This window comes from Leiobunum rupestre, chromosome 2 (genome assembly GCF_980474605.1).
Source record: "Leiobunum rupestre chromosome 2, qqLeiRupe1.1.hap1, whole genome shotgun sequence".
In the NCBI taxonomy this organism is placed as follows: Eukaryota; Metazoa; Arthropoda; class Arachnida; order Opiliones; family Sclerosomatidae; genus Leiobunum; species Leiobunum rupestre.
The window spans coordinates 74,900,678-74,972,766 of NC_143385.1; the positions used below are offsets into that span (position 1 = coordinate 74,900,678).

The 72,089-nt window shown below is 34.2% G+C and overlaps 1 protein-coding gene and 2 long non-coding RNA genes across 8 annotated transcripts; all 3 read left to right on the forward strand.

The window, feature by feature from the left end:
- The first annotated feature begins 18,375 nt into the window (after positions 1–18,375).
- LOC149959017 (uncharacterized) lies at positions 18,376–27,028 on the forward strand. Of its 6 annotated transcripts, none has more exons than XR_016478578.1 (4): positions 18,376–18,451; positions 18,579–19,605; positions 21,354–21,483; positions 25,733–27,028. It is a non-coding gene; the product is annotated as an uncharacterized LOC149959017 (long non-coding RNA). The 6 variants fall into 6 exon arrangements; XR_016478580.1 differs by lacking the exon at positions 25,733–27,028 and having other exon boundaries at positions 18,579–19,054; positions 19,417–19,605; positions 21,354–22,840; XR_016478577.1 differs by lacking the exon at positions 25,733–27,028 and having other exon boundaries at positions 18,579–18,653; positions 18,866–19,605; positions 21,354–22,840.
- A 5,756-nt stretch (positions 27,029–32,784) lies between these two features.
- On the forward strand, positions 32,785–34,975 carry LOC149959018 (uncharacterized). Its single transcript, XM_090167314.1, has 3 exons — positions 32,785–33,283; positions 33,329–33,934; positions 34,902–34,975. The coding sequence occupies exons 1-3, from the start codon at positions 32,785–32,787 to the stop codon at positions 34,973–34,975; spliced, it is 1,179 nt and encodes a 392-aa protein (XP_090023440.1).
- Positions 34,976–35,586: 611 nt separating this feature from the next.
- On the forward strand, positions 35,587–36,482 carry LOC149959019 (uncharacterized). Its single transcript, XR_016478367.1, has 5 exons — positions 35,587–35,637; positions 35,714–35,844; positions 35,918–36,115; positions 36,179–36,351; positions 36,406–36,482. It is a non-coding gene; the product is annotated as an uncharacterized LOC149959019 (long non-coding RNA).
- The last annotated feature ends 35,607 nt before the right edge of the window (positions 36,483–72,089 follow it).

Here is a 72,089-nt window from a genome sequence, read left to right on the forward strand (position 1 = left end):
ATTGACAATAATTTAAAAAAAAGCTTTACCAGCCAAATTAATTAAAAAATTTAAGTTTTAAAAAACATATCCAGGTTACGTTATTTTATTTTATTTTATATCCAGGTTAGCTTTTTATTTTAAAGTTGAAAAAATAATGGTGATATTTTGTATCAAATTGTTGACTAGATTTCAACTTTGACATTATTGAATGATATTGGCGTTTTTAATAGAGAAATAGTTGAATCTCAAAAATACAACGTTTCGATGTAATATTAATTTTAAAATTGACATTTTTGGCATTAAGTTGTAAAAGATATTTGTGATGTTATATAGAAACTTAGAAAGTCATTTTTGTATATTTGGAACAATTATATTGTTTTATAAAAGGGTAAAAGTTAACTAGTGAAGATATTAATTTTAAAATTGACATTGCAAAATTGAAAAAGATATTTGTGATATTTTATAGAAAGTCATTTTTGTATGTTTGAAACAATGGGTATGGGTTTTATATAAGGGTAAAAGTTAACTAGTTAAGATATTATTAAATGTATTGAGCTATTTCTGATATTTCGTTTTTAATTTTTTTGGATAACACTTGTATTTGTTATATGTAAAATTCTAATTGTAATGTTCGGTTTAATAGAAAATTAATTTGTCCAATAAATTCTGGTTTAAAAAAGATTTTTTATATCAATAAAACAAATTGCACACTTTCAATTTTTGTAAAAAAACTCGAAAATAACCAACACATTTGCAGCGGTTAAGCGCTTAGAGAGAGACACGGGACGGGATGGGAGTCTCATGATGACGTCACAAACGCGGACGACGAGAGAGTGAAAATTTCCTGAGATTTTAGAACCGCGAACTGGCCCCCCTTGCTTATAAAGTGGGCTGATGGTAGCGAAACATATGATAATAATTCGGTGAGGTGTATAACAAATAGTGACCTTGCGTCGGAAATTGCTCATGCTGAGGATTTTAAGAAATTCATCAATATCGTAACGGACGTAAAGTGGAGAGATGAATCTTCGCCAGCTACTTTGTTAGCTTTCGGTAAGTTCACTTAGTTTCTAATTTTATAAATTTCCTACTTATCCCTGTTATATTTTTGCTAATTTGAAAAAAAATCTATAAACTTTAATATACTGTGCTACAATATATTTCAAAGGAAACTGTCATAGTAATTTTTTTTTAATTTTTTGAAATTAAAGTTTTAAATATTCATTATCAACCATCATGTTTAGGATCTTATAATGAAATGAAAAAAAATAATTAAACTCATTTCTGGAGATAAAAACAGCAGGACAAAGATAATCAGAAAATTTAATTAATTTTTTTTAATTATAATATGGAACTATAACCGCTTGTTCTACGTCGTACCTTCCTATTTCTGGCTACTTCAGTGTCATACCCTTAAAATTAATTGTCTCTAATTTAAAAATTTAAAAACTAAAATCTTAAAAAAATAATGAAGACTTTCTTTTGTGCTAAAGAGGATTAAGTTATTATTTTCGAATTAAATTAAAGTAAATATTTTTTAATTTGTTGATAATTAAAGCTCTTATTGAACTACAAAAATATGTTAAATCTATGTAATTTATCAGTTTTATATTTACTATTTTAATTTAGATAAACATTGGAGACGGAGTACTTGTCAAAAAGTCAGACAGAATTTGCATCTAATGGCAACGGGCGTTTTTTCGCAAGAAATTTACTGTTAAAGGTTTTTTCTGAAATAGAAATTGTTAACACTTCACTGACTGGGAAACAATCAAATACATATCGAAATATTCCGGCTAAAAAGCAATTGGATCCAAGAAGAGTCAAGGCCGTTCAATGTAAGATATCAAAACTGCTTGAACGATAACTAAAAGTTGCAAAACAATAATTACTATCCTTTAAATACTTAGATTCCCTAAATTCCAATATCATTGTAACATTTAATAAAAAATAAAACAATCCGGCCCTGGCCTTTTTAGTTATGTATTTGTAAACAGCCCTCTATAGTCGATCAAATAGGTTATGTTTTTATGGTTCAATATTACAGCATTTGACTAACTATATTTTTAAAACTTTCAGGCTTTGTAACAAGAAAGTTTCCAGACGTTCCAAAATTGGCAATAAAACAAACCATAGGAGATAAAATTAAAGAAATTAATGACAAAGCTGAAGGGAAAAGAACAAAAAGAGGAAGAATTCAAGATATCGAACAAACCATAGAATGCAATGAAATTAAATAATTTTATTTTGTAAATTAAGTTAAGTTGAAAAAATTAAAAGAGTTTTGAAAGAGAAAACTGAAAAAATTAATAAAGGATTTTTGAGAATATCTAGGGGAATTGTCGTTAATAGTTAAGGTAAATGTTAGGAATATAAGGCACTTTTAAGGAAATCTGTGGGAATTGGTAAGGAATATTAAGGCAATTTCTTAGGGGTGACTTAAAAAAACCTTTAAAAAATCTAGGGAAAATGTAGGGACTAGATCGGGAAATTTTAGGGAACATCTTTGAATTTGCTAAAGAAAACCTTTAAGGAATGTAGGGAATATATTAGGAAATTTTAGGGAACATCTTTGGATTTGCTAAAGAAAACTAATGGTATTTTAAAAATAATGTAAGGGAAATTTAAATAAATTCTTAAGGGTGGCCTAAGAAACCCTGAAGAATATCTACGTAAAATGTAAGGAATAGATAGGGAAAGTGTATGCAATATCTTAGGATGGCTCAAGAAAACGTTAAGAATATTAACGGTTTATTTTAGAAAAAAGGGCCAAATTTCTTAAGAAACCTTTAAAGTTTATCTTAAGAAATTCTGTATAAATTACTTAAAAATTTTCTTCAGAATTCTTAAGAAAGTTTTTATAAGGGGTCATTGATTCAAGTTCATCAACCGCCTGAACGATGCTATATAAGCAAAGTCGGGAAACATTTCAGGTTGGAACGCGTACTTCTAAGCGATGGTAAAATTAAAGACTTTGCCAAATGCAGTTATTGTGATAAGTAAGTTTGGAATTTTCCCACCCACTTATTTTAAAACCATAAAAAGTAATATTTGCGCAAACGCGAGTTATTTTATATTGTCTTTAAGTTTAGATTAATACCTTCCATTTTTAACAGAGGAAAGTACGCCCAGGATCAAAAGGCCCATAAGAGTACTGGTAACACGCGCACACATTTACTAAAAAAACAATCGGATAAACTGTACATTTGTTGGGGGTTGGGCGTCGACGGAAACTACGAAGACGTTTCAACATTGGGAAGAAGGGTTCCTGCTTCACATCAGGTATATTTTCAACTTGAAAGCTCGCGAGAGAAACCAATACTTGATAATATTTCATTTTGAGGTATCAAAGTGAAATATACCAAAGTCAGTGCATCGGGTGTCGATCTCGTAAAGCCATAAAAAAGTGACCCTCCTAAAATTGCTTCAATATTTAAAAACCGACGTTGTTCCACCTCACACTAATATACTTCAATGGTGGAAGGTAAATAGAAGCTCGTCAACTTTGGTATTTGTTTTCAAATTTACCCGATTGATTATCTACTTGAAGGTTCATGAAACGGAGTACAAGACTGTAGCCAGAATGGCGCGGGATTTTTTTTCTATTCCTGGTTCTTCCGTTCCTCCAGAAAGAATATTCTCTAAAGGAGTGGATTTGGTTTCAACAAAACGTTGCTCTTTAAAGCCAGAAGCTATATGCGCGGCCATGTGGCTTAAAGACTGGTGGACCATGGTTGACAAAAATTGAAAAAAATATATTTAATGTATTATTGGTTCAATAAATATGTAACGATTAGTACGTTTTATTTTGAATCGTTCTATTCTTAAAGGCTAGGCTAGAACGGGATCCAAGTGTCCGGTATTATAAGGATTATAAGTATAATATTAATTTCTATAAAACTGGAGTTATCTGTTCAGATATATTTTTAATGTCACAGATATAAACTAAAAAAGCTATCAGTTTTCGCTAGCGGGTAATTAAAAGTTACCGGATCAGATCAGATGTAATAACTGTAAATATATCGAAATTAAACCTAACTGTTTACAATTCGTGTAACCAGATATCTGTGTCGGATATCAGATATACCTCAAAAGATCATAAAATTGAAGCACTAAATAATAGTGAAGGGACGATTAGAAATTCCTGATTAAATTTTCTATTTCCTAAAAAAAAATTCTCGGAGCCTTTCGTAAAGGTGTAACATCCGTCACCTAATACGATACACTCGACTTGTCCCTCTGGTTGAACAATATCTCGTTCCCCTTTTCCATGGATTCCTCGATACTGACCCAGACTCATAAACGAAGCATACGCTCCTGAGTCAAGCCTAGTATCAAAGACGCCATGGGGATATTTTATTTTGATTGCTACAGGTGGGCATTAGACAAACGTTTAATTACTTCTAGTTTTCGTTTCGGGAACCGGCAGCTCCTGCCTCTCCTCCAGAAGCGCGACTCACGTTTCCGTTTCCCTGACGGAGAAGGGCAATCTCGTGTGAAATGTCCCGTACCATTGCAGTTATAGCAGCGATTTCTTTGACCTTAGTTTCGGGGTGATGGAAAATTTCCGCGGGAGGTTCAAAATCCAAGCGCTGACGAGTTCATACTATTCGTGGTCAAAGGCTTGCAATCAGAGGTATAAAGACTTGGCAGTACTACGTCACAGTTTTTTTTAACAGTTTTTATCGTGGGTAGAAAAATATTACCAAAGCTACGGAGTGCCAAGTCTCTATTGCTAGATTTATAAAGCCTTGAAGAGGCATTAATTATTGGTGGTCTACCTTGTCCGTTGGTTCGAGAAAATGGACGATTCGTGGAGGAACGATAATAAACGCTTCCTCTATTTTTTGACTTCGCGTTATTTTTAGGGAAATAACTGGCTACACTCGTTGGTTTCTCTACATTACTAGTTTTTCGATTTTCCTTTAGAGAGGCAACCAAATTTGTTTAATGATATGAAATTAAATGTACCCGTAATTCTGGTTTTACATTTCGCCTAATAATCGAAGCTAAGACAGAGTCACTCTCGGGGTGGATTAGGCAATTGTTAAATTTCATAATTGGTTGGTAAAAAATAGACTGTTATCTCAGAGAAAAGTTCTTTGGAAGTGTTTGAAGAGCCAAGAAAACAAAACTGAACGAGATACAATGCAAGACCAGTTTAGTCGAAATATTTGAGCACATTCGTGGCATAGAGACATTTGCAGATATAGCCAAAACTCGAAGTGAATTTGTGCGAGTTATTTCCCCACACCTTTCTCAGTCCACTCCCTAAATATCTAAATATCATTAGCGATTTTACCCATGTCTGGACATTTGTAGCGAAATTATGAAGGATAAGAAAAATCAGCTTCACGAAAGCCACAGACCATTCTGATACGAACACAAACCAATTATCGCGATTTTCTCGTTTTAAATTTTAATATCGCTTCTTTAAAATTTATATTCAACCATTTGTTTGCCAAGATTAAAATATTCCCGATTCCCTATCAATTATATGGTAAGTATTATTTAATTCAAATAATATCTAACTTACACATAAAGGCAAAAATTACGTGTTCAATTAATTAATAAAAGAAAGTAGTGTCTTTTCTGATCGTAGGATGGCACCGTACAATGGCGACAGATATAAATCAATACTTGACTCTAGAATAAGTGAAACGAGGCGTAATGGAACTACAGGTCGAAAGTGTTTCTTATTCAATAACCCAAGATAGAATATGACTAGTGTAGATCAGTTTATTTCCCGTATTTCTTTATGGACATATTAAGCGTTTGAACGCCTAAAATCTTTCACTTTCCTCTAGACTTTTCCACTTATATTTGATTTCAGCGAGCTTTCTGATTGATGATTTTGTAACGAAAAGATTTCCCACTTCCGGCACGTGAATAATGAGCTTATGGTATTGGCCACAACGTAAATCGAGGATAGCTGAAAAGGTTAATTGCTAAACAAATCTTATAATCAAATTCAAGGATAATTATATCGACTTAAATAGAACGAGACTCAAAATTATTTCAACAACACAAAAAGGCTTCAGCTAAAGATTTGTTCTTATTAGACCTTCGGAAGTGTTCTACTGCTTTTGTAGATGTCTGAGTATTATAGCCATCGAACACAACAGTAACATTTCAGCCATAGTGGTTCATGAAACAGGAAACATACACATTAACAACGTTTTTGTAAGATGATGGATTATGCCATACCACTTTATGTAAAAAGTATCCACCATCCACTACGTAATAGGTTTCTTCTAGTGAAATGTTATAGTCTTCGAGTGGTTTTGATTCCATTATTGCTTTAGCAAATGTAGCTTAATTGCCTTTTCTCATGGAAAAGTCATCGAACAGCGAAGGGGGTCGAAGTGCTAAAGGTCATACGCCATGTAATCTCGCAGTTCTTCCCACGAACCCATTACGCAAGTTATTCTATTGAAAAGCTGCTGAGAGTTTACAACAATTTCTTCGCCCCTAATTTTAACACCATTAACCACAGTGGCTAATGTTTTCACTTTATCGGTTCTTTTTATTTTCAAATCAGCGAAATGTTTCCCTTCTATAGCTTTCATCGAATCCATACCAATTGGTTGGGCCTTAAAGCAATTTACAAAGTCATCTCATCCCAAACCCGTTGTCAAAGAAATTACGACTATATTCTGTATTCGAAATGGATGATGTTCTCGTAACCATGAAGTTATTTTAATTCGGTCGTCTCTATCTAGAGCGTGACGGCTATTTCGAAGCTCAACGTGCTGATCCGACGAAACACTTATTACGCCAGTAAATTCCTCAATGGCTTCACTGATTAAAATACAAGTCGGCATTGCATTAATCCAAGTCGATAGACTGCTATCATCGGTTCATCTCCCATGAGTTAGCCCACCTCAAATCATCATAGGTCTCATTAAAGTTTAATCAATAGTCATATCCGTCCAAACTCCAGACCAGAAACGCTCAGACCGGCGATCAATGAAGAACCCTTTTTGAACAACCTTTTCGAAATCTTCTTTCAACAGTATTTTCGGGAGATTTTCCATTTGTTGCCAGTATATTTGGGTTGCTTTTGCATAAGGTATATGTGCGGCCGCATGAAAGTAACGAAGCATTTCGCGAACACAGTTTAAATGAAGCTTCCAGTCACCTATACGTTCTGCTCGTACAAACTGCCTCATCAAAGATACCTGATCGTAGTACTGAAGCCAAAGCATAGCTGTTTTATTTCTCTTTTTCAATTGTGATATTACTTTGGCCAGTTGAAACTGCGTAGATTGAAGAGATTCGGAATTTACTCTATCTTCTAAGCTCGTCTTGTTTTCTTGGACATTCCTAAATAAAACTTTAATTTCTTCTATATCTTTTTCCAAAGCAAAGTTGTAAGGGTGAGTTAAGTGAGGGAATGTGCTCTTAAAGCCCTTGCGTAGGCGTGGCCTTAAAGCATTCGATCAACAGATGATTTAGCATACACCATGCACCAAATGTCGTGAAGGCCACTTCCGGCAATAATCTTTTTAACGGCTCCCATAAACGACATCAGTAAATGAAATCCCCCTAGTCGTGGCACAACTTTCCTCAGATGACTATCCTTTTCAGCAGCTAAGCTCATTTCTACAGCTTTCATGTAAGACGGTAAATTAAAAGTTACAATGCAATGTGACTGGTTATGGTGTTGTACTTCCGTGATGCCGTGTGTTAGAGTTGTGTAGATTGTCGGGAGGTTACTTGGGTCCATAGTTATAAATGGAGTCAGCCTCGCGTTTGTTAGACTTGGACGAATAAACAATTGGACTCCAATTAAAATAGCGAACTTGGGTTTTTACGGCAGCACCGCTAGTAGCGCCATGGTGTCCGATACTGGAAACAATTCTACGCAAATATTAAACCCGTCGCGTAATACTTAAAAATATAAATGTTATGTTTAATTCGTGAGGTATTTTTAATAAACGCATGATGACTGCCATTTTCCAAGATGACGGCGTCCTAAGCTCGGAGACTTAAATATATAATTATTTCACGTTTTAAACTACCTATATTATGCGAAAATGTTCCTCAAACCGTCCATTTATCTTTCACTATTGAGGTGGGGGTTCCACTTATTATATAATATTTAAATAAATACTTCATCGATTTAAATGAATTAAAATGTATACTATTAATAAACATAAGGGCTACCTTATAGGATTTTAATTTGTTTTTGTTTTTAGTAACATACTCTAAAATGGAAGTTTTACGGAAATTTTGGCGGTGGTATTACTTTATTTTATCAATGATCTTTGACCTTTTAACAATAACAACGTCATTAAAAATTGATATGATAGCTATTACACGTAGAATCATAATGACACCTTTTTTTCGAATTTTGGATAAGTAGTTTTCGATTTATAAGCTATTTACTAACGGCGACCATTTTCCAAGATGGCGACGAACGCAAGCGTCCTCGGCTCCAGGACTTTTATAATATTTTTTGTCGCTCTAAAAACAACCTATGTACCAATTTAATCTAATTTGCATGAGCTAATAAGCCCATAAAATTCTATTAGTTCACAAACTCTAGGTTTAAAACTTTCTAGAAAACCAATTACTTATTGTACGAAAACTCATTTAACGGAAAGTTGATTGGTTAAATGTAATTTAAGAGTACTGATTATCGGGTAAATATTGTATAATACGTTTGAGATTGCCAATTCATTAATAAAATGTAATGTTTTTTAACTGACTGATAGAAAAACGTCACAGCTGTTGAGTGAGATCTGCATTTTCACAACCATTACGATTAATTTAGGTTTAATTTTCGGTAATTCAGTTAGTGTTGTGGCTATTAAATTAGTTAAGTGATATTTTTAAGAGGTGATTAATGAAGAGCTTCGAAGGATCACTGTGTGAGATATCACAAAAATTCTTAAGCTTATAATGAAGTTGAAACGATTCGTGTAAGCTGGTGAAGTTCGCTCCTATCTTGGCTAATGGTATGCCCGTGCTGTAAAGCATGGGTATACCAATAGCTAAGATAAGAATGAACAAGGCCGATTTGTATAAGCTGGAAACATTTCTGGCCAAGGTCGCTCTCATCTTGGCTAATGGTATGCTAGTGCTGTAAAGCATGGGCATACCAATAGATAAGATAAGAGCGAACTAGGCCGATTTGTACAAGCTTGGAAAATTGTTGGCCAATTTCGCTTCTATCTTGGCTAATGGTATGCCCGGTATGCCGGTATGCTTTTTCGTCGGGGCCTTTGTGACTAACAACTAAAACTAAACTATTTAAAACCAAAAAATTTATTGTTTTTAAGTTTATGAGTTTTGTGATCAAACATTTTGGGTTTAAGAGTTAATTTGTAAAATGCAATTAAGAAGCGAACAAAGGTTTTGTAATTAAACAAATCTATAAGTTTCCACAAAACGAAAAAGAAAGCGTTTAAAATAATAAGTCAAAGCTACAGATTGCTAGTAAAATAAAAAAAAATCATTTTAAAAAACTATGATTTAATAAAATCAGCTAATAAGTAACACGTATTTTAAAATGAAATTATATCAGAAGAAATTAGACAAAAACCATGCATAAAGGGTAAATGTCTAAATTTGAGTGAATGTCTAATTTTGAGTAGATGTCTATATTTGGTAAATGTCTATATTTGGTAAATGTCTAAATTTGGGTAAATGTCTATATTTGGGTAAATGTCTATATTTGGGTAAATGTCTAAATTTGGGTAAATGTCTAAATTTGGGTAAATGTCTAAATTTGGGTAAATGTCTAAATTTGGGTAAATGTCTAAATTTGGGTAAATGTCTAAATTTGGGTAAATGTCTAAATTTGGGTAAATGTCTAAATTTGGGTAAATGTCTAAATTTTTGGTAAATGTCTAAATTTTGGTAAATGTCTAAATTTGGGTAAATGTCTAAATTTGGGTAAATGTCTAAATTTGGGTAAATGTCTGAATTCGGGTAAATGTCTGAATTCGGGTAAATATCTGAATTTTTGGTAAAATTCAGCTTTATCGACCAGAATAACCCTAAGACTAATTTTTATCCAAATTTAAAAAGGTAGGGTGGGAAATTCCAAAACATTTGGTCGGTTTGTCGTGGAATTACCCAAAATTTATTGGTTTACCAAAATTAAGAAATTACCCGAATTATGATATTTACCCAGATTCTGATATTTTTAAATACCCAATTTTAAATTCTTACCTAAATTCAAGTATTTACCTGAATTAAAATATTTACCCGAATTAAAATATTTACCTGTATTAAAATATTTACCAAAATTTGCACACTTAACTGAATTAAAATATTTACACAAATTTACATACTTACCTGAATCAAAATAGTAACACAAATTTACCTACTTACCCAAATTAGTACTCAAATTTAAATAATTACCCAAAATTGGACATTTACCCAAATTTATACATTTACCCAAAATTAGAAATTTACCCAAAATCGGACATTTACCCCTAAATCGGACATTTACCCAAAATCGGAAATTTACCCAAAATTAGACAATTGCCCAAAATCGGACATTTACCCAAAATCGGACATTTATTCAAAATCGGACATTTACCCAAAATTAGACAATTGCCCAAAATTGGACATTTACCCAAAATTGGACATTTACCCAAAATGGGCTATTTACCCAAAATGAGATATTTACCCAAAATGAGATATTTACCCAAAATTTAACCACCCTTGTTTAAACAAAATCCTTGAAATTTTGATAATTTCATTAGGGGGGGGGGGGGCTTAGAATCTTCGATTTTGCCATGTTAATTTACATAGATAAATATAATATTTTAGTTGACAAAAACGTTTTCGGTTGTCATGGTAAGACTAAAGCCCATCGCATATTTACCCTTTGGGGTTTTTTAAGTTACATAAAGATCTATTCACGTATTATGTCTGGAGTATCCTTGACCACAATAGCTTTAATCCATACCGTACCACGCTCTACCAAGTACTTCACCATGGTGTTATGCGACTTAGATTGGACAAAGAGCTCGGGTAAACAGATAATTTAACCACCGAAAGTTCATATAATCATAAAAATTTAGATTAACTGTTTAACTATGGATATTATTAGCGACAATTATACGATCTAATATGCAACCAATAAGCTTTTATTTTCGGATATGGATATAAAAGAATTGAACGAAAAATTTCCTATCTGAACTCCGAGCCCTAATTGGACTTTTGCAACTGGTTCAATTCCATGGCCGAGGCAAATGAAAATTTCCTCCGTTTGCTCCTTCCCCTGTAGCACACAGGGGTTGGTCTTTGGTTGAAAAGTCGATTTTAGGTCCATGACCAAAAGCCGACCCAAAAAGTCTTAACCTCTTTCGAATAAAATAAAATATGTACGTTTTTCAGACTTTACTCATTGATAAAGTTCTATCAAGAATGTATTTATTTATACTCAAGGAGAATCAATATGTCGAAATTATATTTAGCGTTTCTCCAATTCCAGCCGTTGGGGCCCCCGGTATGCTCCTCCGCTTTAATAACATCAAATAATACTGCAATCTTATTCAAAAATTACGTGTTTCGACGCGATTAACACTGCTGCGAGGACGCAAAAAATAGGACCGCCTCCTCCCCCCCCCCCCCGTGAATTATTCCAGCGTTTCGACCTGTAACTCCGCCTACGGTCCGTATAGTTCATTTTAAAATATGCTGTATCGCGCACGAACGTGTATAGCAGCGGCTAGTGGGATTATTGAACTTCATTCGGTATAAGACTTCTACATTTGTAAATTTTGCAACCCTTATTTTAGAAAACGTTAATTTTTGGCAGTCTTACAAACATTACAATTTAGATAGGTTTATAAATATTTTGTAACCAACCCTTTTTGTAAATTAAATGTTTATTTCCATTTCAATAATGAACTCTTAATATTAAGTCTTATGAAAAAGTGAAAAAATATAAAATTTTAAAAATTCCGTTACGGTAGAAATAATAATTTCTCTAACATGAAATTTCAGGGAGGCTTTTCTATCTCTCAGTCGATGCATAGCTTAAAATATGATTAAATTCCGAGTTTACGCTTTTTTTAAATAGAACGATAACGTCTACCCCCTACGGAGCTACTGGAAAAGAGTTCAATGCAATGTTGAAAAATCGAAAATTTCAAAAAAATAGTTTTGATAGAAATAAATGTTTCTCCAAAACCAAATTTAATGTAAATTGTTCTATCTATAAGGAGATGTTAAGTTTTAAGTTTCATTAAATTTCAAGGTGGACCTCCTGGTAAATATAACGTTGAGTGCAACCCCCCAATCGAGCGTCTACATTGAAAACTTGAGCAGATACAGAAAAATAGATACCAAATTCGGAACCAGCAGACGTTTTTAGCTAGGATTGCTATTTTTCACATGTAAATAGTCATTTCCGGTTGCGATATTAAAACAAAATTAAAATAAGTCCGCAAAATTAAGCCTAAAAGCGGTAAATTTCAAAAATTCATAACTTTTCAAATTTTTTAAATTACGCCGCCAAACTCCAGTAATCTTTATAATTTAGGTAGATAAACCACGAAAAAAAATTGGTAGAAATCCGCCACTATCGAGCAACAACGTTGGTCGATTTCGTATGGAATGACCCCTATTCCGATCAAACTAATTTCATTAAATGTTCTCGAGTATGCTTGAAAACTTGTTCATTGACTGTTTTCATCTACCACCTAGCATTATAAAAATTCCAAAACCGTGAACCATGTTACAATTTAGCTGAAATTTACAATTAACAACGACTTTCCCCGATAATGTAAATCCTGAAAATTTCACTATCCTATGCCTGGCAGCCTGGGGCGATCAAATTGAAACATCCTGTAAAGTTTTCATATTCTGTAGTGCAGCGGTTCCCAAGTTTGTTTTGCTATGGAACCCTAAATTATCCACCAAATTCTGGCGGAACCCCAACTCATTTTTTTTACATACCTTAAAAGACTCTTGACACAAACAAAGATGGCCGCGCTGTGAATTCTCGGAACCCCAGCGACCTTTCCGCAGAACCCTGCTCCTTTTGGGAACCGCTGCTATAGTGAAGAAATACGTGTGTACGTCCAGGGTTTATATTTTGGATTATTTTTTTAAATTTCAGTTTATAGCTAGCGCGCCTGTATACCAAAAACCATCCGTACGCCTCTTTTTCTAGTCGTCCAAAAATAGATAGGAAGCATATTGGCAGACCAGATTTCTGTTGTGGAAATCTTATATTTGGCCCTGTTGTTGTAAACTTGAAATGGGACATACATTTGAACAATTTGATCCAAAAAATGAGAATGTGTATACCAAGATTCTATGAAATGCGAAACTTGTTATCTTTGAAATGGCTAAAAACTGTTTACTACTCAATTGTACAATCTGTTATATCCTATGGAATTATAGGATGGGGTGGTACCTTTAAGATTCATATAGAGGGTTTGGAAATAATGCAAAGAAAAATTATTCGAATTTGTTTAAAAAGGGACTATCTGGCTTCTAGTTTAGATTTATACGCTGACTTTAAAGTGTTCACGCTACGACAAATATACTCGAAAATTATTTTAATGCGTGTGTTTAAATTAAGCGATCTTATGGTGCCACAAAATATAAACTATAATACCAGAAGTGTTGAAAACTTAAATTTAGCTAACGAAAGAATGTTTAAAACTATCGGACAAAAACACGTAATTTATTTAGGTCAAAAACTATATAATAAACTTGATGTAAAAAAAAAAGATGTGAATCGACTCTAAAGTTAAATAAGAAACTAAATCTAAAATTTAATTTCATATTCCCCGGTCACGCACGAGCAATGTTGCTCATGTGACCAGTGGGGAGATGTATAAAATACTTGTAATCAAATAAATATTTAATATAGCAACAATAAATAAAAAAAATTCTGGGAGTCGTCGTCTGCTACACTGTCCTAGCGCATTTGGAAACCTTTCTTTTAGTTTTATATCATTTTTTGGAATAAATAGGTACGTAACTTTTAATGCTTTTAAATAACATAATTATCATGGGTTTTATTCATAGACAAATGAAATAGAATAGATCCCAGGCGAATAGGCTAAGCCTAAAAATAAATAGACCCAGACACCGCCGAAGTACGCGCCGGCGCACCGCCAACGCCGATTTTTTTTCAACGCCGCCGCCGATTTTAAATTTTAGTCGGCGCGCCGCCGCCGCCGCCGATTATTTTCCAGCGCGACGCTGATTAAATCTGTCTAAAATGTTTCCATAAGCTTTTTGTGGTTTTCAGCAGTAGCGAAGCTTGGAAATACTTGGGATAATTGCAACGTTATGAAGACGGAATTATTATATGCTGTTTACACATGTAACATAATTACTCATAAGTATGCCATTAGCTCCATTTATTCTTTAATGGTTTGTTTCACAAATATTGCGTCCTCCGTTTCCCACGTATTATTTTAAGTTATATATGATGTCATATTTGACGTCAATGAAAATCAAATGCAGATTATGCCGTCGCACAATTAGCTGTACGTTTGATAAACCGAACGCCATTATTTTAGTAAACAAACAGGTTTGAACAACCGAGGCTTAAGAGCTAAAAAGAACTACAATATACTGTCAAGTGCTGTTCAAGCAATTAATATGCAAATTAATGAAGTTTTCGGAAACTCCGGTTCTAAAATAAATTTGCATTGTCAAATCTTGGATTAATAATCCAAGGTCAAATAAAAGAAGCAGGTTTACTACAAAAAATAGTTGAAATTCACTAACTCAGGTTGAGCTTTTCTGAGGCATCTATAAGATTGGGGTTAATAAGGTAGAATAAATAGAGATCCAAACCAATCTGGGATTCGTGGAACACGTTTTATTTGAGAGAGATAATTAGGCTTCAGTTTTAACTTTATCCAATCGTGTTGGCGCCATCTGTTTCTATAAGCAGACACTCTTGCAAAATATGTTAAGTTTTAGTTTTCCAAAAACACGATCGATGCGATGGCGCCAACATGACTTGATTAAGTTCATTTACTAGGCCTAACTCTCCAACTCAACAAATGCGGTCCCGCGGAACGATAGGTCCTGGAAGGCGGATATGGAGATCTATTTATTCTACCACATCGGTTGGGGTCTTTGCAGATTCTTTAGAGCCTAGGCCTAATTCTACTAGCCTAAGTAGGGGTTTTAATAATGACGGTGGAATATCCATCCCACTTCAACATCGACTTGTTCCCTTTTCGGAAAGCGATCTCTGAAAGGTATTGGTCATTTTACCAACCTCTCTTTTTCTAAAGTACTCATTATTTAACTTCATCCGCACAAACCGAGCGAGATTATAAATTTCAATACAGCTACATTTGACCTAGGAATATAATACTCGTGCCATTTTCCATGGGCCAAATAACATTATTTGGCCAATGATCCTCCTAATAACTTCCATCCTCCTAGATTAAGCTTACTAAAATTCCGCCACAAAAAAATTCCTTCTCAATTTAAAATTTCCATTGGCTTAAATACATATGTCAGTAACCAAAAGTGTGACTCCTAAAATTACTAGGATGAATAAAAAGGTTAAAATCTAACGTAGTCCACCTTTTCAATGGTTCGTGGTGAAACAAACCGTTAGTGAAGATTTTTTAATGGAATAAAGGTTCAGTGGCAAACTTATGCGCAATTATGTTACATATGATGTTAATTATTATTCTAAACTAGTGTGAATAAAATAAGCCTACACTCGGAATAAATTAAACCAGGAGCAGGACCCGAGGGGGTAGCCACTTTAGAAATATGGTGTACAAATAGCAAAATAATTATTTCCGGAAATCTATAAATGCATAAGAAATGCATGAAGGAAAAATTAGAAATATTTGGAAATCAGAAATATGGTGTACAATTTTTCTCCAAGTGGCTAACCCCTCGGCAGGACCACATGTAGGTTGATTTCTACTTTCTAGTATAAAAATATTTTACTTTTATAAAGAAACGCCGGCTCACGCTGCCACCGCCGCCGATGTATTTTAAATCAACAATCATTTCACCAAACAATAAACATGCAAGCAAGAACTAGCAGTCGTGAGTTAAATTCAGTAAAAAGATGGAAACTTTCTACTCATCACTTGATTTCGATGTCATCCGCTACGTTGTCGTCTCTATGGAGTCTTCGCTTACGTAAGATGTCCGACACACGCACTTCACAGAACGGGACGTCTTTGGGGGCTGCTTGTTTACGCGTTTTCTTTATTTACACTTTTCTCTTTTTTATCTTTATTTACTCGTCTTTGGTTGGCGGCCGGATTGCGAGTTTCTTCCAATATTCTTTTACGTCTGACTTTTTACAAGCTGACTGGGTTTCGGTCTTAAATTTCCGGCTAGGTGAGGGAATCGGTCTCGGTCATCTGACTTTCATATCTCGGAATGACTAGATATTGGGTGATCAAGAGGTGATTCGAGGGTGCTGAGGGCATCACGCTTCCCAGATTTATTACTGTTCGGATTATACTCTTCCGGTCGAAATGTCCTGGATGTAGGTCATCTAGGTAGTTAGTGATGGTTGTTTCGATCCTGAGGGGTTGCAGCGAGGGTTAATTAATTTCTAAGCGCGACTTCATCACATATTATTTTATATTTATCTCGACATGTTTCTTATCTTGCCCTAGAAGCAGAGTTCTGACACAAGCCGAGTTCTGTCCAGTTCTGTCTCTTTGGGGGTTTGTTTCTTGATTTTGTTCCGGGGATTTTAGGGTGTAGTTGAAAATAAAAAGTAATTGGTGACCTCCCATTACGTGGGTCATTGAAGTACGTATGACGTCGTCTGATATACGAAAGGTCGCTCGGGGTAGCGGGGGGGGGGGGCAGATAGTCTCGAGGTTCCTGATTTTCTGTTACCAAGTGGAAATGTCCGGGCGCCCTTTCGACCATATGGCCTGGCCTTGGAAAACGTGCGGTTATTGTTAGAATATCGCTACTTGGTAGTGGATTAGAGGCCCGCGGACATGATAATGGTTCAATGGGATCGCTGATAGTTGAGGGGATATTGTTGGTCTAGTTTCAAAAGTTTTTTGGGAAAACTTGGGTGGGGACGCCTCGAAATGCATTGCACCATGTTCTTGTGACCGAGAGAAAAACACTTTAATTAGCGAGGGATTCATTTTAGCCATGTTGAAGGCAGGGATTTAGGTTATAATATATATTGATATAATGGTTTAATTAATAATCTTAATAGAGTTCTATGGTAGTTATAAACTATATTTAATTTGTATCTAGCGTTCAAAAGTTTTTAGTTTATTATTAATTTTAATTATATTTAGCGGTATGATTAGTTTTTATTAAATAGAGCTCTAAATTCTAAGATAAAGTATGCGGGGGAAAGTGAACAAAGGGTTACAGTGAATATAGAAATATTCAGTGGAAAACGGAGATTGGTACCGAACGCAATTCCAACTAATAAATTTATTCATGTTGAAGAAGAATCTTCAAAGCATATCTCTCAAACTACTGACACATATTTCGATCACGGATCTATTCGTGTAAGTTTTAGTATAAATATTAATCTACTACAATGCGGAAATTACTGTTATATGTAGTAGATTTTACATATCTAATATTTCCATGGGGATAATAAAAGGATATTCCACCTTATAGTTGAAATATCATTTTACTCGGTTATCTTTAAGTTAAAATATATTTGTTACAGAAATTTTACGGTACACATGATAATGTTAAATAGCAGAAGGAGTCGGTTATGGTATCAAGCGGTAGTGAAGGACAAGCGCCATCAGATTTTAATTTGACAGAGCATTCGAATGAAGAAAGTTTTCAAACTTTAGATTAACCTTACCAAAAACTCATTCATTATCGGTTTGCATGGATAGGGCAAAGCAATGACACATAAATTATCCGAATTAATTTTATTTCAATGGCAAAAACTGCTCATTTTTGGAGATTGGGGAGGGAGGGAAGTCCTGGGGGTGAAGGGAGAGCAGAGAGAAAATCTTGTGATTACGATCGGGGATTGAGATAAGATATCAGACTGATTATCTCAATTACCCGATCGTAACTCCTTTCTCTCATTTGTAATTTATTAGCGATAAGCGTCACGATTTAGGTGTAAGCCACAAGCACTTTGTTCCATTGCTTATTGTTTTCAGCTCATTCGTTCCAAACATTACTTTTACCTCCGTTCTGAAATAAAAGCTTATTATAAATTCCACTTGAATGTATAATCGCCAATATTTTCAACTAAATTTGTATAAAAAATAACTATGCTTTGCAAAGAACTTTGTAAATTTAAACAGAAAACATATTGCTTTACATATTCATTTCAATTTTAATAATAAAGGTATAAATTTAATTAGACTTAACAATGAAACGCCTGGTTTAGGATTTGAGACTCACTATCGGTTTGTATCGTTGAAATTTATTGGCAGGTTTCGAAATAATTTGTTTGGTTTACTTCGATAGAGAAGCTTTCGACTTCCAGCCCGCTTCCCGAATAAAGCGCCTATTTGTTTAACAGAAATTTGGCACAGTAAGTTTGGGTTCAAGTTCTTTTTCTCGAAGGACACTTTCTTGGGTCATTTTCTTTGGCATTCGAAGAAAGGGACTGATAATTTACGAGTACAATTATTAATATTTGTACAATTTTTAAATTTCAGTTATGAAAATGAACTTTTTGTTCAGTAGTGCTTTCGTTCTCTTCATTAATTTGTTTCTAGTTGCTGTTGTTAATGGTAAGAATAAATATTGTTTCTGTAACGTACGGCATTAAAGAAATTCACAATTAAGTTAATTTTTTGAAGCACGTTGAATTTCTCACGTGGTTAGGGCATTTTTACCCGTTTTTGTTTATGAAAAGTCGTTCCTATATATTTACACTTTCAGGTTCAAATTTTTCTTGGCTTTGCCAACTTCTTATGATTAAAGATTTATTTACCCGGTTTAGCTAAAATCAAGTCAAATGATCTCCTGAGTGACGTCCAATGTCCAATTAAAAATGCTATTTATCGAAATCCTGATAACTGCTTTAGTCATTTCCAATGTAAAGACGGCTTAGCCTACAAAACAACATGTCAAGATGGATATGTTTACCAAGTTAAATAGGCATGTCTAAAAGGAAATCAGGAATATTGCGGTGAGATAATTCTGAATTTGTTTATCTTTAAACTGTGTTTTACAACAAGCTGACCACGTTTTCATTCAATTCGATATTTGAGGGTAAACCGAAAAATTAAATATTTCATAATCATTTTAGGGAAATAAGAAAAACCAACTTTTTGATTTCAAAGTTGCTTTATATCTCCTCATGGGAATCTTATTCATAAACCAAGTATCTTATAATAGTTTCACATAAACTATCCTTCGAAAATATAGTTATAAAAGAAATTAAACGGTTTAAAATATAAGCTTTAGTTAAATATTTTTAGTATCAACGCTAGACAGAGCTGAAGGTGTCAAAAGGTAATAAGAAAGGCATGAAATAACTTTAATTAATAGTGACTGACAAGGATCTGTACGGGAAAGGATGTTTTCTTAATAGTGAAAATGAGAAAAATGAGAATGATCCCACATGCAAATACTTTTTTTCATGCGCAAGAGGAACACGTGTATTGGTTGATTGCTTGGGAAAAACGAAATACTTTGCATTACAAAGAAGATGCACAGCTGCGTCATATGCTTGTGAAAGTAAGTACAAAATATAAGCTCGGAGATAATATACAACAAAGACAAGGACCCCCATTCCGTATACTATGGTTGTATTTTAATTGAAATACCAGGTCGAGGTTGACTTTGAATTAATACAATTATCGATTTCTAAAATAATGAAAAAGAAGACCATTCAGAAAGGAGAGCGCAAATTCGATCAAAATGAAAAAAAAAATCAATTAGACCCCAGAGAAGGAAAAGTTATAAAAAAAATTATTTTTTCGACTACCTTAATTCGCATATATTTTCCTATAGAAAAATTCCCTACAAAAAGAAAATGATTTCAATAAATTATGTGTAATATGGTTAGTAAATAATAACTGCTTTAAAATCCTTTTGAATGTTATCACAGTTGTATTATATATATTTAGATATTTAATTTAAATTCCGTTCTTGGACCATATAAATAACTAGTTTGATATTAAAATAGTAAATTAATTCACTTTATTACAAATTTATATCCCTTAGAATTCTAGGATACTTTGTTATGATATCTCGGTGAAAACCCCCGTTTTCATTTCAGATGAAGCGTACATTTAATAGGACATTATTACTAAAAATGGTGTTTAAATATTAATTTTTATTAAACAGAAATTCCAACACCATTTCACTAAGCTTGGAAAACAATTTGAAACATAATAATGCAATTTGTTTCCATCAACTGAAAATAATAACATAAAAGTTGTTGAATACATTAAACGTTGCTGTGCGAAACATCGCATCTCTTTTTTTCTGATTACTCACGCACTTTAGTACACTATTGTGGCTTATTGCCCGGGTTTACTAAGCCACATTTTGAAGGACTGTGGCGTTCTTTAACTAATTGTAGGAAAATAGGAAAAAACAGGCATACTTCTCAACGCATACCCTAAAACTCCTTAAAATTTTTGCATAACCTTTTGAAACACCCTGTATATAGTTCGATTAATACTTGGCTTAAGTAAATTGAATTTTTATTCAGAGGTTTCCTTATCAAATTCTTACCTTTATTAACTAGAAATTATAATTAGATACACTCAAGTTATTCCATTTGAAAATCAAAATAGACTTGCATGTAGGCTATTTGCACTCTAAAGAAATTACCAAACGGTTATTCTACTCTAAAACTTGAAGTCATTTGAACGTATAAAATGTTGCCGTAAAATTACCGGTCAAATTAGTGTTAGGTTACTTAACGGTAATCTAATATATAAAATTACGGTGATATGTAACTTGAAAATTTTGATCGTAAAATAATTATTTTTATAAAGTAACGTTGCCTTCTTCTTTAAATGTGGATCTTACGTCACAGTCTCTAATTTTTACAAGTCTAAGAGTGCTCGCTTCAGACCCCAGGAATATGTGTTTTTCTACCGCGCGTGCAAAGTGCACGTGCGATGAACATATTAATAAGGCTGTTTCATCTGACGAAAGAGCCACATCTTATGATTTTTTTATTCATTTTATTATACAGAAATATTTATCGAAATAAAAATTTATGTTACAATAAGTGTTTCCATAAAATAAAACCATAAACAAATTAAAAAGTAAAACATTTTTCTCTACGTCAAGAGCTTCAGCTTTTTAATATTTTATTGGCACGCCCGTTTCCCCCGTGAACTTCAAACATCAAATTATTTATCGAGTCGAGCGCGCTCTCTATCTTCAAGAACAATTGCTAGTGACGTAGAAAAACATTTACACGTAACATCCCGTATTTAATAGAAAACATTGGCTTACTACTGTAGATACAATCTAAAATATTCTGATTTACACAAAATGCTCTAAGAACAAACCATACGAGACAACTCCTTTAAATTGATTTCAAATTCGAGGGTTTGTGTACCACGTCGTGGTGACGCTATCCAAAAATGGGAGGTAAGTATGGATTCATAATCAAAGTTCTCAAACGTACTATGATAATGGTAGGATGGGGATCTAGTAACGCGTTTAACTAGTAAGACCTCAGAGTGCTCTAAAATTGGTATCTGACTTCATAGATCTGCCGCCAATTTGATTCGAGATCCACTTAAATGTTTTAGTGGAACACGCGTGGAAATTTTAATCAACCTTCCTGTGAAGATAAAATGGCGGTAGTACAAAGACACGGCTTAACAACTAACCTCGTTAACCACATCATTTACTTCATTAATAATTTTGGTCTAGTTAAGTTCGGTGCATAAAAATATTATGCTATAGCTTCCAATTCTTCATCAGAGCTGTCAGAATATTACTTCAATAACATGTAAGGGCCTGTTGCAAAAGTAGGCTTGGCGAGGATTCGACCATAGAAGTTATATTGGCAAATCCTACTTTTGCAACAGGCTGTAAGCTAGCCGAAATCGATAATTTCTGTCTCTAGCAGCCTTCTGATCATGGTCCAGTTAATTTTTTCTAGGGCAGGGGGGTTTCTGGTAACAAGTCCAGTTTAAAAAAAATCTTTATTTCCCACCCTGATCAGCTTAATAACATTCATATTCAAAAGTCGTCTGCCATAGTTTTTTCAACGAATATTTAATACATGCTCTGCTAAAGCTGACGCGTGCAGGGCTCTCTAAAATACTGAAAGTACGTTCCCTACTCCTAAAATGCATTTGGAACAACACTAAAAGTTTATAAATCGAGCTTGTACAGCACTACGACTCTAACATTGTAGCCTGGCCACTCTGCAGTCACTGGTGGTATAAAAAGCCAGATAAAAAGTCTTAATCAAGGAGAGTCTAGTAAGCCTTTGGAGTGTGTAAAGTTATTTTTGAAACGCGAACCTGCTGCCCTCTGACTATCCTGCTGAACACTAATTTTTAACTGTGGGGGGATAGATAATTTCACGTTGGTGGACGAAAGTAAAAAAATTAAATGTTTTTCCTCTAATTGGAATTATTATGGTGGAAAAGTGTTACACCTTTTTAAATTAAGAAACGCACAGGGTAAATTGCTTGATATAAATTTTGCATATAAATAGATGTTCACTATGGATAGAAAACTCAGGTAGGGTAGATTTGATTGGAAAAGAGGACCATGTGTATAGCTCCGAGGAGAAAGTTTGTAGCGAACATTTCGAAAATAGTCAGTTTTTGAACCCCATTCTGGGGTATGTGCCAGTTAATTTCGATTCTGTATAACGTGGTATTTATATTGTATATTTCTGAAACCTAGATCAAGACTACTTAGGAATGCTGTTCCACTAAAATATTTTGAAAAAAAGAATAACGGGTTACAAGATCCTAGCACAGATTCTGGTAAAATAAAAAGCGCAGTGTTTATAAAAGTATAACTTAACTATCATAACTGCAGAGGCTTCAAACACCAATTAAGTATTATAGTCTGTTGCAGGCTTTGTCCTTTGAACCCAGATTTTTACTATATACATATAAAGGGTGTCTTAATTCGATGGGTCCAGGCCTTTTTCTCAAAAACTATAGTTGCTAGAAATGTGAAATTATCAGGATATACTCTCTCGGGGAGGACCCTTTTCTTTTGGAATTTTCAGAAAAATCGTGAAATTTTTTACCGTTTTGAAATTTTTATTTTTTGAACGATAAGTGGTAGACGAAAATTTTCAATAATCACGTTGTAGAGCGTACTCAAAAACTTACAATGAAATTGGTTTGGTCAAAAACGGACAATTTTTCATTGAAATAATACGTCATGAAAAAAAAACAATTTGGTACTTTCCAAAAAGGTTAACGTCTCATGATAAAGAAAGTTAGAGAAGCCTATCTAATTTGAAATGATCGTATGTTTGTAAAGATAAAAAAAATTGACGGTTTTTTAAGACAAATCATTTTAAATAATTTTTTAGTGAAAATACAATTTACGTAGTAGAATTCCAGAATTATCGCGTCTTATTTTAAATGAGTTTCAATAAGTCCACCGTCCGCTGCAATACAAATCCGTGCGCGATAAAGCATATTTTGAAACGAAGCACGTAGATCTTTTATACACGTCCTCCTTGACGAATCCCCACAGGAAAAAGTGCGGCGGTGCGAAATCTGGGGACCTCGGAGGCCATCGTACTGGTCCGTTCTTGCCTATCCATCGCCCAGGGAACTCGTTGTTAAGGTACTGCACGACGTGTTTTTCTTGGTGGGCAGGTGCACCGTCATGCTGGTACCAAAGGTGTGGGACGTCGACTTATGGCACATCTTCCAATGCTTCCACTGCTTCATTTTTAGAATGGCCAGGTAGTTCTGCCCATAGAGTCGACGCGGGAGAAAAAATGGCCTAATAACGCGATTTCCCAGAAGACCAGCCCAGACGTTTAAATGGAATTGTACCTGATTGTGGTGAAGAAATCCCCAGTGCGGATTTTCATCACTCCACATGTGGTTATTTTGGCTGCTAAACGGGCCGTCTCACCCAAAAGAGCACTCATCGGACACAAGAATCAAACTGAGGAAATCTTCGTTTCCGTCTGCCATAGTACAAAACCAGTTAAAGAAATCCAGCCGAAGTCGCTGATCACCAGCGTAAAGTGCTTGGTGGAGCGTGCCACGAAACGGGTGATAGCTATGACGGTCAAGGACACTTCAAACGTAGTACTTTGACAAGTCCAAATCAGAGCAGGCTATTCTTATGCTTGCTCGAGGATAGGCGACAAAGTAGGCGATGACTGTGTCTTCCATGTTGATGTTGTCATGGCCAGGTCCATAGAATCTGTGATTCACGTTGCCTTCGTTTTCTAAGTCATGGACAGCACGGAGAACAGTGTGGTGATTTTAAAGACTGTCAGGATACAACGGCCCTCAATGGGTTAGAGTGTGCAATAACTGGTAGCTTTACCTGGGAGTCGGGGTCCGGCTTTTGTAACCCCATAAGGGCGGGGGCGCACTGGGAAATGTTAGCTCTGATCAAATGGTCCTATCTCCACCTCCAACTTCGGTCAGGTTTGGGCTAAATACTGAGCTTCGGCTTAGGCTAACGGAGAGGGTCCATGCAAACTGACCGCTGTGGGGCGGCGGGCCTCCGTATGAGGGCACGACGGTCCTGTTTCCCGGTCTTTTGGAATCACACCGGGATATTTTAAGCGACAGAGTAGTGCAAAATAAAAAACAGGTGGGAAAATCAGTTGGCATAAATAAGACGGTTTCGTGGACTTCTTGCAACATTCTTGCCCCAAATAATACGCTTGAATTCTGGAATTCTACTATGTAAATTGTATTTTGATTTGGTTTAAAAACCAGTCCCTTTTTTATCTTTACAAGCATACGATTATTTCAAATTAGATAGGTTTCTCTTTCTTTTTCATGAGACGTAAACCTTTTTGGGTAGTACAAACTTGTTTTTTCATGACGTATTATTTCAATGAAAAGGTGTCCGTGTTTGACCAAACCTATTTCATTAAGGGTTTTCGAGTACGCTCTACAACTTGTTGGTGGAAAATTTTCGTCCACCACCTATCGTTCAAAAAATAAAAATTTCAAAACGGTGAAATATTTCACGATTTTTCTGAAAATTCCAAAAGAAAAGGGTCCTCCCCGCGAGAGTATATCCGGCTAATTTCTAGCAGCTATAGTTTTTGAGAAACAAGTCTGCACCGATGAAATTAACACACGCTGTATATTTACATGTTTTTTATACTTTTAGACGAAAATTTCATTTATTCTTTTATGCTATATTTCATTTAAGAACTGTTGAATAATTAAAATTGATCTAAATTTCATACCCTTGTTATCTTGGTTAGGTTCATTACCTAGTCCAAAAATTAGTCTAACTCAGGTGTCATCTAATGCGATAACAAAAGGCAGATTGCTTTAAGAATCTAGTCCAAGTAGTGGTCCATGGGTAACAGGGGTAGGTAAAGGAACATAACTACTGAGTACTTGCATTAGCGTTCATTATAGACAATGGCGTAATTTTTCTAATAGATTCAGTAATTAGTCTTTCTCCGTTGCCAACTAGCACGCCAAGAAAGATTTTTAACTCTCTTTTACGACAAAAGAGGGGTTCAGGTGTTAGCTTAACGCCAATAGCCCAAAAGACCAATATCCCTAGTAGTGAAAAGGGTAGGAAAAGAACGGCTAGCGTCTCTGATCTTGACACTGCAATGGGACAAACACTAAAATTACGTTGAACTTTGTTTTCCTCATCGTTACCCAAAACTGCAAAGAAAATTTCTTCTGTAAAGGTTTTCAAACAAATTGAAACTCGAACGGAAAAAACAAGATACCCCACGAAAGATTAAACTTAAGTCGTTGCTACAAAAACAGTACACCAAACATTGGAGATTGGTAAAGGAGGTTTCAAATCGCAAAGTTTTTTCCTCGCAAGTACTGACTGAAATGAGGGAAATCCTAACAAAACCCACAGCTGACTTTTTTGAAATACAAGTGAAAGCTGCTTCAAAAGAATCACAGGGACGACGCTGGTCAACAAAAGAAAAGTAGCTTTGCCTGACTTTGCATTACCATGGTCCGAAAGCCTACCTTCTTCTAAAAGAAATGTTCATTTTATCTAACCAGTCATCTTTGATGACCTGGCTTAAAAACATCCCTTGTAAGGCGGGAATTGTTGACGAACTATGGGTTACCTTATGGAATAAAGTGAAATGCCTGCTTGAAACCCAAAAATTATGTATACTGCTATTCGACGAAATGAGCCTTAAAGAAGGACTAGCTTATAACGAGGGATCAGACCTAATTGAGGGATATACTGATTTAGGGAAAGGTGAAAGGAAATCTGAGATAGCAAATCATGTAACCCTATTTTTAATCGCTGGAATCGAAGCCTCTACAAGAAATTAAATGTCACTATCGAAGAAGCATTTATCGTTGTACATGGTCACAAAGTTTTTTTGTATGCACGATCCGTCCCATACCATCAAAGGGTTTAGAAATAATTTAAAAAAAACATTGTCTTCTTTAGCCGGGTCCATTTGGAATGATTTTTCCTGTTAGATTCCAGGGTGTTCAAGCACCGGTTCTTGTTAACGTTTTTTACTGTTTTTACATGTTTTGTTTTTTACGTAATCTAAACGGTTTTTTATTATTGTATATAAGCGAATGCGAGATTTGAAAGTTTATGGTCTTCTAATGTAACTCCGTTGAAAGATGTTCATTTAAATAAATCTAATGTTGAGTTTATGTCTGGCTCATTGCCTCGTCGCTACTGTCACGAACACAGGGAATACTTGAGAATCGCACCAAAGCTTACTGGAAAACATTTTAATGTCACGGCATTTACGAAAATGAAGGTATCTTTGGCTACCCAATTAATAATTAATACTACTCCCATGCGTATGACGTTTTTCATCATGGACAATAAACTACCTACTACCTAGTGAAGCGCAGACTACAGCTAACATTGTTTCAGAATTTGACAAAATTTTTGATTGTTTGAATGCCAGGCGTATACTGTAAAAAAAGGTACTTTGAAGGACCAAACAAATACCGTAAGGAAATTTTCTAGTACTTTTTTAGGTATTCCGGACCAACGACTTTTCAGTGGGTATTAAAAATACCCAAAATGTTACTAATACGATCAAAGGTATTTATAAAAACTTCCCAGAGTTTTTTCTTTCAAATCTATACCAATAAAGGTATATTTACAAGGACATAGTTAAAAAATGGGGGGAAAATACAATGGGGTGAAAAGGTCGCTCTACTTGAATGCGTTCGAAAATTTTCCGATAGCCCTCCCTACAACATCGGCTAAATTTGCGTGCCGGGAGTAGTGGCTCACTCCTGTAATCCCAGGCGTCCGGGAAGGCCGTGTAAGGACGGCTACCAATCCACAGACGGGTGGTCGGGATACTTCCGCCACGGGTGTCCCCACTTCTGTCCCCACGTATCCCCCCGTTGGCAGGGGCGTAGGAACCAGGGGGGCAAGGGGGACAATGCCCCTCCCTAGAATTTTACTGGGAGGGGCAACTAATGTTATTGCCCCCTCCAACTTTTTGGTCAGTTGAAATCTACGCAAGGCTCAAATGATCATTTTAAAAGCATATAAAGCTTATAGAACCTCAACTGTGTTTAAATTTCAGTCTTTTCCCGCCAACGTATATAGTAGAAAAATTTACAAATGCATTCGGAGAAGCTACACTCCATTGAAAATTCAAAACCATTCTCCAGGCCCCTTTTGGTTTCACCTTGCCCCCTCCTACTTCTGAAACGTTCCTACGCCCCTGCCCGTTGGCGTGGCCGTTACTCATATCTCACGCTGATTAATCAGTTATTGTGTGTGTTCTGGTGTCTAAGGCCTCGGGTCGACACCGATGTTTGTGTATCTAAAAAAAAAGCTGAAGTTGCGCTGGCATTCTCACGCTGTTTCTCTACTTATAAATACGGTCTTCGCTACGTCTCTGTAACACATTTTTTTAAATTGTCGCGTATTAAGTTAGTAACGGTTTGGACATAAAAGATTTTAATCGCCGAATTATCATACAGGTAAGAAATTTTTATCTAATTTTCTTTTGCCTTACAACAAAATTTCATAAACTAGAGATTTGCTATAACGTAAATAATGTGTCTTACGAGGGTGTCTTATCATTAATCGAAATGTTAAAGAAAATTAAATTGACTAAATTAGATGTTTATTAACTTAAAATACTACGAAAAATGTAAAACTCGCTTCTTATTACCACATTTTGGATCTGAAATAACCTACTTCGGAAGTTCGGATAGTAGTTTCTGTTTAAATTAAGGCTCATTCACACTATCCAACATTAGTCATCTGACTAAATCAGTCTGACTTTTTTCCATTCACACTATCTAACTGACACGTTCACATTAGCCGCCTTGTTCGTCCGACAAAAATCTTTCACTTTATCAGCTGACTAAAGTTGGATAGTGTGAATGGTACTTTAGTCTTTTCCTCGCCAAACAGTCGTAACGAGGGAAATGTGGAAACCTTTCGCGGGTGCTTGACCTCTCGCCCCCCCCCCCCCCGTTTTCTTTTCTCGGCGGCGTGGCGCACAAAAACGCTATGAACAAAATCGGGAAAATCATGTTTTAACATTTATTCTATCAAGTTTGACCCATTTTAAGTTATTACGGTACCACAAGTTTGGGTCATTACGACTCATTAGTTATAATTTCCGTATGCGTTTGGGCTATTTTGAGCTTTCCCTCTCTAGCCAAACTGGTCATTTCTGGACCACAACGAAGTAGCAAAATATAATATTGTCTGCTACGGTTTCTACTTTGGTAAATAAAAACCTTTTTATTTAAAATATTTGAGCTTACACTCTAAGAAAGGTTGGGTTAAATATTTTGGGTAAAATTTACTTTGACCGAATTTTGGAAGCTTCATTCATCCGAGTAAGTAAATATTTTTTACCCATGATATTTCTAAGCCCTATTTAGTTTGGAAAAATTCTTGTCAATGGAGAGTATTGTTTGATTTTTTTCACATTTCGTGCATTTGGCGAGCTAATAATTTTAGGGAAAGGCAAAACGGATATTTGTCTAGACTGAAAAAATTGTCAGAAGGTTTCAATTAAAAAATTAAATCTTCATTTGCGGCCCAAAAACTATACCCTCTTAATCTCCGCGTCACTCTATTGTATCCGCCGAAAATAATTATAAAAAGAAAAGGGTGCTGCACTTTACTTTTGCCGAAAAGATTCTGGTCAATGGAGAGTAATTAATTAATACCATCTTTAATTAAATGGTTTTTTAACATATCGTAAGAAGTTATGTCGGCCGCGTGGTTTTTTACTGCGCGTTTCGAGTTCGATTAAACAGTACACATTAGAATCGTAGTCATCGCTATATTCTGCAAGAATAGAATAAGTCGCGAAACCTTATCATTGTGTAGATTCAACATTTTTGTAAAATATAGTTTGCATTTTTTTCGCACTACCGCTAAATGTTTTTAATTTTTTCATCGCGAACTCATTCTGTTTTAACGAAACTATTCTTTATCGCAGATAAATCGTGAAATCACATGAAAGATTATTTTTTATTTTAAAGACCTAAGGAAGATGGTCATATATCTTAGGGTAATATATATTTTGAGAATTATGTTTGCATTAGGGAAATCCCTTGAAAAAATATAGGAAATATAGGAAATTTAGATGCGAAATATAGGAGAATATAGGAAACCAAAAAGTCGAAATATAGGAAAATAAATAAATAATTAAAATATAAGAAAATATAGGAAACCAAATAATAAAAATATAGAAAAGAAAAGTATAATAGATGTATCATTAGCTAATATAGGAGGATAACAGGGCACAATGTTTAAAAGAGATACTAATACAAAGAAAATTTTATTTTTCAAAACTCTCACAATTTTATTTATATCACAGGTTTTAAGTATTAAAAATCACATTTTTAATTTTTCGATGTTTGACTTTTTGGTAATATTAATCTCATTTTTGGGCCTCATTTGGGCACGCTTAAAGGATTTCGGTTTAGTAGCTTGTGTTTGGCTTGGATGAGTAGTACCTCCGCTTAAGGAACTCTGTGAGGGTTCTTTTTGAAGGTATGAGCCATTTTTAACTGATTTCGTTTTGCAGGGTCCCTTTATTTTAAATACTGGAGTTTGATCAGAATTTGGCTTTGTTAATTTTTTGGTAATTGAACAAGTAGGCTGACTTGGATTCGAAACAGGCGAATTTATATTCGAGGCAGTAAGATTTAGCTTCGAAGCTGGCTTAGAAACACTGTCACACTCTTTGTTGCTCAATTTTACAAGCAAATTGTGTTTCTTGTTTTCTATTGATAGAAGCTTCTTTTGAACTACGTCTAGTTGTAACTGAGTATTTACATTTTCATCGTGTCCAGATTTCAATAGCATTTGTGCTACAGAAAATTTTTGCATGTCTTTTCCTTTTATCGCCTTTTCTAATTTTTCATTTGCATACTTTAGTATAGTTTGAGAGGACTACACGCAACTTCTCTTCTCTTTCCTGCATGTCATTTGTTTAATTCTGAACTTTTTCTAGCTTCTTCCGTTTATCATCTATATCTTCATCTTCCAAAGATTGTTGTTTTGGTTTCTGCTGTTTTTCCTCTTTTGCTTTCGCTATTCGAAGTTCATAACTCTTGTATGCTCCCGATACTGCTCTAATCAAACTTTTGGTTATTGGAACTTGATAAGGTGTGCCGTAAATTTTTACTACGTCTTTAACTAATCGAAGAGATGAGATGGTTAATTCAGATAATGGAATGCGCGTATCGGTAACAATGTAAGAGTTTTCTGAAAACCCTCGTTCGGCATCTGCATTTCCGTGAGGTAAAACTAAGATTGTTTCAGCAAGCTCTTCTAAAGCTATGAACTTTTTATTCCCTGTACAATTTTTTTGTTCAAAAACCATTTTCCAATAGTGGTCAGGCCTATTTGACACTGAACAAATTTGTCATCTCAATTTGTCATCCAAACTGTACAATTTCCATTCGTCTTTGATCAGGTCTGCTAATTTGAGTTTTGATTCACCTATTATCATGATCAGTTTTCGAACATTGTTCTCTTGCATTGCTGGATCATTTGATGGATTTATTGCCCCGGTACATCTTAGGATTTTGTTCGAAAGTGGTAATGTTTTTATGAAATGTTGTATGACATGTAGGAAAAATTCTCTCATTTTCAAAAGATTAATCTTGTGTTTTTCTTTCGGGAAAAATTCAGTTAGGAATTTTCTAGTGTTGGTTCCTTGGACTACAAAAAGTATAAAAATGGGCCGTAAAAGAGCAAAGTAGTTTCAACAACCAAAAACGAAAAATGAAATCTAATTGGTGGTGCCATCTATGACAAGCCCGTGTACTTAATTGGTTTTCTTTTTACAATTTAGCGGGAAATTAAGATAAATTTTAAAAACAAAAATAATAGCAAGATGTAGCATGGATGGAAAAGGTAAAATTATAGGAATTTATAGGAAAATAGGTAAAATTATAGGAATTTATAGGAAGGTATCGAAAATATAGGTGCCCGTCGGAAATCGAACTCGAAACGCGCAGTAAAAAACCATGCGATCGACATAATTTCTTACGATAATATGTTAAAAAATCATTTAATTAAAGATGGTATTAATTAATTTAGACTATACTATACTCGCGACTACAACTTTAGGACCCGCTAGAGGACGAACGGTAAATTTTTGAATATTTGGTTCCAGTGAAACATTGTTCAGCGTATCGAGATCTATCTACAAACCGATTTTCAGAAATATTCACGGAGATCACATTTCCATATAAGACGTGCGGGCTCCTTTGAGGGAAAGGCAGAACTGATATTTTTCTGGACAGAAATATGGTTCTGTATTTTGGGAAGCTAGTTTCATCCGAGTTGGTTCATATTTTTTATCCTAGGGTTTGGTCTTTTCAGTTTATGATTAGTTAATGAGAAAATTTATCCGAAAAGCCTGTTTTTTTCAATACATCAACCTAATTATTGTTATAGATTTTTTGATTAAACTTATAGACCAAGTGAGCTGAAAATGAAAGTTTTATATTAAGGGGTTACTCAAAAATTTTATTTAAAATATTTGTGCTTGGATGTGATACCTAAAAATTAAAAAGAAGTCAGTTGAGTTTGGAAATTTTTCATTATGTAGTTAATGGAAATTTAATTATTTATAATATTTGAGCTTCTAGGAGTATGGAATTTTGTTTCTGTTTCCTGTTTTGAATGGAAAATTAAATTTATTTTCAAAGGTTTAAAATTGAAGGGGAACTGCTTATCATCATTAAGTAAATGGTAATGTTGCTTTTATTCATTATTTAATATTTTCGTTGGGAAAACAAATTAAATTTTGAATTATAATTTAGTTACGTTAAATGAATGAATCTAATTACTCAATGACACGAGTGGAAACCCTGTCATGAAGTTCCATTCTAACACCATAAATAGTGAAAAAAAAAATATATATTTTATTTTAAATGGTTTAGAAAAGCTGAAATGATAATGTTTGAATGTTCCATATGTAACACCAAAAGAGCTTCTTTCAACAAACTCCTAGCGCATTATAGGAACCTGCACGCGCTTAATCGTAATATCAAAATACAATGCAATTTGGGAAACTGTTCTAAATCCTATACAAATTATAATTCCTTTAAAAGTCACGCCTACCGAAATCATCAAAATTATTTGAGATAAAATGATAATAATCAACGAGCTGTTAATGACAACCATGGGGAAGATTTACCTTCGGAGGGAATAGAAGATATAGAAAATGATTTAATTGAAACCCCAAATTCTGAAGATTATTTAGTTAATTTAAGAAGGAATTTAGCTTTGATGGTCTTAAAAATTAGAGAGAAACATTTACTGTCCAGATCAGTTGCGAGTAGTATTGCCAAAGATATTGGCGTGATAGTGGAAAACGTTAAAGACACGTGTACAAATACTGACCATAACAATATTCCCGCGATAGAAACTTTATCTGACATTACCAGAAGTGATTATAAATTAAATACTTTTTGCGCTCAAGAGTTGGATTTACTTTTACCCAATGATTATATTTTGGGGGAACACGAGAGAAATGGAAAAATATTTAAAGACACTTTTCAGTACATAAATATATTAGATTTACTAAAAAAAATTATTTCGTTTAATGATGTATGGGAGGAAATCACAAGGTACGGAGTAGCTTCTCATGAGCGGGAGAGTAAACTGTCGGATTTCACAGATGGCGAAATTTATAAAAACCATTTGTTAGAAAATGACAGTTCAATGCTTCGAATATATTTATATACCGATGAAGTGGAACTAGCCAACCCATTGGGCTCCAAACGCGGTAAACACAAAATTAACGTTTTTTATTTTTTCATTGGTAATTTAGCCCCAAGATTTAGGATTAAATTAAGCGATATTTACTTATCAGTTGTAGTACGTGATAAATTAGTTCGGCAATATGGATATGGACCAGTTCTTGATCCTCTCATTAAATATTTAATTACTCTTCAAACTGAGGGTATATATATATCAGGGAAAAACACAACCATTAAAGAAGCTTTAACTACCATATCTGGAGACAATCTTTCTTCCCATCTCTCAGGTGGTTTTAACAGAGGTTTTTCTGGGTTAAGAATGTGTCGGTATTGCGTGGCTTGTAAGAAAGAAGTGTGTGAGAAGTTTTTGGAGAGTGACTATATGTTACGAACAGGAAAAGGTCATTTAGATCATGTTGAAGCTGTTAGAGAAAATCCAGATAACTCAACGATATATGGCGCGCAAAGCAAATCTCCTTTACTCGAGATTCCCGGATTTAAAGTTACCCAGAGTTTCCCTCCAGATATTATGCATGATCTATATGAAGGAGTAATTCCTTTGGTTATGAAGATAGTATTAGCTGGCCTTATTAATGGTAACGTTTTTTCTCTTGATGATGTAAATGACATAATTCTTAATTTCAATTATGGGTGCCAAGATATTGCAAATAAACCAGGTACCTTTACAAAAGGAAAGGTCTTAAAAGATGCGCATTTAACTGGGTCTGCAGCGCAAAAGTCTCGCTTATTTTATATTTTTCCATTTCTTTTTGGGACGCGTGTTCCCGAAAATAATAGTTTTTGGAAACTGTATTTAACTTTGAGATAAATAGTTGATATTTTAGCTTCCCCAGTAATACAAACATATTGGTTGGGCTATGCGAGTGACCTAATTGAGCAATTTTACAAGATCTTGAAACAATTAGCTCCGACCAAATTTACACCTAAAGTTAATTATTTAATCCACTATCCTCGACTTACGTTAGAGTACGGCCCACTTAAAAGATTAACTTGTAGAAGATTTGAAGCTAAACATCAAAACGTAAAGCTAATAGCTGATAGGAGAAGGAATTTTATTAACATTGCGAAAACATTAGCAACACGAAATCAGTATGCCCAATGCTATGACTTTAGTGGAACAAATGGGTTAGAAAATGATGATAGAGAAAACTGTGTAAAACCTCTATTATTTTCTCGCTTGCAATACGATCTTAAAACTAAAATTAAAGAATACTCATTTTTAAATATTGAAAATGATAACTTAGTAGTCTTTAAAGCAAATGAAATAAAATTGAGTTCGATTAGCAATAAATTTGATACACGGTGAGGATATTCCAGTATTCCTAAAAATTGCACGTATTTTAAAAAATAATGGCGTATGGATAATTTGTGGAAAAATCTTCACTGCAATTGAGTTTATACCACATCTGAATGCTTATGAAGTGAAAGATACAAAACTTTGGGAAGTTACTAAACCTGGTGATGAAATTGATTTCTCGGCAATGAACTCCCATTTAATTAATTCTAAACCATTCATCAGCTTAAGATACAACCTTTGTTACTATAAATAGCTCTTTAAAAATGTAAGTAATGCACGTTTGTATTCAATTTTCATCTTTTAATTTAAATTTTTCATGGAAATAGGCGACACGAAGCTATTGTGTAACGTGTCCCAACCGAACAAAAGAAATAACTATAGAAGAACCTTTCACCATTAAAAATCTTTCGTGCTAAATAAAGAAAACCTTTAAAATAGATTTCAAAGGTATTCAGCTTCTATCACTTAAATGGAAACAATATGTTGACATTGAAAGTGATGACGAAGAGAGCCCACCTGATAACACTGGGGAGAATGGAGTGTCATTTCCTTCCACATCAAATGGAACAACAATTCCTATCATATCAAATGGTGCAACATCACTTTTCACGTCAAATGGTGCAGCATCGACATATCGGTAGTTATGATTTTATAATTATACACCTTCATCGTTATTGTCTTTTTAACAAACTTAATTTAGAGTGCAAGTTCAGGATCAAGCCTTGAAATTGAAAGTGAAGAAGCATCACCTGCTAGTAATATAAGCAAACCTATTCCTTTAACATATAAAGTCCCTACGTTGCCTCATTTTGCCACTGCTCTTATTAAAGAAAAGAGTCATGAAGTGTTTAACACTCATTATACATCTAAAATCATCGATGTATTGTTTGAAGACATCAGCAGATAAACATGGTGAGTAAAAGTTGATATGAGTTATTTCGTTTTCCATGGAATGTTATGTATTTTAGGTATCCGTCTCATGATGAATATCTAAGAATCGTAACTGCTTTAGTTAACGAACACAAATTTTTATCTTGTCGGTTCAAAAGGGGTCCTCCGTATGTATGTGTAATTTATCATGCATGAATATAAAAATAATTAAATGTCTAGGCTACATGGCTATCGAAATTAAAAACAGAATTAAAAATGAGCGAAAATCATTGACTCATCTTCCTTGTGTTCAAGGAGCAAAAAAAGAAGCATACAAATAAGAGGATCAAGATGGTTAACAGTACTCATAGTAGAAAATTGCAACAAATTGAACCTGAGGTACTTATGTATTTCTTAATTGCTAATGCACTTTACAAAAGTATTAATATGAAATGATCTTTTATTTTATAAGATCGATTAGCTCGAAGACGAAATTAGCATTCATGCCCATATAAAGTGTATAATTGAAGAAAGCAAAAAATTAAAACCAAATGAAGTAATTTTGGACGAGAAGATGCAAAGGACATTGCATTTTCGTCAAAGAGAAATTATTGAAAAATCCGTTCCAAATATTTTGGAAAGCTTTCCCAACCTACGAATTGGACCAGAGGTTAGTTACCCTTGTTAACTCCTTATGACTTGATACTTCAGATAATTTTCTTAAATCATTTAGCTAATAAAGGAATTCGCCAGAATCATTAAAGATGATATTCAACCAGAAAAAAAGCTCACTTCATACATTCAGCCACTTACATCTCGAATTTTTCATTTAACCAAACAATCTGCGTTATTTAAAAAAGTAGAGCAACAACTGGATTCTGCGAAAGACTCATGAAAAGTTTAATGGTATGGTTTTTATCCATGGAAATTGATTTTTGACCTAAATTTAATTTTTTTCAGACTTGGAGATACGTGCCTGTTTGGTTCTGTAGCCAATTATTTTTAAAGAAAAACCAGATTTACTATTTACTTTCGCCGTAAGTTTCCATAATTGTTAGTTAAATTTATATGTATATCTAATTTTTTTTTAAATTTTTAGGATCCTACGAATCATAAATGCTGTCTTGTATGCAGAAGACACCGATCTTTTGGGAAAACCAATTAAATTGGTATTAGAATCAATTACAATTCATGCGCCGTCAATTATAAAGGGATTTGTGTACCTATTCGTATCATATTACGTTTTTGGAATTGCGTACCCAACTGGATTAACCAAAACCCTGGAATTTGTACAAAAAATAGTATTTTTAATAGATCCCAACAAAAACAAGGTCTCAGTACCTATTAAAAATGTCCTTAACAAATTACTTTAAAAATGCTTTTAAAGGAATAGATTGAAATGTTTTTTTTTGTATAATTATAATGAAATGGTTGTTAATTTTTATTTATTTTTGATCATTAAAAAGGAAGTATATGTGATACTTACATGGGCTAATTTTTAATCCACATATGCTATCGATCTTAAAAGGTATTTCTTAACACCAATAGAAGCGTTATTTGATCATTAAATAGGGACTACATAGTGCGAATAAAGGTTTAATTTAAATCCAGACATGGTATCAATTTATACCTTAAGGTTTCAAAAAGTCCCTCTCTTATAAGGTATTTTTTAGCACCAATTGAAGGGTTATTTGATCATAAAAAGTAAGTAAATGGTACTTACAGGGGCTAATTTTAAATCCACGAATGATATTAATATTGATATTTAGGGTTCAAAAAATACCCCTCTTAAATGGTATTTTTTTACACCAATAGAAGCGTTATTTGATCATTAAATAGCGACTATATATTGCTAATAAAGGTTCATTTTAAATCAGGATATGGTATCAATTTATACCTTACGGTTTAAAAAAGTACCTCGCTTCGGAAGTATTTTTAAGTACCTTCATGAGAAGGTATTTTTGTATACCTTTTTCAGGCCTCCTGCGGATGCAGCGAAAAATACCTTTCCTGGCACGAAAAAGCCTCATTTTTTTAACAGTGTAAATATGACACGAAACAATACCGGTAAGCAATTACAAAAGTGTCAAAAGACTTGTATTTCCTAAGTTAAAATCTAATTTGGCTAGATGATGTGATGTCTTCGATTGGGTGAATTTAAAGACTTCTTATTACTAAAACTATTAACGTGGTTTAGAGAATTATACAAAGGTGGTTGCTTGCGTGGCTCCGCGTTCGCACTCTACCCGTACATCATTATTTTATCACTAGATGGGGTTAGTGCGCCATAGCATGTATCCCTTTTTTGAGATCATTTGGTTACTTATACAAAATAATATTGGATTAAAACGAATGACTGGAATGACCCTTAAGATTGTAATATAATGATAAGATTACATTATAATGACAGCTTTTCAAAAACACTTTAAACAGAACGCGTTACATTTCATTTATTAAAAACCGTGGACGCGGAGGTCTTCTATTCGGTCGCAGGTTATGTCTCTCTGTTGGAGGGGCTAGGTTGTTCCGGAGATGCTGCGACTTGCGGGTCTTCTTGGCGTCTTCGAACGTTGTAACGAGGAATTTAGCGTGAGTTGAAGTAACGTCTACTTTCTTGAGAAGCTGTGACACCTTGCAATTGATTTCACGGCCAAACATGATTTTTGCCGGAGGAAAACGTGTCGTGGAGTGAGGGGTCGAACGATAGTTCAGAAGAAATTGATGTATGACATCGCGCCAATCGACTCCATCAACCGCCGAGGTCTGCAGCGATTTCTTCAAGGTGCGGTGCAGTCTTTCCACCAGGCCATTGGCTTGGGGCAAAAGAGGGTTGATACGTCGATGGTGGAAACCCATCTCCCTAGAGAAAGCAGCAAATTCAAAACCATTACGTTACCAAAATACAAGATATATCTAAATGAACAGTTAACAGGATATCGTAAAAAATTGTTTTATGAAGTCAAAGGTTTTGCAAATAAACACGGATACAAGTTCGTATGGGTTGCGTCTAGCCAAATTTTCATCCGAAAAGAGGAAGGTTTAAAAGCACTCAAGATAAAAAATATGTCAGATCTCGAGGGAATTATTAAAAAATAATAGATTGAAATCTTATAGAGGACTAAAATTGCTAGGATAAAAACTCTAAAAACTGCCCTATGAATAGAAATTTTCTACAATCAGATTTTCAAATAAATAGTAACAATAATAATGAATTTATTAGTACAAATTTTCAAGAATGTTATGATTTGTTTAATGTTGATGGATTTAAAAGTATTCAGTTAAATATACAGAGTATTGCAAAAAATTTTGATGAAAAAACTTGATATAACAATAGGAGAAAGTAATTGCTTGAAGATAGAAATAAGTAATACAAATGATATTATACTATGCAATTTGTTAGCTATTTATCGCTCACCTAATTCTAACCTTACCTCATTTGTATTTGACTTAGAAACCGAGTTAGCTTCTTATAATGACCCACATAAGAATTATATTATTGCGGGCGATATAAATATTGATATAGGGGTCAATGCTAAAGGAAATATAAACTCTGAATATCTCGATGTTCTAACTAGCTCTGGGTTTGTTTCATATGTTAATAAATACACCAGAGTAACTGAAAAAACAAAACCTGTATTGATCATATCTTTTGTAAAATAAGCGAGAAAATTCCAAACTGTAATATTTATACTAGTGTATTCGTAACGGCTATAACTGACCACTATGTGACTTTAATTAACCTAAATTTAAACAGTAAAAAATCTTCAGAAAAAATTAAAAAAAGTCTACAACATACGATATAAACTACGATAAATTGAAAATGCTTTTACAATATGAAAAGTGGTATAATGTTCTAAAATGTGTAAATGTAGATAGAGCTATGGAGGAATTTTTAGATACGTTGCGATTTTTTATGAATTTATCGAAAATGGTTAGGAAAGATGTGACAGTTAATAAAAAAAATAGGCCAATTAAGCCATGGATTACTAAGGGCTTAGTTAATAGTATTAAAAAACGTGATCGATTACATAAATGTTTGATAAGAGAACCATTTAATTTAGAACTTAAGACTGAATTTAAAAATTATAGGAATATTTTAACAACAGTTATGCGAAAGGCGAAAAATAACTATTATAGAAATAAAATTCAGCAAGATAATAAAAATACAGGGAAAATTTGGAGAACTATAAATGAAATTATAAATAATAAGCAAAAAAATTATAATAATGAAAGTATAAAACTTAAAATTGATGACGATATTATAGATTCAGCTTTAGATCCAGAAATTGTAGCAACGAAATTCAATGAATATTTCTCTAGTGTTGGTTTAAAAATGGCGAGTAAAATTTATCAACTAAATGCAAACACAAATTGCCCTGAGTATATAAATGAACCAGATAAAATTCTAAAATGTATGTTTCTATACCCAGTAAATCCAATTGAAATATCATTTTGTATAACTAGGTTAAGAGATTCTTCAGTACCTGATGAATTTACTACTAAATGTTTAAAAAATATTAACTTATTTATTGCTGCACCCTTATCATACATAGTTAACTTAAGCTTTGAAACTGGCCAATTTCCAAATATATTAAAAAATGCGACAATAATTCCAATATATAAAGCTGGAGATAAAACATTACTAAAAAATTATAGGCCAATATCGTTATTAAGTAATTTTTCAAAAATTTTCGAAAAGTGCATGAAAACAAGATTATGTCATTTTCTTGGTAAAAATAATATAATTTCACATAACCAATATGGATTCCAAGAGGGTAAAAGCACGAATGATGCTATTTTTGATTTTACTGAATTAATAACTGGAAAACTCGATAAAAATTTAAAAGTAGCTGCAGTATTTCTTGATCTTGCCAAAGCATTTGACACGATCAGTCATAAAATTTTATTTAATAAACTTGAAACTATTGGAATTCATGGATTAGGACTAGATTGGTTTATATCCTATATGAGTAATCGATATTCAACTGTCAGAATAGGTAAATATAATAGCACTAAAGAACCATTAAAGTGTGGTGCTCCCCAGGGTACGGTATTGGGACCAATACTTTTTCTTGTATATATAAATATGTTGTGTAAAATGAATATTTCAGATGCTTTGTTTGCATTTGCTGATGATACAGCACTCGTATTTGTAGCAAATGATTGGAATGAAACTATAACTAAAACTAACATAGGCGTGTATAGGATTAATCAATGGCTACAGTTAAATTTACTTAGCCTTAACGTAGATAAAACCAAATATATTTTATTTTCGGAAAAAGAGAATTCTGTACCTTATGAAATATTTTTACACGACAATATAATATGTAGTACTCATATAAACCGAAACTGTAAATGTAAAAAAATTGAAAAAGTTGAAGTCTGGAAATACCGTGGAATCTACATTGACTACGAACTTAAATGGAATTCACATATAAATTACCTTATAAAGATATTAAGATTTAGTTTATTTAGACTGTTAACTCTTCGTGATATTTTAAATATGTGTTTGTTAAAAACAGTATATTATTCATTAGTTCAATCTTTATTGACATATGGTATATTGGGTTGGGGAAACGCTACCAATTCTGTGTTAAATCCGTTAAATCGTTTACAAAATAGGATTATAAAAACCTGTCTATTCAAACCAATTTTATACCCTACTTCTCTATTGTACTCTGAGTTTAAAGTTTTAAACATAAGACAAATATATACACTTAGCATACTATCTAAAATGTTTGAATATAAATGTCAGCCAGACTTAATGTATAAACACTCATATGGAACTAGGTCACTGAACTCTTTTAATTTTATCACACCAAAGTTGAATAAGAGTAAGAGTCAAAGACATGCGAGATATTATGGGTCAATATTATTTAATCAATTACAATCTGAAATAAGAAATGAAACTTCATTTAAAACATATAAATTTAAGATACAAAATTGGACACTGGAAAATTATGAGAATATAAGCAATTTGTTTTAGTGTTGTTTTTTGACTGTACGGTAAATTCGATCGGAGGAAAAAATTATTTCTTAATAACAAAATATGTGTGCCCTCTACACACGAGCTATGCTTTTGTAGAAGGGCAAGTGTACTAGTAAACACAAAAAAGTAATAAGTGAAATGTAATGTAAAGTACACACAATAAACTATTTGATATTTGATATTTGATATTAATAAACGTTTGAGAACGGGCACGACCTTTTTAGCGGCTGTTGGGCAAACAATCTCCACAATAGGGAAACGAGAAAAGTCATCGACGAGTACGAGGAGATAATCGCCACTAGGTAAAGGACCGGCGAAATCTACGGATGTGCACTGCCATGGGGAGTCTGGTAGGGGTGAAGGGACTAGATGGCATATACTCGCGACGCTGTCCTGTGCTTTTACAAGCTAGACAGTTGGTCATTTTTTCATCGACCATCGCGTCCTTAAGGGGAAACCACACCTTACCACGTAAGAGTTGTTTCGTTTTGGTAGTGCCTTGGTGTGCGAGGTCAACTGCCTGCTGACGAAGGAATCACATTGGCGACGGAGTATAATTTACCTTGCCGTATCATTTATCATCGTTTCTCGTTTTCAATAATCGAAACACCGACGAGAACCTCTTTACATAGTGGGCAAGGCTTAATGAACCATGGCTAGTCTCCCGAACTTCGAACCGTTCACGGTATACGGCGCCGCCGCGGAAACGGCGTCCCGATGGAAGACTTGGCTTGGCTGGTTTGAAAATCTTCTCACTGCAATTAAATTTTACTGCGAAAGACAGCCCCTAACCTTTTGGGTGGAAGCTCACCATCTCATCTGTTATTAAATTAACGGAACACTTTCTAGAAGATGAAGGACTAAATTATGAGTTAACATCAAAGTTTAGCCAAGATGTTCTGGAAAAAACCTTTGGAAAAATTAGGAGACTGGGTGGGATGTTCTGAAAACCCAACTGCGGCATTATACCGATTACATTTGAGAAAGGTAATGGAATTGTCCCTATTTCAAGTACCTTAATCTGCAAATAGCGCAGGAACTTCAGATATAAGATGCTTTCTGGTCGATCTTTTCAATCAAAAAGTCAATAGCAAAAGGTGTACATTTTTCGAAGTAAAAACTCAGTGACGCTAATATTCTTTATCTCGAAGAGGGAAAATGGCAAACGTAATAACATGCATAAGTGGCTACCTAGCTAAAAAAAGTACCCTTGCAGAATTTGCAAAAATGCCCTCCCCATAGGTGAAAAGAAAATATCAACTACTCGAGAAACTCTAACAGTTTTTAAAAGCGCACTCAAGAATTCTACAATACAGCAAACTTTTAAGAACCTTTTTCTCAAAATTATCTGCTTGACAGGTATAGGACAAACAATATCAGCAATTAAACTTAAAATCACTAAGCTTTATCGGCGATTGAGGTTGCATCACGAAATAAATTCGATTAAAAAATCAACCAATTTTTGAAGATCATGGGAAGAAAAAGAGAAGAGAAATACTATCTTTTCGAAAAAACGATAATTGCTTTATAGTATCTATAGTTAAGAGTTTTTTACGTTACAATTTACGGCTAAATAATTAAATCGTATAATTTATTAATTTATCCGAATTTACGCCCACTACAGTAATATCGTATTTATAAGATAAATCTATTTCCTTGTAAAGTCATATTTTATACTTTTGAAAATCGTACTTTAAAATAACGACGCCGCCTTATCTATTTGATAAGTTTAAACTTTCTGGCGTGTTTGTGAATAGAATCCGAAATTATATTTCTGGATATAGTATTATCACTATCGCATTTGAAATACCGTAGGAAACACTTTAACCAAAATCATTACACCAAATATTTTTTGGAATTGTTTTAAGAGCTGAAACGGAAATGCCTTTGAGATGAATACTGGTTTCCTGCAGGGCCGGATTAAGACTTTATGGGGCCCTAGGCCCTAGTTAATGTTGGTGCTCCCTTTCAATAGCGAGCGAAGAAATGGAAGGAAAATTAATTTTGCTGCCAGATTTAGTATGTCGTCAGGGGCTAGACGGCAGTCCGTCAGAGAATGTGACAATCAAACGTTTAGGGTTCATAGGGGTGGACGCATTTACTAAAATAACTCCGGAAAATATATTGTTAAAAGCAAATGATTAAAGTTTTGTACTTTTATTTTTTTCGAACCCTCTTGGTACAACTTGTAGGCTTGGTGCCCTAGGCCAAGGCCTATTCGGCCTATTGGTTGATCCGTCCCTGGTTTCCTGTCAGTGGCGTAGACAAGAGGCTTCTCCAGGTTCAAACTGATCTAGAGAAACCTTTGACGGTACTAAATTTGCAACCCATGTCACCACCTCTCCAACAAATTTAAAAAACTTTGGTTTGAATAAGTTTACTTTTTATGGATCTTTGACCAACACAAGGGCGTTATCTTGATATATTTTCGATAGTTTTGCTCACCGAAATCGTACTACGTTACTTACTCTCATTTACAAAATCTAAATCCAAAGATTTATCAGTACTCCTCTCCCGAAAAATATAAATACCCATTCGAACTTTCACTTTAACAAACTACCTTTACTCGACTGGGAAAAGTTGCCAAGCCTACATGACGACTACCCAATCAGGACGGTAGCTAGGTAGGGGCGCCACAGGTTGGTAAGGGTCGATGGGCGACAAAATATAATGTATACAAATTTTACGTTTACATTGTAGGGCGCCAAATTTTATCTCGCTGCGGGCGCAATTTTTGCAAGCTACGGCCCTGTACCCAACGGTATTTTTTGTACAAGCCTTTGTTATAAAATATTGCATATGGCTTAGACTATTTAAAATAATCACACCGGCGTAACTGTAACCCTTGTACTCTTATCTACAAGTTCCCCAAGTCTCGCAGGACGGGCCTGGACAAGGTTATGATTAAAAACGTTAAAAATGATCAATTCATAGATTCTGATTAACAGGGTTGGCACGGTGTTAACCAGTCCGGTTTTATCAAAGTGGATTTTCAATGTTTTAAAAAAAATCACTAAGAATCGTTTCTATACTTAGCCAAAAAAGGCCTTTTTATTGGTGGATACATACAGTTTAGTCTATGGAACTATCCCAAATTGTGCCAGTAATCAATATTCATTTTTCAGTATTCTGAGTACTAAGATACCTGTTAATCTTCACAAGTTTTTCTGCTTTTTCATATCCTAATATTTTTCTCAAATTGGTCAAAACAAGTCCATTCGTAGAGAACAATCTTTCAATAACTGCTGAACTTGCAGGGCAAAACAAAAGTGACGATACAAAATTAAAAATTCCACCATTTGATTCGAGTTTTCATTATCAGGCTTTTGTTTAGATGCCAAGTATAACCACCACTTTTTAGGCAGAATGTTTACAATGACCTCCTTTTTCATTTTATAATTAGAGAGTCAGTCTCCCTCAGCCAGTTCCGTGTGCTTATGAATAATATTAGGTGTTTATTAGACTGATTTTATTTCAAGCAGCTATAGTTTCTGTAATTAAGTGTTTTTAAAGTAAAACTAATAGTGTAAGATGCCAAAAGCGGGTGGGAATTATACTGGAGGACGGAATATAACACGATTTTATTAAATAACAAGGCAAATGTATGATTTTTGAAAAATCCGAATAAAACCTCAAAAGTTCGGATTTAACCTGCAAAGAACCATACCAGTGGAATTTTTAAGAAAAACCGGTTTTTTGCAAATCTTGCTGAATAATGATTATTAGGAACTTCGTATATATGATAGTTTTGTAAGAAACAGAATAAACTTAAGTATGACAATTCCTATTAACTCAATACTATTTTTTTAATGATAGTCGGTTTCGCCAATGACCACGTTAATCATTATGTGACTAAGGACTAACTAATTGCTCTTAGTCTAAGGTGGTGCCTTGGGTATTAGCCTAGCTGATTATTATTATTATTTATTATTAAATTTCCAAGTAACGATACCCGGGAAATCGCCACGTGATGCAGCCATGGCTCATTGAAAATTTAAATTATTTAACAAGTGTCAATAACGTCGAAAGGCTGTCTTGGAGAATAAGTTAATTTTGGCGTTTTCCAATGCAATGGGATCCGGCTAAAAAAATTGTATAGGTGATCTATATTTCAAAATATAATACCGACCATTTAAATGTAATAAGAGTTCGATGTTAAAAAAATTGTCTAGCCCCTGATTTTAAATTTTCACTAACAATTAAGCCCAAGGCGTAAAAATATAGCTATTGACACTACGAAATCCCCATTTCCCAATTAATTTCTTTAGTAATGGCGAAACGTTTACCAGCCGGGTCTCTACCAATGAAAGTGTGGTGCCCACCTAAACAAGTTGCTCCGATCTCCTATGCTTAGCCGAGGGGCTGATCACTCCGCGTAATCGGTGTACAGAGCCGTAACTTTGACTGTACTAATGGGATTACGCGTAATCTTTGAAGTCCATGCCTTTGGCAGTGCTAATCTAAGCGTAATCCGGTGTACAGACTTTCTAAGAGTGGTTAGCTACTCGGGCTTAGCCTACTTCGCCTGATGGCTAATTTACCTAAATACTATCCTTACCATCAAATACATTGAAAGTAAGCAACAGTTAGGAAAGTTGGAGTAAATCTAAGCGCTTGCCATATTCGTACAACATACCCGTCTCCCCTATTATCATTTAAACTTTCATCCCATATATGCATTGCCAATATATATCACCATGGAAGAAGTAGAGAAGGAACGGCGGCCAGAATAGGAAAGCCGGTTCCGAAAATGTTGTTGTCTTCCCTCATTTCAACCCCCTTTCGGTTAGGGCACTCCGTCCTTAATGCGCATTATTCGACGCGCACCACGTCCCGAGGCGGAGTATAGTCAGCTGTAAACATTACAATATATCTTTCGTGTGTTTGTGTTGAGCTTCACAAGGCGCAAAGGCCTAATTTATTTACATTTTTTTAAAATAGTTTTAAGTTTAGCTATATATATAACCATTATATTTAAAAGGTAAATCAGCAATTTAATTTGCCCTAAACTACCTAAGGATGATAAAATACGCAGAGTCCATAGGAGGTTTCTTGGTTCCTTCTAACTTAACTAAACTACCTAAGCCTTACACATGAAAAAATATCCGTTAAAATTTTAAAAATAGTATTAGAGTACGCAGTAGATGACGAAACAAATAAGTTGTACCTTACTAAAGAACATTGAATACGGACATTCAGACCAATAACATAAGGTAGGATGCGCTTGAGGGTTGCGCAAACGAAACTTGATGCCGGGTAAAAGTATGGGGAATGAACAAAAAGGGGAATTTCTAAAGCTTTTTGCGAGAGGTTTTTTAACATGACGCCACCGTTCCTTCTCTACTTCTTCCATGATATCACTTAGTCATCTCCTTGTCTTCCGCAAGCTTAAGGGTGGACATCGGAATGATGCTCCTCACCAAATATGGACCGTAAACAAATTTAACCCTCTGACTTTCGTAATTCTCGAATTGTTCATTTGTGCCAGTGTATTTTTACCGCATTACAATGATTCGAATATAGAACTTACCGCTGATAATTCAGGAGCGACAAGATACTGGGGAAACGTTTTTTTTTTCATCATGATACCTCAGGTTTCCGGTACTGATAGTTGAGTTTCGCCCTTGTGAATATGACGCGCTAGTTAAGTCATAAATTAAATTCAGGTTAAAATTATTTCTCAAATTAAATATAAGGGTATAGGATTTACTCACTTCTCAGTAACGGCACTGGGCCACATTAAAATTACAGTTCCCATTATCGGATTTTCGATATGAGACTGTGTAGTGTCTCCAAACGTCAGTTCGGGGCACAAACCGATTCTCTTGCCCCGAACTGCCTTCACCGTCTCCCATGACTACTTTGTTAAACGGAATTACCGGTTACCACGATTTCTATGTTGTCTTGGAAAATATATGTCGACCCACGTTAACCTTTCAGATAACGAATACAGATATACTATGTAAATAAAACCTATTTAACCGATCTAAAATTAATCAAAATAAAAAATATATCTTCGGAAATGAATAAGTTATACTATTTAGTCTTTATCTCAAAAAATGTCAACTTTATTTATTGGATAATTTATTAAATACACAATTTATATATAAACATGTTGGTTGATATCTAATCTTAGTTAATGTTTTATCAATTTCGTTTTTTAATAAATGGACTTTGATTTTTCACAAATGTACGAATCATTTTTCTGAAATATTCATAAATAAGTGGGGTAGAAATGTAAACGGCTTTAGTTATACGCTTCACTTTTAGAATTCGAATATATTTATTTGTGGATGAGAAAGGTCTATTTTAACCGAATGGATAAAATATTATTCAAAGTGAATAGACTTTATCCAATAGACAAAAGTTATACGAATTCCGACCTCTATGCATACGTTTGCATAGGCCTGATTATCATGGTTAAGACCCCAAGACTTGCTTATGGTACCCCTTACTCTCCAAAATAACGTTTTTGCCTTCCGGATACTACGATAAGGATGTGGCTTCCATGTTAGTTTACTGTCGAGAATAACACCGATGTATTTGACATCAGTTGATGTGACCAAGATGGTCCAAAAGAAAAAAATATCATTTAACAAGTCCTGTACACTGTTTAAAAAGTCTTCAACAGGTGAAATTTTTGCCCTCTTTTTAATTCTGCTAGAAAACTATAATAGATAGATCGATGAAACCAATTGCAACTATTACTTATTTTCCAATATCTTTCGTTATTTATCGGTTTCGTCCGCCAAAAATTAATAGTTTGGCGGGAACCGTCAAAACTCATTTTCGACAACTTTTTAAATATTGGTTCTACGGCACTGACTCGCGCGTTTTGGTATTCACAATGGTCGGTTAAGCCAACATCCCTACACCAGCATTCCACAAAGATGAGAGCTTTTCTCATCATAGCCGTAATAGCCATAACCAAAGCCACGATAGCCATCCCTGTTTAGCCTCACCAAGAGTTAATCCACAACCAGGCACCACAGCAGGTGTGAAAGAACACCCCCTGAGGGTAGCCCCGGCTGGTGGTGACTCTCAGCGATTCGCCAAGCAAGGAAGCCGTCGCGACCCGATCAGTCGACCTAGAATCGATCCAAAGATACAACGTGTCAGTGATACCAAAACGTTTAGCAGCCTTAAGAAGAGACTTTAGCAAAAGCCCCCTTGATATCCAGAAAAACAGCTTCTGCTATTTCTTTGAACTCAATTGGACGTTCGGGACAGTTAATTATGCCACAAAGGGTAGTCTCATAGATTTGCCCTTTTGATTGGAATACTGAGTATCAGAGAGGGGTGTCACACTAAGAACCTCCTCTCTAATATATCTATCAACTAATTTCTCCAAGAAATTTAGGAGAAATGAAGTTAAGACTGATTGGTCTAAATGCCTTAGCCTAACCAGATTAAACCATATTGAGAAAATTAGGCATAGCATGTTGGGGTAGGGAATGTATCACTTGAAACTACAGAAAAATATTTGGACTACAGCAACTATGGATATCGAAGCGTATCAACTTGAAACATTCCGTCACTAGAAAAACCCCCACGTCACCAACGAACCCCTTGCAGCCACCGGATTCTACTATATTCAACGTGGCGATGATGCCCGATGCTATTCTTAGGAGACTGGGAATCAGGAGACTTACCAGAAATTGAACATGTTAACAAAGTTCTAAATAAAAAATTAAATGTTAATAACTTATTACTCATACTCTAGATATTAAAAATTATACGGTTTGGACAAATAAAGCGAAGATAAATTATGGCGATTGGGGAAGGGGAAAAATTATGGTGATTATTGGGTTCGGAAGCGATAAAGAAATAATAGAGTTTGGAAGCGTAAACCAATTTTGGCGATTAAGGAGGAACTCCAAGCCGCTGGGGTTAACACAAATTAAACCGATTGAAAATTATAGCGATTGGAAGCGATAACAAATAATGGAGTTTGGGGAGGGGGAAAACATTATAGCGATTCGAAATTCTGGGGGTTTGTTAGCGATAAAGAAATAAGTGTTTAGAAATTGAAGCGTTAATTTACGGAGTTTGGGGAGGAGAAAATTGGCTGAATATAGTGATTGCAAGTGATAAAAAAAGGAGTTTATGGAGGGGTAACTCAGCAAGTCTGGGGACCAAAGGCGGAGGCAGAGATTATCTAGTGATTGCAGTTTGGTGATTGATATATCAGACTGATTATCTGAATCACCAGATCAATATACCTTTCTCTGACTTACTGGATTATGTTACTAAATTTTCTCATTATATATATATTCTTTATAGTATATCGTTTCACCCTCAACGAACTGTTTCCAATCGTCAGATACCTAAAGATTAAATATTTTCTTCTGAAAATGCAGATAATTAGAAAAAGTCTATATCAAATATTTAAAAGCCTGTGTACCTTATGCGGTGTTAGGTAATTTATAAAGAACATATGGGAACAAAATCGAATATTTATTGAAATACCGGTTAAAGGGTTTTTTCACCGAGCTCATTGTAAAGGTTAACGGTAATAGTTAGTGTAAGGAGCTGCTGGCTCGATTGAAATGTAGGGCTTTCCACCAACCTTCTACGTTTTGTAACATGGCCACCTGAATTATTGGCTTTAAAAGTTGCCTTGGGTATTCGCCTAGGTGATAATTATTTGTAATAAATTTTTATTTACATTCAACCTCTATTTAATATTATTGTATGCAGACATCAGTTGATTTTTATCAGTTGTTAGTTTTTAATTTGAAAAAAAAAATATTTTATTTAATAATATTTTTTATTTTATTCCTCTTGTACCATGGTCCTAGTCTCAGATATTTTATCCTCCAGTATCCTATAAACGGTTTTTCCTTCCCGTTCGTGGACGGGGAAACGTACTACAATAAACCTACTAGGGTACTACACTTAAGAACTGTTATTCTTCATAAAAAACGTCGTGCTAATGCCATCTCCAATTTTAAAGCGATTGGTTTTCAATTTTCATTTTTCATCATTAGCCGTTTATATTTTTGAACCAGTATTTTAGGTCCTAGATTTATCTATGCAATACATCCCCTGCCACAAAATATAACTTTCAGCAGGAATGGAACGAATCTAAGTCTACCATTTTAAATTATAACTAAATAATTAATAACTCAAAAATAATGAAGACTATCTTAAGACTGTTGAAATAAAATTCTAGCTATGAAACCAAAATGATTGTTGAAGTTCTCTTCTACCTTAACTTCATATATTTATGTATTTATTGAACCTCGATTTGATTAAAATTTCTACAGATAAGGTAGAAATCACAGAATCATTTACCTAACTTTCGATCAGGTATTGATCCAAATCATGCAAATTTGTTGAGCTTTTTATGGAAAAAAGGTAAAGGAATCGTAGCACATCAAATGAAACACTTAGAATTATATAAAAATAAAGTTATATTAAAGGCAGAGCTATAACCATTCCTACAATTTATTAAACGCCGCATCGACTGTAAAGTGTTACCGTAGAATTGTAAGGCATTGCGATGAAATGGCTTTCAAATTTTGAAACTTCAAACATTCTTTAATTGATTCGTACTGATACATTTGCTCGGAAAACGTAATTAAAAATATTCAGTAAAGTTAATTGGACTCCAAAAAATTTTAATTCCAAGTTAGATTCACGATTTAACATACGCATGTCCGATTAATTTTTTTATGATATGAAATAAGTCAAATTAAATAAAGTCTAATATTTATAAATTTTTCGAAATAAAAAAATATTTCAAATTAATTCTTGATCAGTATTATTTGATCCAAAAATATTTGACTTTTTTCGATATCAATTGATCCGATCTTGATCAAACCCTTAATGGTATCTCTATATTTCGTAGATTCCTTAAAGATAATTTGAAAATCATAAAATAATTTTGGATGATGTGCAACGATTTAAATAATTTATTGCAAGGGCCATTTTCTATTTTCACGATAACAAATATTAAGCCTTAAGAGGATTAAAACATTTATGATCCAAAAATCAATTGTTCTGTTTTTGTTTTCAACTGTTATTACCCATAAATTATTAATAAGTATAAAATGAAAATATTAAGCAAAGTTTATACAAGGCAGAAATAGTAATACATTATTACAACAGATATTCATTCCAAGAAAAAATAATAAATACACCCTTTAATGGAAAAGAGTGTGGAAGATATAACATTGCTCAATACTTTTAATGATGTGGGATTTCGCAGTCACCGCGTATGAAGCCAAATAAAATTTTTAACCTGGTATATGTTTCGCCAAAATTAAGATCTATGTCACAAATTTAAGTTATATTCTATATTCAAATGATGGTATTTGGTGCAAGGAATTCATAAACTCGAAAGTCAGTTTTTTAAAAATCTCACCAGCGGGATTTATTTAATCTACAACGAATGGAATAACGAGAATTACCAAAAAAACGCTGATATGAAATACTTCATGCCCAGCTTAAGAGTTCCACTTAAGAAAAGATATATATCTGATTTACTCTACCTACAACCTTTGTCCAAAATATATTTCAAATTTTGGTCTTAGTAAGAAATTGAAATTCTTTAAAATTCATCGAGTCTATTCCTCTACTGTCTACATGTAGAATCATTTAATTTTCACACAAAATCCACTGTTCGAGAATATCGCTTCCACGAACCTGTCATTGTTTATATCCATTAGTATATAAATAAGTAAAATTAATTACTTTATCTATCCTTAATAAACTAAATGAAATTAATAATGAACGAAACAGTGACTTATTATTCCCGTTACGGTATAATACTTCAAGAAAATCAATACGTAAGACAAGAGAAAGTGTATTTTTATAAAGCTAAATTTCCATAATAGTGACAGCAAACGCACGGAAAATAGCAATGGAATCGAATACTTTCTGGTGCGTTGCTCATTTGCCACAAATTAGTCGCATAAATAAAAAGAAGTGGGAAACAAGCATGTTTATAGCATCGTTATTGCGAGTGTAAACAAAATTAATAAATTTAACATATTCAATATCCAGGAATAACAAATAAGCTCAAAACAAATTTGTGGACAATTGGAAACAGAACAGATCGGTAAATAACGGCAAAGTATAATCGCTTGTTAAAATTATTGTAAAATTTTGAATATCTAACTTATCAGTAAAAAAAATAAACATATTTACAGATTGTTCCAAAGAGACAATGTCATCAAATAACTCTGTAAAACTTGGCGCAACTGTGGTGAGTATTGAATTATGTTTATGACCATTGATGCGCAAGTTAATGCATATCTACCTGAATGGTTATACGATATGGATGACATGAGGTCTTTGCGAAAAAGATATCCAAGAGGGGATAAATACATAACTATTTTAGATTACACTGAAACAAAAACAATCGCTGAGAAGTTAGCACCATGGTCAAGGTTTGACCCCAAGCGAACGGGAAGGTAACACGACACTAGCGTGTGCCCCATTCGTGTCGAAAGACATTACATGTTGAAAACTAATTTATTTTTATTAGGAAGTCACCAGTAATTGGCCTCAAAAGTCACTAATTGACTTAGGCCTGTGTGGTTCTTGGGATATTAGCTTAACTGGTTATTGTTTTTATTTCTACACCGGGCATTACATTTTTATTATAGACAAAAACAAATTTTGTGCACTTTTGGAGAGTGACACCTGAGTTTTAAGCAGATGGTAGGTGTGATATGAAGATATAATTGGCAATATATTTTTGTCAAATCTGGTATTTATAATTATTATGAATTGATATTTTTTATTTGTTTTTTAACCTTAAAAAGATTTGGAATACATTTGGTAAATTCTGATGTAAATAATAAAAAAAACATTTGGTTTTCTTATGTAGCTACCTTACTGGTTGGAAATTGAGGAACATAGCAGCGGGGAGTATACAGTGGGTGGCCATTACAAAACGTATTATTATTCTTTATTGGAACAATTCAAAGGAAAGTATGTGCTAAGTATGGTTTAATACTAAGAACTAATGACCACATCGCTTTCAATATAATAGATAAAAGATTCCAAAATTAATTTTCAAAAAATTTATGGTAACGAATTATTTGGAAAACTTCGTTGCAAAAAATGTGGCAATTTCTTATTAAACAATGAATTCTAAAAAATAGTAAAGGTTCACCTTAGATATATTTAACATTGCAAAAATTGAATCAAATTTATTGCTATGTAATGATAACTGGAATGTGGTAAACGTGGTATTTCAAAACGGCATATTATTTTCATTTCTAATTTCATTTATGGTATACATAATTTTATTGATATTTTCAGTGTCAAAATTATTACCACCCCTACCATGTTACATTATGGCAAAACATATGGCATAGGAAATGCCACCGGATACGTTGGGATCCTAGTGAATGAGGTAATGCAATTTAATACCTACCGCATAAAATCTAAATGAAACAATGTAGTTTTAATGTTCTTGGTTTTTCAAGGAAGCTCAGATTGGCTTAAACGTGATACCACCGACGGAAATCAACGTCGGGGTTCTGGATTTTTCCTCGTCGGTTCTCGTCGATAGCTGGATCGTTTTAAGCGCTGCTAAGCCCCTTAGTTGGAATATCGACAGTTTTCAAATAGCTCGTGTGTTTACAAAAACTGTAAATTAATGCTTTTCTTAAAATATTCATTATTGAAACTAAAAATAAATATTTTCAGATGTGGCTAAGTATTTTGGTGTCCTGGATTGCTATCAGTCTCATTTCATTCGTATTCAATAAGTGTCAATCAAATAAAATGGCTTGGAGTCATTTGATTACGAATGGCTTACAAATGTTTTCTTTAGTACTCGGTCAAGGTAAAAATCTTAATCTGCTTTATGTTAGAAAAAGACTGAGAACGTGCACTCGAGGATTTTTCGGAAAAGTAAATCCACTGTTGGCGAAACATGTGTTCGAGATGTCCATTAAAAAATATTTTCAAACAAATTATCTGTCTCTAAACGAATGACTTTTTCAGCTGCGACGTCTTTGGTTTAACTTTTAAACCAAATATATTTCATCAATGCCATTACTTAGTTAATGCAAAATTTGTGCTGTGCATTTCAACCCTCGATAGCTATACACTGATAAAAAACTGGGCATTTGTAATTCCAATCAAAGCGGCACGGTTCATAATAGTTCGGTCGCTTCAGACCAAAGTTGCACATGAAGTATATTTACGTTCCAAAATTCCACGATAATATCCGTTTGACATCCTTTAAAGTTGTAACTGCTATTTGCGCTCAGAATGGTTCAAAAACCAACCACCACGTTTTGATAATTACTTTGCCAAGAAATAAATTTATACGGAAATAAGACAAAATTATAACAACAAAGTTTTCAAAACTGCCAAATGGTAATTGTATTAAGTTATTTAAGCCTTACTTCCATTTGATTATAATTTTATTCAATTACTTTTTATTTTTCGCCCATGTTTGCGTTAGTTTTTATATCTACTCAACAAAAGTTTCAAAAATAAATCTTTCAATTAAAAATTTGTATAGCACCACGATAAATATTCATATTTGCTTTACAACTTTTTTATTATTTTTTTACTGTCAGTTTTTAAAAAATTTTCAATCTGTCAAAAATGTTTTAAGTGAAAAATTGTTAAATTTGAGAAGGATATTATGAAATTATATTAGAATTTATTTTATTGTTTTTTTTTATAAAATAATTAGTACTTAATGGTAAGGTTCGAAAAATAATAAATCTTTGAGAGGTTTGCTAAACGTTTTAAATTTCACCTTTGATTCTCTAACAATGACGAAATCTGAAATATAATAATATTTTAAAATCTGCGGAAAATAGTTTTCAAAAAGGTTGGAACAAAATAGTAAATGATTTGTAAACTATAGTGAATTTGAGAACCTTAAAAATCAGGTAAAAAAATTTAAAAAAGGTCTGAACGATAAAGTGTTCGATTTAAAATTGTTGAAGATTTTAAACTAATATTAGCTAGGTCTAGGACATTGCAAAAGGTCCTGAGCAATTTTTTTTTTTGCCAACTCTGGACCGGACCGTTTCCAATTATTTTTCGGCAAAAATGATGGCACAAAATCATTGGCAATTTATATGATTTGCAAGTCATAATCCAAAAATAGTAATATTTGAACTAGGTTTTCAAAATCGATTTTTCTGGCAAAATTATTACAACCCATTTTAAGCTTTGCGTTTATGCTCACACTTAGGTATATAACTAATATTTATAAGAATTTCGACCATTGAGTTATTTGGATACGCTTTAATCTTTAGTAATCATTTCGTTACATATTTGTTTCGTTTAAATGGGATCGGGTTTCGGTTTCTTCTTGAACGATTTACTTGGCTTTCTTAAAACACTGACAAATAAATTAAGGTAATTTTGAATAACCTTGGTCCAATCAATCTAGGACATTTCTTTTTCATAGTTGGTCAGTTTCCTGATCAAATTTGACAGGTTCTGTATCAATATCACAAGATTATATGTTCATAGTCGGTTGGGTTTCAGACCAAATGTTTCGGGTTTGGTTGATGCTTCCCTTTCTTGATCTATTTTTTCATTAATAGAGTACTTGGTCGATTTTATATTTAAAGTTGGTACCATTTTGAATTACAGTGGTCATTAATATGTTCATAGTTATCTTTTTAAAGTCCAATTTCAAATACTATAAAATTAGTTAAGGGTACTCTTTTGTTCAAAATAGGTCAGAAATCGGTTCTATCTCAAATTCATCGTTTTGCAAACGATTCTGCGCCAGTTTGTTAATTTTTTCAACCACTGTGACTCTCTACAAGTTTAGAAGTGCGTCACGATAAGTGAGATGTCAGTGGCATCATTATAAAAGTACACTCATTTCCATTTGGAATTGAGGTCCAATTTTTCTAGCTATGATACTGGAATTAATATTTTTCGGTGATGGAAAAATGCTTTATTGATAAATGAACGAAAAAATTTAGGCATCGGTGATTGAGTAAAATCTTTCTATTGTTAGACCTGTAAATGGCTTGTCACCAACAAAAAATGTTAACATTTTTCAAAAGCCGATTGAACACTTCTAGCTTCTTTTGACCAATTTGACATATTTTGGGTGACATATTTTTAAATTTAAGTATACTTTAGTTATTTCTATTGCTTATCTTAAGTGCTTCGATTATTTGTGACAGGAATAAATTTGCCGAAAATACAAAGCAAAAGGATTTTCATTTTTACCTGTGTGCTGTTTGGTTTCTGGACCTCATCGGCGTTTTCAGGGTTTATTTTATCTGTGCTCACCATACCCAACCAACCAACTTACCCAAACTCAATTGAAGATTTAGTAAATTACTATCCAGAAGCCAGGGTTTTCACAGTAGAAGACACTCCATTTCACGAATTTCTAATGGTAAGTTAATATTTCCGTACGTAACATAAATATCTGATATCTTAACATTCTTACCGCGACGAATAGTTTGGGGAATCTGGAATCACTTACCTTCTGTTGTTCATGTGTTTTTTATTTCAATATCCGTTGATTTACTCGTAAACTAAATTCAGCTGTATAAAATTTACATAAAAAACTCAAATTATGTTATATTATCAAATGATAAAATATCTTACCCTTAGTATTACATCCAAAAAACAAACAATATTAATAAAATGTATATTTGCTTGTAAAAAATTATAACCTACGTTTGCACATCGAACTTTTATTAAGCGCAAATCATATCTATGATGACATGTTAAATTTCACTGAAGAGGTTTGAAAGAAATTAAGTGTCTTCTAAAATCCTTCCTCCCGGTAAATTCCAAATAATTGTTGTGCTTGATTTTTACCAAAAACCTCTTTGGTTCGAAAAAGGATCCGATATTATAGTCCATGAGCCAGACTAACTTTCCGATACCATCTCGGGTGGCTAAGTTTTTTCATTATCATGGGTACTAAAGATATAGAAAAAACGGTGCGGTGGGTTCTTATGTCGAGCTATCCAAGATGGCGGCTTTTTCAAAATGGCGGAAATAGAGAATATTAAAAGTGTCATATCTCGGCCGCTATTTGACGTACTTTCATGTTGCTTACATTATTCGAGAGAATAATGCGCCCCCTATATTTCGTGTTTCATGACGATTTTTCATATATGCCACCATCTAGTGGTAAATTAAAAAACTATAAATTTACGTTATTTTTAAAACTGCTTTTTAACCGTTTATGAGTAAAATTATTTATAGTATTTTTTTAACTACGGCAGATATCAACGGCTTTTCACTTGACCTCATCTCAAGCTAATTTAATATATATGTCTCTCTTTGGCAGTGGAGGCTAGTAAATTTTGTGGGTTTGCTTATTTTTAACTCAGAGGGGTTAAAGAGTAATTTCAGAGGCTGCCATTTTTTCGACAACAACATTTATTTCATTCTGCGAGATGCGCGTTTGAGAGGAAATTTAAATTTTTTCTACCGAGTTTTTTAAAATGTCGAAATCTATTGAATAATGTGATACGGTACCCAAGATTTGCATAATTTGAAACAAAAGATCTAATCAAGGTGATAATCTTAGTACACCTCAAGATGAAAGATCGTGACAAACTCTTTGCGACGCGGCCAAAATTAGAGAGTTTGGACCTATTCTTACTTTATCAAGTGACTTATCAAAACAAAATCACATAAAAAAGTCGAAAATACTCGAGAACCATTTGCATCAGTGCAAGCTATAGGACTAGGATCCGACAAAACTGTTCGAGAAATTGCCATCGAAAGATGTGATGAAAGAATTTTAGCCATTTCATCGAGAGATATTGTCGTTGCTGAAGCGCATTATCATAAAACATGTTATAGGCTTTATACGAAGAAACCTACAGGTGCGGTTTCGGAAAAGTCCGAGGAATTAATAACAAAGGGTGATGAATACCAAGAAACAGAAAGAAGATCTCTCGCCCAATTTTTAACAGTCTTAGAAATGAAATATTTTTTGCAAGAGCCGGTATGTTCTTTTTATATCTTACCAACAAAATGGTTTCACTAATGGCAACAAATGGGGTTCCAAACTCAGAAATAAAAGATTTGACAAAAAAGCATTTGAGAAGGAGCCTGAAAGCTGAATTTGGCGAGTCTTTACAATTCTTTAACATTAACCGAAGGGTCTTTGTCAGGCAAGATAGTTTTTCGTTCGAAATCCTTTTAGATCATTTCGTTAATCTCAAGATACAATATAAAAAGTCAAAATCACACTTTAGAGACGTATCTTTCTCTGCGAACTGAAATAAATGGTTCACTTATACACTCTTAGAAAAATAAAGTGGACTTAGAACAAAATGTTGTTCTAAGTGCTTGTCCCGTATGAGGTACAAAAATTTGTTCTTTTTAAAACATAACTCTCGCTGTTCCACGTAGAACAGCAATGCTCTGTTCGAATTAGAACTTAATATCGTTTTTAGAATAGAACTTGGGTTTATTCTATATTGAACCGCTTGTCGTTCTCATTTTTAAGCTGTATAGTTCAATATAGAATGAGATATTATTCTCTATGGATATAAATTAAGGTCCTAAACGTAGCGAAATGCGGTTCTATCTGAAATTAAATGGTATTCCCGGACCGAACTACATACTAATATAACTAGAATTAAATGGCGTTCTCGAACTAAACTATACTATGTTTTACTTAGAACTTAATAACGCTCTTGGCCAGAAGTTTATACTGTTCCATTGTAAATTTGATACTGTTTTCTGGCTTTACTATACTATGTTTTACTTAAAACGAAACAACGTTCTGCGGAAGAACTTTATATTGTTCCATTTGGAACGAAACAAAGTTCTCGGTTGGCACTTAATATTGTTCCATTTGGAACGAAACAAAGTTCTCGGTCGGCACTTAATATTGTTCCATTTGGAACGAAACAAAGTTCTCGGTCGGCACTTAATATTGTTCCATTTGGAACGAAACAAAGTTATCGGTCGGAACTTTATATCGTTCTATTTGGGATGAAATGACGTTCTCGGACGGATTTTTATACTGTTCCATTTAGAGTGAAATGACGTTCTCGGGCGGAACTTCATACGGTTTTATTTGGAACTTATACCGTTTTATTGGGAATTAAATGACGTTCTCAGGAGGAACTTTCAACCGTTCCATTTGGAATGAGATGAAGTTATCGTAAGGAACTTCATACTGTTCCATTTGGAGTTAAACAATGATACCGGGTGGAACTTTATATTGTTCCATTTGGAGTTAAACAATGATACCGGGTGGAACTTTATACTCTTCCATTTGGAGTTAAACAATGATACCGGGTGGAACTTTATACGGTTCTATTTGGAACTTATACCGTTTTATTGGGAATGAAATGACGTTCTTAGGAGGAACATTCTACCGTTCCATTTGGAATGAAATGACGTTCTCGTAAGGAACTTCATACTGTTCTATTAAAATTTGTATACAGTTCCCGATCTACACTATACTTTGTTCGAGTTAGAATTTAATATTGTTCTTGGCTTGCACTTTTAATTACAAAAAAAAACATTTGAAAATGAATAAATGAAAATTTATTTAAGCAATCCTGTTGACAAAACTTGTTACAGAAATTGACACTTTTTGGGCTTCAAGTCCGAAAATAATTTTTTGTACGTATTCCATAGTTTTGTTTAATTTGAGAGGATATTGAAGATGAAAAGCGTAATATGCACTAAACAAACAAATAATCGCTCGTTTTGAATTCGTGCAAAAAATGTTTTGATCTTCGAACCGTCGAACGTCACAGTGACGTTCGTTGACAAAACGTTCTTCGATTCAAAAACCATTAACGGTGTTACTGGCAAATTATCATCCTGAATTAAATAAATAATTACATTAAATTGCGAAAAGTATTTAAAATATTTTTGAGGCATGCTTACATCTTGAATAGTGTACAACAACTTGTGGTTTTCATTCAAAGCGATTGGCAATAAGAGGAATGATACAAGAGCTTCACAATCTAAATATGATAAACCCATGTATAAAAACACTTTGTCAGGGAGCAAATGCAATAACCGCTTCAATATAATATATATCCTTCTCTTCAGTGATCACGCGCTTTCATTTAGTTTTAATTTTTTAAATTATTTTTAGAGGTCGCCCAAAGCGCGCCCGTGATCACGGAGTTAAAAAAAGATACACATTTTAATAAGTAACTATAGAGGGGAAAATAGTTTATGATAGTAAATTATAACCCCGCCCCAGAAAGGAAATCTTGGATACGCCCTTGGTGATTACCTTCAAATCTATCTTCTGGTTCAATTTCCATGGCATCATCCAAATCTTTTATTAGTTCAGAAGCCTTTCGTAATTTTCTAGCGATATTGATTAACGGTTTTGATATTTAATAATAATAATAATAATAATAATATAATTGTAGATGACCCCACAACAAATGTTCCAATTCGAAAGCAGATTTTCCTAATAATCTGGCAAACTCATCGATCAACTATATTAACGATAACATAATTTAAACTTTACTTAAAATATAAGGATGTCCCCAGTTCCGTGCAGATAAGGGCAGGTGGCGAATAATCTATTGATTAGGGGACCCACAAATATTTAAACTGAGAACAAATACAAACATTTCTTTGACGTATTTCAAATGGGATTCAAATCGTTAAGGCTCATACAATGAAAATGGTTCGCGAATACAGTGCCGTAGAGATAGAAGGGGTTACCGTGTCATAAATTAAGCATTAGGTAGGTCACTTCCTTGATAACCGACGCACCCCTCAAAACATTAAATCCGATTTTATCATGATTAAATGATTAAATCGTCATTAAATGATTAAATCTAATTAAAATGTTTAAATCGTGATTAAAATGATTAAATCTAATGAAAATGATTAAATCTGATGAAAATGATTAAATCTGATTAAATCTCGTTTAAACCGTGATTAGATTTTCTAATCTTGATTACCCTGATTTAATCACGATTACCTTGATTTAATCATTTTACTATGATTAAGACGCACCCAAAATGTAAGTGACCTGCCCCTCGGTCCCCTCTGAACATTCTACAACTTTAATTTCTCCTCGACGAGATTCTCGCTACACCACTGCGCAAATATAATTTAAAATCGTTAAGGAAAACGTCTGCACGGTAATAACTATCAATTTAAAATAACATACGCCTTGTTCTGTTTTCAGTGGAGGAAATTTTTCCACCAGTGTGGCTATATTCATTTCTTTCATAGTTGCCAAACGTTGACGCATTACAAATGTTTTAGACATCTTTTCCTTTACAATTGCAGCATCTGGTTTTTGTTTGTGTAATTCTTTTCTTAGGGCCAACATGTGTGCTTCTATTGAACTTTCATCTTCCGCAACGTCTTCAATATAAGCCTAAGTAAAAGAACAATTATATAAATTATACAAAGTGTGTCAAAGAATGTATTTATTTATATTTAACAAGAATGATTTTGTAGCGACAATCGGCGGGCACGTGGACCACACGACACCAGCGCCTGATTCAATCGCGTCGCGAGGTTGAAATTCTACGGAGCCAATGAAATACCGGGACGATTTGATATACTTTAAGCGGAGTAATACTATAAAAAGGGGGGAGGGGTGGGGCACGAGGGGATTAAGAGAAATGTGCATACTTCAGTTTATTAGCCAAGACCTTTTTCTTCATAGACAGGCGCTCCTTACGGAATTTCTGATCCAATGAATGGTACCACGAATCCTATAATTGAATTTAACGTTTAATAATTTTATTATTGTCGGCTTTTCATAATTAACTTACATATCCAGAGCTGCTACGAATATTGCTTTTATCTCTTAGGAATTTGTATTTTTTTACTAGTTCAAAACACACTCTGGCTTTGTCGTCATGGGATGGATATCTACAGGTAAAGTATTGAAATTCGTAATAATTGCAATACATAATTAAAATGCTATAATTATTTCGATACGTACAATTTGTATTTCCGAATAGACTCGTACAAAGCACAGGTAATCTTCGGTCTATATTTGTGTAGAAAGACGTCCGGGTTTTTCTCCTTAATCATAGTTTCAATGTCCATTGGGAGCGTTGGTATTGTAAATTCCATCGGCAGCGGTTTTTCATCGTCAGAATCAACGTCGATCGGAAATTCATCAGATGCGTTCTGTGTAACAGAGCTAGAAAGATGTTTGTAATTAGCTTGGTCTAGAATATTAAGTTCCTTTTTAAGACTTAATTGGGTTTTGTTAAATTCTCCAAAAAGACATTACAACTTATACCTGTCTGTACAATTTCCAGTATTCTTCTCAGCAATTTCGATCACTTCAGATTCCGGGATTGCTAATAATTTCGCTCTATCTGCTGGTATTTTATCGGAATCTTTGATATTGACCCAATCGTCACATTCATTTGAGTATTTTTGAAGGTACTTCATAGCCTTGGAGAATTCAATTGATAGTTTTTCGATCAGCAACGAAACTGTCGAGCTTGAATCAATCGTTATAACTAATTTCTCTTCACCACAAGTCACGTGCTACCTAAATTCACTCATGTCTCTTATAAAAGAAAAAAAATCATAAGCTTTTTCGTTAGACCAGCAGATATTTGAGTTAATGATTAGCCTAAAGGCTCAACTTTCTATCAAGAATTTTTAGGACAAAATTTAAGCTTTTGCATAAAATCAGAAGAAAAACGTATGTGATTTTTTGTAGATTTTGACGCAAAATCTCGAATTTTATCCTAAAACATTGATTGAAAATGAGCCTTTACGCCAGTTTTCTTAAAGTGGATTTCATTAAACAAATAGAAAATTTTTTAATAGAAAATGAAACATTTATTGAGATTTTGCTGAAGTATTTGATTTATAACGGTTCTTTTGAAATTAACATATTTGAAATGATTCAAAATATAATGGATGCTTTTACGCGTCCCAGTCCTCACCATTTTTTATATTAAACAAAAAGTTATCAATAATTTCAATTCACGGAAAGTCATTTGTTACTCAAGTTGACTCTGAAAAATCCAATGTTCAAGTTTTACATATTCATTTCCTTTGTAATAGTACGTATGAAGCGGGCTGTGCTCTAAATTTTGATTCGAAAAAATGACCTGCCAAACGCCAGTTTCTTTTACACGATATGAAACTTAGTGACTCTCATATTCAACGACCTCGAATTGCCTACCGCATATAACATAGTAAATATCTAATTTTAGGACATAAACAACTTTTATAAAAAGTGGTTCCTGTCCAGTTGTCAATGATGTAATGAAAATATATTTTTTTTTTATATTTAACGTTGTCGTGAACAAGGTATTTCAAATCAAACATCGAATTGGGTTCATTTTGGAGCTTAAGAAAGTCGATTAGTTTGTGTTTCAAGCTTTGTGGAAGCTTTTTAAATGCTAATTTCGTAGGATTTCCTTGACAACAATCATTCTCGAAGCTGTTATTCCCACTCTGCTGCCAACAAAGCATATATTGATGTCTTTGACTTAGAGTTTTTGAAATGTTTCGAAAATTTCTAACTTTTGCGGCTAAATTTTTAAAGTATTGGTGCTTTCCTTCAAATCGCATGCACCAAAATCTGATAAGGGGTCCAAATTCTTCAGTGAGTCTAGCATAATGAATAAGGTAATGCATTTTCGGCGTAAATGACTGGGGACAAATTTCCTTCACTTGTTCACAGAAATCTTGAACAATTTTTTCTAAATATGGGAGCCATGACTTTGATATAATGGGTGCCATTACGATTTGGACAATTTCAGTTAGATTCAGCAATAAAATCCAAAATTGGTCATTTTTAGGCACTGCCCGTCCGCATATTAATGGTAGTATGTAAAAAAGGCATTTCTTTTGGGACGCACTCCCAATAATTCTTCCCTTGGATGTTAACACGGTTTTGTTTAAAGGTACCGGTTTATTGCTCTGCTCAAGTTCTCCATATTTAAAATTTTGGATCTCCCAGTTAATCAAATCCAGAGACATGTATCCTTCTTTAGCTACTACTGAAATTGCTTTTTTCAAAATTTTCGGAATAACTCCTTCAAATAAATCGTGCATTAGATCGGGCGGAAGAGATTCCGTTATTCTAAAGTGTGGAAGTTTTTTAAGTGGAGATTCCTGATTAACACCATATATCTTTTTACTATCAGGGTTACGCTTAATTTCTTCTAAGTGATAGTTATGCACTTTCTCTGTTCTTAACTTGTAGCTTGTCTCTTCAAATACTGACGAAATATCTCCTTTCTTTGCCATACAAAATCTACACATTCGTTCACTCGATAAATTTTTAGTAAAACCCCCAAAAGAAAGACTAGAAAGATTGTCACCGCAAAATGTTGCAATAGTTCCCGTAACATGGACATTATGTTTTGGTAAAAAAAAACCATTCGTTTGAAGTTCCAACAGATCGTCAAATATAGGTTGAAAGACTTTATCGTAACCGTACCTTTCAGTTTTGCAATACTCGATAATACTTTTTTCGATGGGTCCACATTTCCAATTGTAAAATACACAATGGATACCTTGTGCACTCCTCTCTTACCACCTAAAGGATTGCAGAGTTCAACTTCATCTAAATAATAATTTAGCATCAAACTTATATGCTTTTGATTATCTTTGGGTTTACTAAAATAGCTATTTCGCTTAAATATTTCACCGTCTTGATATCCTCTAAGTTCTGTACTTGAACCCTCACTATTTTGGTTTTGAAATATGTGTTCGAAAATATCATCGTGTTTTAAAAGCATTTCAAGAAGCGGAAGTATTGGTACTACCATAAAACTATCTCTGATTTCTTTTCTCTTTACAATCCTAGATCCTAAAAAATGTTCTTTCGCCTCAATTAGATTTAACGAATTCTTACAAAACAGATTCAAGTGATGCTCGCTTCGGAACATTTTCAATACTGGTTCCAGTAACTCACTACCTTGTGTTTCGTGTGAAATTGTAACATAATGTTCAAAAAAATTTGATACATCATTTGAAATACCGTGGGCAGTGGACAAAGGAAGTTTATACTTTTCTCTAAATTTCAAAACGAGTAAAGCTGCTTTATCCTCGAGGCTAGTTTTTTCTAAATTTTCAGAGATATTTTCTTCATTATCTACTTGCGGATTTGATTCATTTTGAAAGTCGATATCCCGACACTCCTCTAGTTGATATTTGGTTTGGCGAGAGTAATTATGCTTCCGCATTAAATGTTTCCTATATGACTCGAAATTTTTGTACGTAAATTCGCAACCAATAACTGCGCAAGAAACTTGAAAGAAAGAACTAGCCAAGTGTAGAGATCGAATATGAGATATGTGCTTGCCTAATGTACTCCTCCGAGCACCACATATTGAGCAAGAAAATAAGTCTTTCATTCCGTAACCCGATTAGTACCTATTTTAAAATAAAAAGAACCTAATTATAAGGAGCTATGCCTTTTCAACTAAAAATCTAACGTCAGTCAACCTTATCCAGAGAGTCCCTTAACACTATTATACCAACTCAACGTACGTATCCCAACCAGACCTGCAGCCAGAGATGGGGCAACGCGGGTTTCTCCCGTACTGAGATTTTACGTCCGACCCGGTCGTCGCCTAAAAGCAATAATAAAGTAGGCCTACTTCGAGTTACATAGTTTTTGATTTAAAGAGTTATTTCACTTCATTGAAGGGTTTTGATAACAACGGCGACCTCAGTCTTGGTTCACCAATATTGGCTAAAACAACTATTTGTTCAAACATATAAATTAATATGTTTTGTCCGACAAAAAGTTACTTGGATTTTGCTATCAGGCAAAGTGGTGATACATGAAAAAATAAAAGAACCGAAATTCAACAAAGAAACGAGGTGAGGGACTGAGGTCTTTACCGGAAAAATATGCGAGAGGAGCTACCTTTCACCTTCTGAAAACAAGTAAAATTATTTCGCAGTATCTACTACTTAATTTGTGTTTTTTAAACAAATTACGTATTATTGTGGCAGATTTTCAGGTGCACTTGCAAACCGGCCAACTGGAGAAAACGAGTAAACAACGACGGACGGGTGTCTATCGTTGCAAAATAAACCGTGGTCGCGGGGAGAGAGGGAAAGTGAGCTCACTGTAGCTTCTTCGTTTCAGATTTATTTTACTCTTTCCATGCGCGCCTCGTCGAAAGTCCCCACCGTTGTGTTGCGTCTCTATCTAAATATGCCATGATTTAATTTCGACAGTTGTCCGCTATCGGGTTACTGAACTTACGGTTTTCTTAGTCGAGGCCCTCGAAAACCAAAACCTTCACTTTTAAAATATTAAATTTTATTAGTATTATTTTTTAAGGTTACAGGTAGGATTGCAGGTGCAGCGGATTATTGGATTTCTGTAAAATTGTGGGTGTGGGGTTAACGGGTTAGAAAGTTTTAGAAAATCGCTGACGGTTCCACCTTTGCTAAAGACTGACAACCCAACTGTGACCCCGATGTGTTTGGCTCGGATTTCTAGCCAGGAAACTAAGCCATCAGTAGCAGGGTTAAAAGGGACCTTTAACTAAACCTTTGATTGCGCTATCCCTCCACGAGAGATACTCTTAAATCGAAATCGTTCAGTGTCATACTTAAGGTTATTATGTGTTACTTATGACAATACTAAAGTAGAGTTACACTAATTTTGAAATTAATTCTTCCAAATTCCCTAAATTAGTATTAGATTACAAGAAGTTGAACCATTTACGTTTTATAAGGGAAACTCAGTCTCTAGCTTAACAATTTAGTCGCTACGTGTCAAACCAAAAGGCTAGTTGGTTGTTTTAACAACGTGAAAAGTGGATATCTAAAAAAAAAGAGAATGAAGTCTAGTTTTCTATATCGACCTCTACTCTCGCCGCTAGCGCCGACCTGGCGGCGGGTGATTGAACGAAATCTGGGTAATTTTAAAATTAGAGGGACACGAAGGGGTGAATAGTTTTACGAAGTGTCGTGTGGTGGCATGTGCAGGTACTTGAAATACAAATCACAACACTAAACACTGCTAAATTTCAATAATCAATACATCCATAAAAAACGGCCACTTAAAAAAAGGAAATAAAAAATACCGAGCTATTAAGTTCATCACCTGTCACTTGAATCTTTGATATATTTAGGGAAAAGGAGGGGGTGGAAAAGCTTTTTAAAGATACAAAGTTCGGCATACTCGACTTTCCCGTGTCTAATTTGTACAGTTTTTCTTAAAAACTAAAGGTCGGCGTTTGGATAAAAATAACCGTTTATTTGTTTTATATTCCTAACGTAAAATTAACTGAAGAATCCGTTATTTTTTTTCTTTTTTTCCCATAATCTATCATTTTTATCCGGGGATATCCCTAAATAAACAGTTAATCACCATTTTTATGATTAATTGAAATATTAATTTATCTGTTCCGCCGAACTCTAGTAAAAACCGGCTTTGTACTTTGTAGGTCTAGGTGTTCATTGACGTCACGTCTGAGCACTAGACAGCATTTAATTCATCGTACCCCACCCTTATATTCAGCTTCTATATACCTAATACTCTTATTAGGACTACAAAACGTCTGCGAAAACCCTTTTTTGGCCGATTCATAATCGAAAGCCATATTGAACTGACCAGATTTTGTTTTATCATGAAACGTTTAATATTTTATCAAGAATGTATTTATTTATACTCAGGGAGAATGAATATGTCGAGATTATTTTAAGTATTTCTCCAATTCCACCCGGTGGGCCCCCCGGTATGCTCCTCCGCTTTAATAAAATCAAATAATACTGCAATCTCATTGGTTCTTAAAAATTACGTTTTTCGACGCGATTCACGCTGCTGCGAGGACGCAAAAAATAAGACCGCCTCCGTTTTCCCTCCCCCCCCCTTAGCGTGTCCGTCGATAGTCTCGACATATTCATTCTCCCTGAGTAGAAATAAATACATTCTTGATTTTATATAAACGTCTTTACTTGTTAATAATTATATACTTCGATATGCCCGTTTCAGAGCAGGCTTATAAAACTAGTTTAAGACACATTTCAGTACAAAAATAAACGTTGGTTTCGTAAATAAGCCTTGTCTAAAAAGTGTATTAGCGTTTCGAGATTAATAACGTATTTTACTCGCACTTTGGCAATATTTACTTTATATTCTATAAGAAATATAATTTTAATTTATCACCTGTTTCCTAGTTTGATTATAAATCTTTCACAGAGACGAGGAAATTATTTCTTTGGAATTCAAAAAAAATTTAAGCCTTTTTCACGGAGAAAAACTAGCACATGTAGTTGCCATCACCAATCTACAAACAGTGTTGCCTATATTTAACGGACGAAATTACCATTACTGGCTGAAACGTATCCCAGAATATCTATAACCCTATTTTGAGCCGCCAAAAACGAAAGTTTCCCCCAGAAAAAAAACTACTGAATCAAACTATAAACAGCTCTATGTAGAGCAAAGATAAATATTTGAAACTGAATCCGCTATTAGGCGGAAATAATTGTCTTTGATTGGAAAGAAAGTGTACACGTGTTACAAATTACTAGAATCTCAATTTTACCATAAATACGCTACAGCCATAGAAATCCAAAGGTAAATAGAACGATTTTTTCATTGGCGGAATGCCCGCCGATTAGAACCGTAGCTTTGTCTTTACTAATACTTGGCGGAATCCACTGGTCGCGGCCTCAATCGCTAATTTTGCTTAAAAAGTCTAACTTCGTTACGAATAAATAATCTTGTTGAAAGACGACGTTAATAACTAATCCGCCAGTTTCAAATCAGCGCGTGGTTTACCATTTTAAAAATCGTTCTAGTTACTTTCTGATCTCTATGGCTACAACGTATTGTAATGGGCCTTTCTATAAAGTAACATTAGCCTTCTTGTTTCGATGTATCGGGCGCGTCACTCGTGACGTAGAAGTGACTTTTCATTATGATAGCCAATTAAAATTCGACGAGTCACCCTTTTTTAAAGATCTACCTACATTAAAACAAGTTCGGCAAGCGCAATAACTTTATAGAAAGGCTTATTATAAAAATCGTCAGAAAAGTGGCTGCGTTCAACAACCAAAATCGTAAAATAGCCTGAGAAACCGGGAGTGTTGCGACCTCCTGTAGACTCATGCACCTGGGAAAAAAAGACTGCTGACGTGCACCCGAGGATAAAAGCCTATTCCTTATCGGTTGGTAGTCGTGCTTCCGCCACGAGTGTCCAGACGCTGTCCCCAATTATGCACCCATTGGTATAGCCCTAAGGCACTCGAACACGGGACGAGAGGACAACAGTATCCCAACCACCGTGAAAGATAAAAATCAATAAACAGATCCCATAAAGTGTATCTTTTTAATGGGAGCTCGTACGCGAAATGAAAAAAGAACTGATGGTGAGTAACACGCGAAGTAACACGTCATCAAATTTCGAGATAAGAGATTAAAATAATTAAAAACCACTGTTGTACAATTAAAAGGTTTTATTACAAAACACAGCTACGGCCGTTTCGACGCCAACACCAGCGTCGTCGTCAGGCTAATTTACAATCAAAGCGACAAAACTGAGATCTCGTTAGAGACATTAGACAGAGTAAATGTGAATCGAGTAATAAACACGCAAAAGTTCAAAGCGGCCGTAGCTGTGTTTTGAAATAAAACCTTTTAATTGTACAAAAGTGGTTTTTAATGATTTTAATCTCTTAATTATGTACAAGAACTGTCCTTTTACTATTTTATTTTAAATTTCGAGATGTTATCCACTTCAGCGCCGCCAAGTGAGGCAAAAAATAATACCCTCAGAACCACTATGCGGCTTTGCTTATGGGAATGGAGGGGATGGGGGGTTAAAAATATGATTCGAAATTAGTATTTTACGATGGTACTATACAAATTCTATTGAAAGGAAATCGGTCTCCAATTTAGCATTTTACAATGAGTTGACATACTATAAAATATAGTAATTTTGAAAAACAAATCCTTAAACACATTTCCAACGCAACTAACTGAAGGCCCTATTATACGAACGTGATTTTTCGGTAGGTGGGGAATGGTTTCCCTAATTAGCATTTAATTGGGCCACCTAAATGTATCCAACTAATTATAAGTAAGAAAATAGTATAGTGTGAACAGAAAAAGTGGGAACAAATGTTCCCACTTTTTCTGTTCACACTATGTAATTTTCTTGCGTATAATTAGTTGGATACAAAAAAGTTGCCCAATTCATTGTATAGTGTGAACTCGGCTGTATATATGAATATATATATATAAGTATTTATAGCGTTGGGACGGTAACCCAAAGATCGCAGGTTCAATTTCTGCCTGTCCGAGGAACTATGTTCCCTAGGAGAAGTCGTACAATCACCGTGTCTTTCTGTCTTTACCTCTCCGAGGAAGTATGTTCCAGGGAGAGGTCTTACAACACCATTTCTTTCTTTCTGTCTGTCCGTCGGTCTGTGGAAACGTGTTCGCAGTACCGGGGCAAAGTCCAAAAACTGCGTTTTTGCAGTTTTGATTTAATTATTATAGATTGTTTGTTTGAAACCATAAATAAAACAGTGTTATATTTACATATAAACTGAGCTATAAACTATTACCCGGGTTCGAATCGCAGCCGACCCAACTTTTCTGTAGCTTCATATTCCAGATTTTTCCCCCGTTATGGAGTAATCTACGGTGGTTAAATAGTGTCATACAAGTGAGCCGGGTTCAAATATTAGCAGATGCCAATGAACTTTTTATATACACCAATTTATGAAATTATTATTCTTGCATTTTACTCAATAAACGTCGGTGGTTTAATGGTTGAACATTCGCCAATCCCGCAACAGACCAGGGTTCAAATCACAGCCAACGGCAATAAACTTTTCTTTTTGCGTAAATTAATGACATTAATAATGTTGAATTTTTCTCAATTAAATGATAAACTTCGGTGGTTTAATGGTTGAACATTCGCCTGCCGCTCTAGAGACCTGGGTTCGAATCTCAGCTGGCCCTAAAGAAATAAATACTTGGCGGATAAAATATTGTTAATTAAAATAAACAAAATACTAAATTTTCTTAAAAAAATTTAATTTTAATTTATTATAATACATAAATAATACAGAACAAAACTATTAAAGAAACCATTGTCACTAGCATGATTAAAAAAGTATTAAGTATGACACATAAATTTGGTAAGTATCGGTGGTTGTATGGTAGAGCGCTCGCATGCCGTGCAGAGCGTCATGGGTTCGATTCACGGTCATTAGACGTGCTTTTTATTAAATTGACGAATCACAAAATTTTAATTTCTTCTGCGCAGTAATTTAAATCGAACACGAAATCTCGTTATATTTAAATAAGAAGCGAAACATAAAACACCATTAATCTACGCTTTCGATTATATTGACTCAAGTAATAAATGTCGGTGGCTCTGTGGTAGAACACTCGCCTGTCAAGCAGGAGGGCCGTGGTTCAAATACAATATTTGTTGGAAACCCTGCCTTTTGGATTATAAGACGCTTAGCGCGCGGTTCGTCCTGAAAGTCAATGACTGTGCAAAAAAACACTGCAGAATTCGTCACTTTACGTCAAAAAAATACTACACCCAATGAAAAAAGAAGAACTCTTTAATTTAAAAAACTGTGCACACAGTTATTACACTTTGCCACGAAATTGCGAAATGCGTTCGCAGCCCAGACATAAGCCACGTACCCTCGGAAACGTTTTGCCTCGTTTCGATCTCGCTGCGGTTCTTAGCGTTTGGAAATCTAATTGTTCACACGTTGGATTTCCCGTGAGTTTTGAAGAAAA

Bases quoted from the DNA above. Each gene is read 5' to 3' on its own strand.
- LOC149959018 (XM_090167314.1), top strand. From the start codon at position 32,785: ATGGTCTTAAAAATTAGAGAGAAACATTTACTGTCCAGATCAGTTGCG. The intron at 33,284-33,328 runs GTAAACACAAAA...TTGGTAATTTAG, and splicing joins CCCATTGGGCTCCAAACGCG to CCCCAAGATTTAGGATTAAA. The intron at 33,935-34,901 runs GTACCTTTACAA...TCATGGAAATAG, and splicing joins AGATATTGCAAATAAACCAG to GCGACACGAAGCTATTGTGT.